Genomic DNA, 71,444 nt, shown 5'->3' with positions numbered 1-71,444 from the left:
ATTAATGGGGTTCTGCCTTCGGAGAATATGAGCCAGCCCTCAAGGAGGTGATTATGTAATTTGCTAGCAATTCATGTCCCTCCCGGCGTGACGCTGCGCGCTGACGTCACGGGGCTGTAATGGTGGTGTGCCTCGAGATTTTTTTTCATGAAACAAGTGTGCCTTTGCCCAAAAAAGGTTGGGAAACACTGGTGTAGGGTTTACTCCTAGCCTTTTCTTCTCCTGAAGATATCCCACAAGGCAGTGGAGATTTAGAATCAGAGTTTTCCTTCTCCTAGATGGGCTACCTTCCCATGTTGACGAATCTTACCTGCCCTTCACTTCCCTCTTCAGCACGTGCAGAAATGTTCTTCTTGATCATTGGGCCCACTATTGGTCTCATCCGCCAGAGCATGTCTTTGCACACAGGGGAAGTCGCCAACTGTGGCGTTCGAAAAGAGCCCCCGGTCGTTTCCCAGACTATTGACTTGTACACCACTACAGTGGTACCTCGGGTTAAGTACTTAATTCGTTCCAGAGGTCCATACTTAACCTGAAACTGTTCTTAATCTGAAGCACCACTGTAGCTAATGGGGCCTCCTGCTGCTGCCGCCGCGCCTCCAGAGCCCGATTTCTGTTCTTATCCTGAAGCAAAGTTCTTAACCTGAAGCACTATTTCTGGCTTAGTGGAGTGTGTAACCTGAAGCGTATGTAACCCGAGGTACCACTGTACTTTATTCTTCCGCTGCCACCAATTTTGTGGGGGAAAACGCAGGGCTCCCCAGTGAAGTACTGAGTCTTAGGTAAAGTTCACAATGAAGATTAAAGTTTATTTCAAACACAAACAAGTTTTAAAATATACAATGGTACCTCTGGTTGCGAACGGGATCCGTTCCAGAGCCCGGTTCACAACCTGAGCAGAATGCAACCCGTGTCTGCATATGTGCGAGTCACAATTCGCTGCTTCTGCGCATGTGTGTGACATCTGCACATGTGCGAGCGGTGAATCCCGGAAGTAACCCTTTCCGGTACTTCTGGGTCACCGCGGGACGCAACCTGAAAACGCTCAACCTGAAGCAAACGCAACACGAGGTATGAGTGTATTCCAAACACTGTCACTCTATTCCCTCTCAGTCTTGTCCCTGTCTCTAACTCACTCTGACTCCTCTATCTCTGCCCCCCCCCCCAAAAAAGAACCAACCGAACTAACTGTCAAAACCTCAGGGCTGAGCCTCAAAATCAGATAGGCCCCGCCTCCAGGCTTTCTTATTGGTCAACCTATTAACCCTTTCTCTTCCCCATTACAAACATATCCCCAAAGGATGGGCAAACGCCATACCAACTCACCGAGGTTTTGAGACCCATCAGCTACCCTCACCTGGTTTAGCCAGCCAATCAAAGCCATTCCCAGGGTGTGGCCACCGTCACATGCTGACAGCTTCTGGGAGCCACAGGTGAGAGATGAGTGTAAGGCGAGAACCAAAAATGGACAGATTACCCCAGAAGGAGCTCAATACCCCACTAAAGGTTCTAAAACCCCACTAGAGGTTCTATCCCCTCCCCTAACACCCCATACACCCCTGCAGCAAGACAATACAGACAGTATTGAACTGGGTGGACCACGACAGCCTACTTTGTTCCTATGGCAACCTCAAGGCAACAGCAAGAATGGACCAGACTTCACTGGAATGCCCATATGGAATCCTGGCAGGATAGCATCCATTTGTTCAGTTCACATCCTACAATTCAAGCCTGGATCAGGTCTGAAAACAGCTTCCTGACTCACGTATCATAAAATAGATTCATTCCATTTTTCATCAGGCTGGGAAGACTCCAGCCTGTATCTCTAATCAGGCCCAAGAAGCCTTCAAGCTGCACAGGTGATAAGGGGCCACAATTACCTGAGATGTCAGGTGATCAAATTTGGCCTACAGCGGGCAGGTGAGAAAACGACCTGGCTCCCAGGCCTGATCTGGACCCCTAGCCCTGTTATAAAGCAGGGGGTGCAAGGAGCATTAAGCTGATAGGACACAAGGACATAAGTGCTTCCCTCCCCACCATGACATTTGGAAGTATAAATGCGTCTCGTGGCTGTAACACGTCAGGAGACAATGGATGAGTGTGCTTTTGGGGTGAAGTCAAACTATTGGAAGGTTACAATGCCTGTTGTGGCTGTAGAGACCAATACAGGAGAGACATGTTTTGTTGCAGCTGGGGCAGATGCACCATGGCGTTTTCTTCTCTCTGCAGTCTTCCCAGCAGTTATTCCTCCTCTGGATCACTGCTGTGGTTACTGTCTCTGTCTGACTGTCTGTCTCCAAGTTAGGTAGGTGTGGTGTCCGTCCCCCCCCCCCCCATGATTGCTTGCTCCTTCGTACAAAAATAAAATGCAAAGTCTTTGCCTTGAACAGTTAAACTCACCAAAACCCGCTCTGGAAACTCGTGGTTATTCCCATTTTACAGACAGGAAAAACAAAGCCGGGAAAATAAATGGGCCTCCAGTATTCAGCACTGTCAGAATAACCGGCACGTCAGGGAGAAAGTTAGGGTTGAGCATGCAAGTTTTTCCTAGGTACAGGGTTTTTCTTTCTAATTTAGCCTCCTGCCCCGCAGTGTGACATGGTACAGCCTCAACACAGGTCCAAAGGCAGCACTGATGCACAATGATCTCACTCACCAAGGCAGCCTGTGAGAAACAGGAGAGCTGTGCCCCTCCTGGCACTGAGTGGAATTGCACTACATGACACACTCCATCTTTTTCACACCTTGCATCCTATGGCTGGCAGAAGCCAATCTGGGCTGGATCTATTGGCAAGATCTCCAGCAAGCAGATCTGTCTCTCAGCCGTTTAACTGAAATATTTCATTTTGAAATACTTTATTGTCACTTTTACAACTTGTATACAGTGAGATTACACAAGCACCCCCCACTCAGATCTTAGTCTTAATTCCCCTCGTTTACTGACGCACATTCACCAAACCTGAAAGTCAGTTGCCCTGTTGTTATCTTTTCATTCAGCAGCCTAACAGCCCACGGATAGAAGCTGTTCTTTACCCTGTTGGTGCGACTAATCATGCTTCTATATCTTCTGCCTGAGTGCAGGAGATTAAGAAAGTGCCGGCCAGGGTGTGAATCATCCCTGAAAATTTTCCTTACTCTCCTGAGACAACGTTATTCTGCTATTTCATGGGACAGCCCATAATATCTTGTGCTGTATTCACCACCCTCTGTAGGCACTTCCTATCAGTTGATGTCAAACCAGCGTACCACACAGTGATGCAGTATTAAAGGACACTTTCTACATTCGTACCTCGGGTTAAGTACTTAATTCGTTCCGGAGGTCCGTTCTTAACCTGAAACTGTTCTTAACCTGAAGCACCACTTTAGCTAATGGGGCCTCCTGCTGCCGCTGCACCGCCGGAACATGATTTCTGTTCTCATCCTGAAGCAAAGTTCTTAACCTGAAGCTCTATTTCTAGGTTAGCGGGTAACCTGAAGCGTATGTAACCTGAAGCGTATGTAACCCAAGGTACCACTGTATTCTTGACCGGTAGCAGGAGATCATCAAATGTTGATTGACATCATTCTTTCGCAATACTCTGAGGAGATGGAGTCTCTGTTGGGCTTTCTTAACCACCTGGGTTGTATTGATTTTCCAAGTAAGGTCTTCACTGAGATAAACTCCTAGGAATTTAAAGGAAGAGACTCTTAATGATAGCAGCTGCAAAATAATTACCACCTCCCCCCCCTCGCCTGCATTATGTTGCTGCATTGCAGAAAGCTTAGGGTAACCTAAGGATTAGACAACTTCACAGAATCATAAAGCTGGAAGGAATCCCCAGGGTCATCTAGTCCAACCCCTTGAAATGCAGGAATTCTGCCCACAGCTGTCCCAGGTGGGCTCAAACCGCCAACCTTCTAGTTCAGTGTTTCCCAACCACTGTTCCGCGGCACACTAGTGTGCCACGAGATGTTGCCTGGTGTGCCGCGGGAAAAATTAAAAAATTCGAAAGATTTTTTTTTTTAAAGTCAAATTTTCGATTGGGGCGCCGTCACTAGATGACCCCTGGGGTTCCCTCCCTCCCTCCCGCTCTGCGCCTCCCTCCTCCTCCTCCTCCGGGGAGGCCCTTCCTGGCTCTCGGCCAAGGCTTGGCGGCTGCCACTCACTCACTCGCTCACCCACCCGTCCCTCCATCCCTGCACCCGGCCTCTCCCCCTCCGTCCCCAGCGCGGGGGCTGCCGGGATCCGTAGTCCCCTCGCCCTTGGGCTCCGCGCCCGCGCGGGGTGCGCAAACTAGGTTTCCCAGCGTGGCCTGGCGGGCCGGGCGTTTTGTTTGAAGCGCTCTTCTCCCGGCCATGGAATGAGCGCGGCGGCGGCGGCCGGGCGGGCAGGGGCTCTTCCGCGCAGACCCCACACAGCCTGCATGCGCCCCCGCGGAGATCGGGCGGCAGGATGGAGCCCGGGGATCCCCGCGGAGGCGGAGCGGCGGAGGCGGAGGCTGCCCCCCAGGTAGGGCTGCGTCGGGGGGTTTTTATTTTTGCAATGCTGCATCCGCGCCGGAGGGGACGCATCGGACCGCGGGGAGACCCCTTGGCAGGCGTGCAAGGCAATGCATGTGTGCAGGCGTTGCATGGAGTGCAGTGCAATGCAATGGCAACGCGGCGCCCTGCATGCATGCATGCAACTTCCACCGGCGCTCCGGACTTGGCAGGTGAGGGGGGTCCCCAGTGGGCGGCAGAGAGAGCCGGGAGGGCGAAGGGGAGCCGGGGGGGAGCAGCGCTGCTCCCCGAGCCGAGCCCGGGGGGAAACTTCGGCGTCGTTGCGCCGGGTGTTGGAAGCGGAGGCTGGCGGGGGCCCCTCACCTGCAAAACCTGGTCGCCTCTCATATATTTCGTGCATTGCATTCATCGCCCGCTTTCTCCTCCAAGGAGCTCCCGGGGGCGAGCGTGGTTCTCCCCGTGTTATCCTCGCAACAACAGCCCTGCGAGGTGGGTCAGGCGAGTGGCCCAAGGGAGCACCCAGGGATTGTCCTGGCCAGGTGGGGTGATTTGAACCCTGCTCTCTGCCCGGTCTTCGTCCTCATTTAGCCCCCACATGTGCATGACTGTGCATGACTGAGGTTTTCCCCCCTTGTCTTGGCTATGGTGTGAGTCTGTGCTGTTAATTAATGGGGTTCTGCCTTCGGAGAAGATGAGCCAGCCCTCAAGGAGGTGATTATGTAATTTGCTAGCAATTCATGTCCCTCCCGGCGTGACGCTGCGCGCTGACGTCACGGGGCTGTAATGGTGGTGTGCCTCAAGATTTTTTTCATGAAACAAGTGTGCCTTTGCCCAAAAAAGGTTGGGAAACACTGTTCTAGTTAACAGCCAAGTGCACTGACCCATTGTGCCACTGGGGGAAGGAGGCAGGTAGCAATAGGTACCAGCTAACATGTGGCACTGTGGGTTAAACCACAGAGCCTGGGGTGAGCTCCTGTTGCTCGGTCCCTGCTCCTGCCAACCTAGCAGTTCAAAAGCATGTCAAAGTGCAAGTAGATAGAATCATAGAATCATAGAGTTGGGAGAGACCACAAGGGCCATCGAGTCCAACCCCCTGCCAAGCAGGAAACACCATCAGAGCACTCCTGACATATGGTTGTCAAGCCTCTGCTTAAAGACCTCCAAAGTAGGAGACTCCACCACACTCCTTGGAAGCAAATTCCACTGTCGAACAGCTCTTACTGTCAGGAAGTTCTTCCTAATGTTTAGGTGGAATCTTCTTTCTTGTAGTTTGGATCCATTGCTCTGTGTCCGCTTCTCTGGAGCAGCAGAAAACAACCTTTCTCCCTCCTCTACATGACATCCTTTTATATATTTGAACATGGCTATCATATCACCCCTTAACCTCCTCTTCTCCAGGCTAAACATGCCCAGCTCCCTTAGCCGTTCCTCATAAGGCATCGTTTCCAGGCCTTTGACCATTTTGGTTGCCCTCCTCTGGACATGTTCCAGTTTGTCAGTGTCCTTCTTGAACTGTGGTGCCCAGAACTGGACACAGTACTCCAGGTGAGGTCTGACCAGAGCAGAATACAGTGGCACTATTACTTCCCTTGATCTAGATGCTATACTCCTATTGATGCAGCCCAGAATTGCATCGGTTTTTTTAGCTGCCGTGTCACACTGTTGGCTCATGTCAAGTTTGTGGTCAACCAAGACTCCTAGATCCCTTTCACATGTACTGCTCTCAAGCCAGGTGTCCCCCATCTTGTATTTGTGCCTCTCATTTTTTTGCCCAAGTGCAATACTTTACATTTCTTCCTGTTAAAGTTCATCTTGTTTGTTTTGGCCCAGTTCTCTAAACTGTCAAGGTCGTTTTGCAGTGTGATCCTGTCCTCTGGGGTGTTAGCCACCCCTCCCAGTTTGGTGTCATCTGCAAATTTGATCAGGATACCCTTGAGTCCATCATCCAAGTCGTTGATAAAGATGTTGAATAAGACCGGGCCCAAGACAAGAACCCTGTGGCACCCCACTAGTCACTCTTCTCCAGGATGAAGAGGAACCATTGATGAGCACCCTTTGGGTTCAGTCAGTCAGCCAGTTACAAATCATAGCATAGTCAAGACCGCATTTTACCAGCTTCTTTACAAGAATATCATGGGGCACCTTGTCGAATGCCTTGCTGAAATCAAGGTAGGCTACATCCACTGCGTTCCCTTCATCTACCAGGCTTGTAATTCTGTCAAAAAACGAGATCAGGTTAGTCTGACAAGGAAAGATTGGGGGTAGAAGTCTCTATAGCCATTTTGTACCATTTCATTTTCTTTAGTATTTTTTTTGGGGGGGGTATTTGTTGGTGTTTTCATATGTTATTCACTGCTTTGGGGGCTTTTTGGCCCAAAAGCAGTACATAAATAAACTGTAACAACAACAATTTTAATTGCTGTTGTAACTGGTTTAATTGCTATCCTTTTATCATGCGGTTGTTTCATGGAGCATTTTAATTTTTAGAATGGGTTTTGCACTTGTAAACTGCTCAGACTAGTGAGATGTGCCTGCCTGCCTCCATTCTCAGGAGGAATTTGAGAACATTCCTGTTTATCCAAGTGCATTTGGTAGCTGAAGAATACCTCAAGGTCATTGGCTAGAAGGATGCTTTTAATGGCAATTGCTTTTAATATTAATCTTTTTAAAGAATGTTTAAATCTGTTTTAGATTCTTTCCCCCAACTTTGTTTTTAAATTGTGTTTCTGTTTGCTGCTTGGGAACCCATGAGAGTGGGGGGGGGAGTATAAATTGGGAATGTCCCCTGCCTGAAACCCTGGAGAGCTGCTGCCAGTCAGTGTAGACAGTACAGAACTAGACGGACCAGTTGTCCGACTCAGTATAAACAGCTTCCTGTATTCCCATGTAGCTCAAAATGCAAACTGGAATGGTGCAAACAGACCCTTATTGTGCATGTACCGCTATCCATAATCTGAGTTTGGGAAGCTCTTGACTCTCTGTCAAAAGAGAGAGCAACATCTGGATAGGATTGCAGAGACACCCCCCCTCCCTGTCACCCTATCCATCTGGGGTGATGAGCATAGCAATGGGCATTGGGGAGGAGCACCCCAATACTCCCCTCTGGTGTGCCCATGTGCCTGCACACAATTCTGAAGCCCGCAGCTGTGCATCGCTGTGAGCACATCCTCATGATGCTGATGAAAAGCATTCATAATGCTACTTTTTTTGCAAGTGAGAGAGAAAGAGAAGGGTTTGCAATCTCTGGTGGTGGTTCTCATGGGAAGCAGGAGCCCCTGAGCACCCATTGCGCTCCCCTGGCAAAGCATCCGGTCTGGAATATTCCCACATGAAGGCCTGTGAAAACGAAACAGCAGCTTCTCTTATTCCGACGCTGAATCGTCTTCTTTCTTTTGGGAAGGGGGAGGGGGCAGCAATGGCAACGAGGCAGTTCAGCGCCCAGGTGCACAATGTAGAACCTCCCCAAGCAGACACCCCCCCTTCACTAATTGACAAGGGTTAGGATCCAGGAAGGCTTTCTTGCTGAAATGAACGTGAATTGTATCCAAGAGTACGCACCTATTTCAAAGCAGCCGGAAAGGGAGGTTTGTCCCATAAATTGCCATAGGAACATTGATGGGGGCTGCCTTATCCCTCAGGTCTCTAAGTAGCGCCGGGAAAGAGACTCCCTGTTGGATAGCTGCTGCCAGTCAGTGCCAACAATACTGAGCTAGATGGACCAGCAGTTTGACTTGTTCGAAGGCAGTTTCCTAGGTTCTTATTTAAACCAGCCTTTAATCCTATGGTGACTGTGGGGTCTTGCTTCATTTTTAGGGAAAGCTGTAGCTCAGGGTCAGAACACCTGCCTTGCATAGAAACGGTTCAGGGGCTCAGTCCTGGGCACCCCCAGGTAGGGCCGGGAAGACCGCTCACCTGAAACCCAAAGCCAGTCACGCCTTACAAAATACTAGATAGACTAATCTGCCTGACTCGCTGTAAGGCAGCTTCCTGCAACAGTAATGGATAGGGGCATTCTCCCCTATAAAGGACCTGTCACCTGGGAGAAGAGGCTCTGATGGACGGCTGCCGTCCATCCCAGCAAATCCTTTCGCTGGGGCTGATCTGCTGGCTGTCCCTGGCGAAGCAGGCAAGCAAAAACTCATCGCAAAATCCCAGACTGGCTCCGTCTACCCACTCAAACCCCGACGGGAGGGGCTGGCTCTGTCCCGGCGGGCGCGCAGCGAGAGGGCGGTGTCTCCTCAAGCCACCCCCCCTTCTCCTCCGCCCACCCCGCCGCTCTTTAATAGCTTCCCTTAGCCAGAGGACAGCTGTCGGACGAGAAAGCCGCTGGTGCCAGCCGTCGGAAGACAAGACCCTTCGCGCCTGCTCTCCGGTTGGTGGGCTGCCTGCGCCATGGAGCGCCACCAGCAGCCTCTCGACTATCCGCTGGCGGGGGACCATTACCAGTATGAAGAGGAGCCGTCGGGGGCCTGGAACGACAGCTTCCTGGAGCTGCAGTGCGCCTGGGAAGAGGCCGAGACGGACTGGGAGGTCTCCTTCTCGCTGCTGCCCGTCCTCTACATGCTGGTCTTCGTTCTGGGCCTGTCGGGGAACGGCCTGGTGATCTTCACCGTGTGGCGCGGTCCGCCCGCGAAGCGGCGCTCGGCGGACACGTACATCGGCAACCTGGCGCTCGCCGACCTTGCTTTCGTGGTGACGCTGCCCCTCTGGGCCGCCTACACGGCGCTGCGCTTCCACTGGCCCTTCGGCTCGGCGCTGTGCAAGCTGAGCAGCTACCTGGTGCTGCTCAACATGTTCGCGTCCGCCTTCTGCCTGGGCTGCCTCAGCTTCGAGCGCTACCTGGCCATCGTGCACGCCCTGCCGCGCTCCGTCGGGCGGCCCGCCTCGGCGCGCCCGCGCACCTCCACGCTGCTCTCCCTGGTCGCCGTTTGGCTGCTGGCCGGGCTCTTGGCGCTGCCCGCGCTCTTGCTGCGCAACACGCGTACGCGCCTTCCACCCCACCAGACCGACGGCAACGCCTCTGCTGCTGATGCCGCTGCCGCTGATGCAGCTATGGCTGCTGAGGCCGCCGTCGAGTGCGACATGGATTTCAGCAGCGTGGCGTCCAGCCCGCGGGAAAAAGAATACTGGATGGCGGCGCTGAGCCTTTCCACGACGGCGCTGGGCTTCGTGCTGCCGCTGCTGCTCATGACGCTCTGCTACTGCTGCATCGGCGCCACCGTCAGCCGCCACTTCCAGCAGCACGTGCGCAAGGAGGAGGGCCGCCAGCGCCGCCGCCTGCTGCGCATCATCGTCACCCTGGTGGCCGTCTTCGCCGCCTGCTGGTTCCCTTTCCACCTGCTCAAGAACCTCTACGTGCTCTACTGGGTGGGGGTGCTGCACCTGCCCTGCTCCTGGCTCGAACTCATCCCTCGCCTGCACCCCTACGCCACCTGCCTGGCTTACATCAACAGCTGCCTCAACCCTTTCCTCTACGCCTTCTTCGACAGCCGCTTCCGCGCCCAGTGTCTCCTCCTGCTCGGCCTGCGCCGGGCCCTGCGCGCCCAGGCCGGCTCCGTCTCCTCCACCCTCAGCGGGCAGACCCAGAAGTCTGAGCTGCCCTCCTTGGGCACCAAGGTGTGAAGAAAGAGGCGAGGAGGAGGAGAGCGAGGCAGCCGCTCAGACGGCTCCTCCGAGCTCTCCAGTCCCGTCTGATGGCGGCGGCAAGGGCGGCTTTCAGCTCCACGAGCCGGCAAGCAGCAAAGCGAGAAGCGCGCTTTTGGAAGAGGCGCCTGCGCGCAACCTGGGACTTCCGACGGCGAGGCGCCCCTCTCCAGCGATAGCACTTGGGCATCGCATCTTTCTCGCCCGACGGGCTGGGGCGATTCAGGACACTGCCATGTCACCCCTTCCCTTTCTCTTTCTCCCCCCCCCCCCTTCTTCTATGCCGGACACTGGCGCTTTGGTGCTATCCGAGTAGGTCGGACAGTTCTTCATCACCGCCAAGACCCGAGAATCCCCCCGGATTGGGCAGGTCCCTCTGGCGGGTGACTCCCCTTCTGACCTTTGTAATCAATAAATACTTTTTGTTGTTGTTTCCTCAGGAAAAAAACCCAACCTGGTTCTTTTTTTCTCCTTCTTGCCTAAAACCTTGCGCGTAGTGACCGAGTGTGACTGAGCTGCGCTTGACAAGGAATGAGTGAGCGAGAGTTTGTCGGACCGAAAGAGATACTCTGGGCTGATGTTCAGAGAAAGGTGCTGGTGGGAGGTCATTAAAACATACACACAGCAGCAACCCGAACCCATTTCAGGCTACGTGAAAAGGAAATATTTCAATCCAGATAGCTTTGCACCTTAGGGATTTTTCAAACGAAAACCCGAATTTTCAAGCGTACGTACGGTAGTTTAAATCCATCGCGTCCTATGCGTCCCTTTGATTACAGAGAGACTTCAAAATACTATTAATATTATTCGTTAAATTTGTATATCGCCCTTGCGTACCAAAGATCATAGGGCAGTTCACAACATCAAAATGCAAAATACAAAATGAAACAAAGACAAAACAATTTAAAAACAAAGAAAGAAATGAGCTAGTCTCTTGGTCCTTGCTGGGCGTTGTGTGTGTGTGTCCAAGAAAACCCCTCCCTCCCTAGCGATCCTGCTTTGGTCAAATTCAGAGCCCTCTGCATCTGATTAAAACATTTTTTTAAAACAAGGAAACTGGGAAGGTACGGGCCAGGGGCAGTGAAAAACCCTCGATGCATGTGAGCTCAGCTGATGTTGCGGACTGGGCTGAGGGTCCGGGGAGCCACTTTGTGAGTTTTATCCCTTTGGAAAATCTATACCCCATCTTTCCAGCTATGAGCTCATGATAATGTACATGGTTCCCCCCTCCCCTTTTCCTTCTCACAACAACCCTGTAAGGTAGGGTGGTCTCAGAGAGATAGTGATTTTTATGGCTTTGTCAGATGCAATCACTATTATGTTGCACATGCTCTCTTTGTGGTAGTCATCACTGTAATGCCTTTGAACATGTGCAGAGTGCATTTCTGGAAAGGGCTGTAGCTCAGTGATAGAGCATTTGCTTTGCGTGCAGAAGGTTGCAGCAGATCCCCAGTGGAATCTCCGGGTAGGGCTAAGATAAACTCCCTGCCTGGAATCGTGAAGAGCAGCTGCTAGTCAATGAGACAATACTAATCTGACTCAGCACATGCCCGTGTTCCTATTTATTTCAGCCTTTTATTCTGAACAATGAGGACTAGAATCTTACATTATTTTTACAGGAAGGAGACCATAGCACAATGTGTAGAACACTTGCTTTGCATATAGAATGTCCCCAGTTCAATCCACAGCATCTCCAGGTGTGACCAGATATGTCCCCAGTCTTAAATCCTGGAGAGCTGCTGCCAGTCAGTGCAGACAATAGTGGACTAGGTGGACCCGATGGGCTGACTTGGTATAAGGCAGCTTTATATGTTTACAGTCAGCCAGCTGAACCAGCTTTCTTCGATATTGCAGGGTGTTTACATGAGATCGAGTCCTCCCCGCTTCACAGACAATAAGCACTGGTTGCAACAGCCTCTTCCCTTGGTGAAATCCCTCCCACATCCTCAGAAGATATACCAGAAGCCAAGAAAGGGTAGGAGGGGAGGGGAACAAAGCAACTGGGACAATAGGTTGTGATTAATGGGCAAACACCAGCCCGTCTGTTGGGAGGTTTCCATCTGCATCTGCTCTTTAAGACACTGGCCAGGTCTCAACACGAGAGCAGTGGTGGGCTGAAGACTGAACGATCAGGAGGGATCTACTTATCAATCTGATTGGCAGTGGTTTGGAAAAGGTGTCCAACTGTTCGTTGCTGTTGTTTAGAAATTTGGGAAATAGCAGCAGTGGAGAGGTTAAAAATCCCACCAGAATCATGAGCTCTCTAGCTGTTAACTCACCCACCACATGGCTTGTTTAAATCAATCAATCCCCTGCCATGTTGCCCTTCAGTTCTTACTTTCACCTCTTAAAAAAAAAAAAAATGCTGATAATGCCAATTTTGCAGGTTATTAATTCAACATAATTGATGAACTGGATCCAGTGGTACCAGCTCCCAAAGCCTGATAGTCATTTACACTTCCAGCGGACCCCTGCCACCTTGGGCGCGCACACGCAGTAATCCCCCTGCCCAAAAGGGGATGGCACTGCCTACTTTGGAACAGCTGCTCTACGCTGGCTGCTTGTCCCTTATTTCTCCTGGCTCAGTCCTAGTTCCAAGGTCCTGGTGGGCTGCTGTCACTCTTTATGCCAGTCTTCCTGCAAGCTAGTGCCCTCCATATGTTTTGGACTACAACTCCCATCCACCCCAGCCGACATGTTTATTGATCAGAGATTATGGGAATGGCAGTCCAAAAAGTGACACAACCTTGATGGCAGAAAGTGAGGAGGAATTAAAGAACCTCTTAATGAGGGTGAAAGAGGAGAGCGCAAAATATGGTCTGAAGCTCAACATCAAAAAAACGAAGATCATGGCCACTGGTCCCATCACCTCCTGGCAAATAGAAGGGGAAGAAATGGAGGCAGTGAGAGAGTTTACTTTATTGGCCTCCATGATCACTGCAGATGGTGACAGCAGCCACGAAATTAAAAGACGCCTGCTTCTTGGGAGAAAAGCAATGACAAACCTAGACAGCATCCTAAAAAGCAGAGACATCACCTTGCCGACAAAGGTCTGTATAGTTAAAGCTATGGTTTTCCCAGTAGTGATGTATGGAAGTGAGAGCTGAAGGCTGACCGCCGAATAATTGATGCTTTTGAATTATGGTGCTGGAGGAGACTCTTGAGAGTCCCATGGACTGCAAGAAGATCAAACCTATCCATTCTTAAGGAAATCAGTCCTGAGTGCTCACTGGAAGGACAGATCCTGAAGCTGAGACTCCAATACTTTGGCCACCTCATGAGCCGGACACGACTAAACAACAACAACTGGCGTCCAGTGCCTGGGAAAGGCTGTCATGCAATGGCAGAGAACATGTATTGTGCCCAGAAGGGCCCTAAGTACTTGATTCAATCAACCATAATTGAAAGGAGTTTGCAGACTCTGCCACTGGTCAAAGCACACCAGCGATAGGTTAGCATTCCCAGTGGTCAGCGATGATGTGAGCTGAAGCCCAGGAGCATCTGAAGAGCCACGGGTTAGTCACCTGATTTAAAGAAAAGCAAGCATGCAATGTGGTGTAGTGGTTAGCGTGTCACACTAGGACCTGGGAGACCAGGGGTCAAATCCCCACTCAGCCATGAAGTTCCCTGGGTGACCTTGGGTAGGTCATCATCTCTCAGCCTAACCTACCTCACAGGGTTGTTGTGAGGATGAAATGCGGAGGAGAGCCATGCATGCCATCTTTAGCTCCTGGGAGGGAAAAAATGGCATATAAATGTGTAACATTTAAATAAAAATATTTGGTGGGGAATATTTTTCAGACCAGGGACGCGAGTGGCGCTGTGGGTTAAACCACAAAGGCTAGGACTTGCTGATCAGAAGGTCAGTGGTTCGAATCCCCACGATGGGGTGAGCTCCTGTTGCTCGGTCCCAGCTCCTGCCAACCTAGCAGTTCGAAAGCACGAAGTGCAAGTAGATAAATAGGTACCACTCCAGCGGGAAGGTAAACGGCGTTTCCGTGCACTGCTCTGGTTTGCCAGAAGTGGCTTAGTCATGCTGGCCACACGACCCAGAAGCTGTACGCCGGCTCCCTTGGCCACTAAAGCAAGATGAGCGCCGCAACTCCAGAGTCGGCCACAACTGGACCTAGTGGTCAGGGGTCCCTTTACCTTTACGTTTACCTATTTTTCAGACCAAGAGGCACATTCCTTTCAAGGAAACATGTGCCGTTGGGGAGAGGGGTTGAGACAGAGGGAAAAATGGGTGGAGCATCGAATGCAAATTTTAGCTTTGTTGGTAAAATGCTCTTTCCCCCACCCTGGTAAGGAAAAGGCATGATCAGACTTCAAGGACCCATTCCAGTCAGGCAAAAACACTAAAGGAGGGTGTGAGGCAGGGCCAGTGAAGGGTGTGGCCTGGGCAGAGTCCCAAGGGGCACCTAGAGAGGCCTGGCCCCCCTCCCCCTCGGATTTAGCCCCTGGGCAAAAGGCTCCCCACCTTTGATTCTAGTGTGGATGGGGGGGGGTGGAACCTGGTGCTCTCTGGCTATTGTTGGACAACAACTCCCTAAGCACTGGCCATGCTGGCTGCTTCGGAGTCCAATAGCACCTCTAGGACCACAAATGCCTCATCCCCAAGCTAGTAGATCTTTAATGAAAAGAATGTCACAGTTTTGGGTGTTCAGGTTTTTTGCCTTTCAAGGTTTGCAGCTCAGATCATAAACAAATTTGGTTGTGCGAGAGGTGGAGAAAGGCTAAGGGAAGGCAAGACTGCCTCCACCCTTTACAAAGCCTGTAAATTGAATGCAATCTGTTTTGTTAACAGCTCACCAATTGCTCTCTGCAAATCAGTCCAAAGCCTGCTGTCTCTGAGAAGGTGTGAAGGCAGCCTCTTCCCCAGGGATTTGGAGGCCATGTCACTTGCTTGTGTGAAAAGAAAGAGATTGATTTCCCATGTCTTAGCCAATCTAGGGCTAAGAAAACTCTGGGAAGTGGAGGTAAGGAATGCACCATCCAAGATAGAACCAGGTAGGGATGGGGGAGGGAGAAGTTTGATTCAATTCACATTTAAAGCTGAATCTACCTAAACCACACTTTCCAGAACAATATGAGAACCAAAACACAACTGTCCTTCAAAACCTGCCCTGCTCCAAATTTTCCAGTGCAGTTCTACAGTTTGGTAATGTGTGCAAAAATGCATTTGATAGGATAAAGTGTGCACATAGCGGTGAAAATAGCTCACAAACGTGAATTATATTTGGAGAAGTTGCTTTGCGTAAACACGTGTATTAAGAGAAAATGCAGACAAATTTTCATCGAATCTCAAACTGATGTAGGAATGTGGAGAACTGAATTTAATATAAGGAAATTGGGCAGATGAGAGAAAGTGTCATTGAAAAGATTTGCCCAGCTATTAGACCTGGAGTACTCTGCTGGGGTTTTCAGCTGCAGGATTTAATTTGACTCAGGATCTGTGATTAGTGCAAGGGCTCGGTTCCATAAAGGGCAGGTTGAATAAAAAGCAATGATTTTTTTAAAAAAAATCAGATTTTTTGAATTTAAATCAGATTTTTTAAAAAAATTAAATTGGATTTTTAAAATAAAATGCTTTTGTAGGAGAAATCTTTCTAAAGATAGTTTTCTATTTAAGTTACATTATAGTCCAAAGGCTATTCATCAGGAAATAAGGATTAGTTTTAAGTTTTTCATGTGTGGTAAAACCCAGTCTATGGTTGTTGTTTTTTAAAAATTGTTTAACCACATGCTTTCACAAACATGGATACATATGCTATAATGTTCCTGTTTTAGTAAAATAAATTGTTTAAATTGTTATTAAGGAAGTGGTTATTTTTCTCCTTCCAATAAAGTACAGTAGAAAAGTTGTCCAAATATAAACAGTTAACTTATTAAACCTCACAATAATTTCATAATCATCTATGTATTTCTAACAGTATAATCAAATCAGTAATTTTTGATATACCTGTAAAAACTACTCTAAAAATTTATTATTCCAAAATGAAACCTTCATCTGGTTATACCAGATGCTGATTATACCAGCAAGAATGTCTTTCTGTAGAAAAATATCAGCTCCAAATCCTTCCTCCCTGCACTCCTGTGGGGAGATGGGCAGGGGATGAAGACAACAAGCTTTTCCTTCCTCCTGTGCCTTATCTGTTTGCCCTCCCTGCCCTCTGTTTTCTTTACTCACTGAGGAGGCATAGGGGAGGATAACTCAAGTCATTGATCTTAGATTCTCACTCCCAAGCACCCCTCCAGTGCCTATTAACACCTTTGCTACCTAAGATCAGAGCATCCCTCCCACACCCACCCCTGCCCATTTGTCAGGTCCCCTCCCACTTCCCCCCAAAACAGCCCTCGTGTCTCAGCTCTAACTGGTCACAATTTGTCTTTATTTGTATTACTTTTGCATAGGCAGTACTGTATGTATTTTAACAGGGACACAGGTGGTGCTGTGGCCTAAACCACTGAGCCTCTTGAGCTTGCCAATCAGGTCAGTGGTTCAAATCCCTGCGAAGGGGGTAAGCTCCTGTTGCTCTGTCCCAGCTCCTGCCAATTTAGCAGTTTGAAAGCACATCTGTGCAAGTAGATAAATAGGTACTGCTCCGGCAGGAAGGTAAACAGCGTTTCCATGCGCTCTGGTTTCCGTCACAGTGTCCCATTGCACCAGAAGCAGTTTAGTCATGCTGGCCACATGATCCGCAAAGCTGGCTGTGGACAAACGCCGGCTCCCTTGGCCTGAAAGCAAGATGAGCGCCGCAACCCCATGGCCACCTTTGATTGGACTTAACCGTCCAGGGGTCCTTTACCTTTTACCTTTATGTATTTTAAGAATGCAAACATGATAGACAGCAACCTTTGCCAACCTGGTGCCCTCCAGATGTTTTAGAGACTGTAATTTCCATCAGCCCCAGCAGCGTATGGCTGCCATGGCTGGGGCTGATGGGAGTTGTATCATGAGGGCACCAGGTAGGCAAAATCTGGCGTTGTTTCAAAGCAACTACAGTGGTACCTCTGGTTACGTACTTAATTCGTTCCGGGGGTCCGTTCTTAACCTGAAACTGTTCTTAACCTGAGACACCACTTTAGCTAATGGGGCCTCCCGCTGCCGCCGCCAACAGATTTGTGTTCTCATCCTGAAGCAAAGTTCTTAACCTGAAGCACTATTTCTGGGTTAGCAGAGTTTGTAAGCTGAAGCATATGTAACCTGAAGCGTATGTAACCTGAGGTACCATTGTACATGTGTGCAGTGCTTTTTTTCTAAAAAAATGTTTAGGGGTACTCTCATTTTGACTCAAGAAAATCACCATTTTAGTTCAAATCGGGGAAAATACAGTAAATGGACAAAAGTACAAAGATTCACAAAATGTTTAGGAGTATGTGTACCCCTTCATCCCCCCCCCCGAAAAAAGCACTGCATGTGTGTATGTGAAGCTATAGCCTATTGGGACATCCGCTTTGAGGTGCCAGAATATTCTTTTATGATTTTGCTACAGCAGGCTAGCCCCCTTGAAGTTGTTACAAAGGAAGCCTTCTGTAACAAATCAAGTGATTGGTCCATCTACCTCAATATTGTCAACACTGACTGGCAGCAGATCTTTGGGTTGCAAACAGGAGTCTTCCCCTCCCGCCTCAGCCCTACCTGGAGATGCCCTCAGGGTTGCACCTATGGTCATCTGCCTGATGCTCCACCACTGAGCTTTGCCCTATCTTTTGGAGATCAGGAAAATATACCCCTGCCCAATACTTTGCAGAGCAGCTGCCAGTCAGAGAAGACAGCACTGGGTTAGATGGACCAGTCAGCTCCAGATGTTCTTGATCAAGGAACAAAGTGTGCATTTGCTAGCTTGCAGGAAAAAGGGGAAGTTTGGTGTCAACACTTTCACTCCTGCCAAAGGGAGCAAATGGGTTCTAAATGAGTGGGGAATTGCAGCCGGGTAACAAGGGGGGGGGGGACGCGGGTGGTGCTGTGGGTTAAATCACAGAGCCTAGGGCTTGCCGATCAGGTCGGCGGTTCAAATCCCCGCGACGGGGTGAGGTCCCGTTGCTCGGTCCCTGCTACTGCCAACCTAGCAGTTTGAAAGCACGTCAAAGTACAAGTAGATAAATAGGTACCGCTCCAGCAGGAAGGTAAACGGCATTTCCGTGTGCTGCTCTGGTTCGCCAGACTGGCCACATGACCCGGAAGCTGTATGCCGGCTCCCTCCCAATAAAGCAAGATGAGCGCAGCAACCCCAGAGTCGGCCACGACTGGACCTAATGGTCAGGGATCCCTTTACCTTTTAACAAGGGGGGGGGGGATGCTAAGGCCTGGTTAGAAGCAGGCTGATAAGGGGAGTGTTGGAACTGGTGGAACAGCCAGCTCCCTCCAAACCTACAAAGGCGCTTTGGAGACTCATTGGGGTGTAAGAGATTGTGGTATACACAAGGCTCGGGGGGGGGGGGGGCTTGTCCTCTGCCTACAGGAAAACCTGTTTGGGTTGCACTTTCAGACTGTGGGTGGGTCACGTTCTGCTCACTGAAAGCTGACATGTCAGGGAAGACAACTTTCTCTCCGGCATGCAACATTTCTAAGTTAAGTGAATGGATTTTGTGTTGGAGGGGTCAATTCAGCAGTGGAGGCCAGTCCATTGTGGTGAATAGGATGTCGTTCCCACCTGCCTGCCAGCTTGCGTGCAACCAAATCGTGGGCGGTGCTGGCATCATATCCCATTCTGCCCTGTACCTGTCGCATGCAGCACCTTTTCCTTTCTGCTGCATTCATCTTCCTCCAAAAACTCCGCCATTCGTCTCACCATCCCAACATCACACTGAGAATTAACACATTATGGAACTAACTATACTGCACAACTAATGATGTTGCAAAGCCACATTAAGATCGCTGTACATTCCACTGGCCACCACAGACCATTTTTGTTGTCGTTGGTAAACTTTTTAAAATTCATTCATACCTACGTGATAGAAAACAAGTGTTGTTTATTGAGACATTCAGGCATTCCCTTGTATGTCAAGAAGAGAGCACTGAACAGGCCTCGGACGCTGCCTCCCTGGGAACCCTGCCCTGTGAAACACCTGCACGCCTGTCTTGTCTGAGCTGCATCTTCCCAAGGGAGCTGAGGTGGAACGCCAGAATTTAAAGGGGGTGCAACAAGGCGCCAGTGTCCAAAATGAAGTAGGAAATCTGGTTTGGGTAAGGGGGGGCTGCGCAGCTCCCTCCCCTCCTGGCATGGGTGAAAACATCAGCAGCTGAGGCTTTCTTGCCGGTGGAGGAAAAGCCCAGGGTCCCAGACAGCTGCAGAGAGGGGAGGAGGGGTCGGTAGGAAAAAGGAAGAAATCGTTGCTTATCTCCGCAAGGAACCTCAATGACACGGCCGGCCCAGATGTCTGGCAGGAGGCAAAGATACCGCCAGCTTCACCCGAGGTTGCTGTGGTGATGGGGCAGCTTGGAGCAGAAAGCAGGGTGGTTGGTGGGGAGAATTACCTTCAGAAGAGGCTGCTGCTGAGCTCAGGTTCTGGGGGACTCTGCCATTTGCGGACAATAAATGGCTTTATTTGCCCGTCTTATCAATAGGTTGGGGGGAGGGCTATTTCATCAGTTCAAGGGCTGTTCTTAGCAGCTGCACCTCCTTGCCAGGACAGAGCAGCCTCTGTAAAATAGGGTACAGTGATGATGGTAGGAGAGAGCGAGTGTGCATGTGTGTCTTAGCAGCAAGGCCCAGCTGGGGAAGCCTACAAAAGGGAATCAATCAACTAGTGATTGTGCATTTGTCTTTCAGCTTGCAGCGACGGCAGTTAGGATGGTCTTTAGAGGCAGATGCAGCTACCTACAATCTCAGCTAATTGCATGGCTCCTCAGTTGCTCATACTCCCATCTGTGCAAATAATAAAATCGGAGCACGCGGCTGTAATTGGGTCCCATGTTTTCCTCCCCGCCCTTGGGCATTAAGTTCTGCTTGCAGGTTTCCTGCGGACGTCTGGGTGGCCACTGCGAGAACAGGATGCTGGACTAGAAGAGCCACTGGCCTGATCCAGCAGGGTCTTCTTCTTTCAGTGAAAGCAGTTTGCCATGCTTTATTGCACCTCTGATCTAAGTTCCCACTGGTTAAATCTTCCCAAGATCACCCCTTTCTCATGAGCAACTAAAGCAGGTGTGGGCAATGTTTGGCTGTCCAGAGGCTGCTGATTGGCCATGCTTTCTGGTTCCCCACACCTGCACTAAAGCCTTGTTTTGCAAACTCTTATTCTCATCCTTATCTTCTGCTTTGCTCTGATCCGTGATCTTTAACATGCTGCGAATGTAACTGCTGTACTTTTGTCGTTCCTGGGAAAATAAAATAATAAATAATAAAAGCACCGTGCAAGTGAAAGGAAAACACTGTTCCTTACAGAAGGAAGGACTTACAGAGCAGGCATGAAGTAACATTTCTGCTGAATCTGTATGAGGGCATTTTAAGGGCTGAAGGATGGGATATGAATTTTGCAAAATAAGTACTTCTATTTCCTTCACCCCCCCCCTTTGACTCCATCAATGCCTTTCCCCACCTGGTTGCTGCAATAGGGGTGCGAAGGGACATAAGGGCTCTGCGCCCCAGTCTGGACGGGACCAACTGGGAGACTCCCACTGCAGGCATTGCAGCAAGTCATATTGTAAAGGACACCTGTCTAAAGCCTGCCTTTCTTCTCCAGCGTGTGTCATTCCTTTTGTCCATTATGTATTAGATAGGAAACAAGTCTCCAGTCTGTTCCTTTACCAGATCTTTGCAATATTTGAGGGCCCAGGTGGAAAACAGTACAAGACATTCCTCACTTGCTGAAGCCTCTGACGAGTGCCCAGGGTGGAATGGGCCAGCAAACCTCTCTGCATCGCTTTTGAGGTCCATGAAAGGAGGCGAGGCAGAAACACATATAAACAAAATGACAGATCATAATCATGCCAGTGACCCAGTGAATTAAAATATAAATATGTACCCAAATTCTGGCTAAGCGTCACCACCTCACGATGCTGAAGTCATAGCTAGGCCCTGACATACCATTAGAACTAGTTTGCACAAAAAAAAATTTGATCTGTGGAACTAGTCCACAAGGGCACTAGGACCACCAGACAGAAACCCAGTCAGTTCTACCACAGTCTGACATTATCAGTCTGTGGCAACAAAGAACTAGGTCTTCATTGGTGGCTGTAGTGTGGTTGGAATGCCCTCCCTGCTGAAATACACCACCTCCATCCATATTTGCATGTCACTGGCTCCTGAAGACGCATCTGTTAAGGGAAGCCTGCCCTTGCACTTCTGATGTTATTTAATTGTAATGCTTTTAAAATTAAGGATGTTTTAATGCTTTGACAAAATGGTTATTGGGTATTTCAAATGTGCATGGATCTCAGAATTGATTTTATAGATAGCTCTGTTGGCTAGAGCGTGACTCTGATAACACCAAGGTTGCGGGTTCGATCCCTATATGGGACAGCTGTGCATTCCTGTACAGTGGTACCTTGGTTCTAGAATTTAGTCCATTCTGAGAGTCCATTTGACTCCCGAAACAGTTCAAAAACCAAGACACAGCTTCCAATTGGCTGCAGGAGCTTCCTGCACTCAATCGGAAGCCCCGTCGGACATTCAGCTTCCAAAAAACGTTCGCAAACCGGAACACTCTCTTCCGGGTTTGCGGCATTTGGGAGCTGATTTGTTCGGGAGCCAAGCCGTTCCGACAACCAAGGTACCACCTTATTGCAGGAGGTGGTAAATGAACTTCAGGGTCCCTTCCAATGCTGATTCTTTGACAAAAACTATTCAGAAGCCATCTGGCATTTAAGCAGTATATAAACTAATGAATAATGAGTAATTCTCTGCTGACGTGAACCTATGGAAGGTCCCCATTCCTCCTTGGAAAATAACAAAGCAGGAGTTGCTGTTTATCTCTTTTTCTGGAAAGACAGATGTAGCACTGCATGATTTCATGTCTCCCTATCACTTTGCACACACAAGATGTTTATTTCCTCTCCACTCCCCCGAGCCCACTTGCTTCAAGGCAAGCAAACTCTCAATCACTTCAAACATTTTCCGTATTTAGTATGGGGCACAGGTGAGGGTCTTGTTTTCATCCACCTTAACAGCATGATTGAATCGGCCACTCTTCAGGAAGCATCCGTCTGGAGGTTGAAGTCTCTCTGCACAATTCTATAGAAAAAGGGGTGGGGGGGGGAGGGAGGGCCCACTTCCCTTCTCGGGGATGGTCCCTCTGGGAACGGCTGCAAAGTGTTGTCACTGTCTTAATCAAAACTGAGGAAGAGATTAATTTTTCCTAACGTTTCTTAGATGCTTGCAGCAGCTGCAAGGGTCAGCTCAGTTTGCCATGGTAGTACACTTGCTGGGGAGTCCTCAGAGACAGAGCCTCTTTTCCTGTTTTTTTGGCTTGATATTGAAGTTTATTATTTATTTTTCAAGAAAGAGAAATGGAAGAAAAAAGGGGAGAGTATATTTTGAGTCCCAAATTTTCCCTAAATTCTATTGAGCTCTGCTGTTATTGAGAGACTGCACAGTCAGCTGTGTTTAGACTGCAAAAGGCCTCCTTGTCCAGAGTTGGGTTTTTTTAATGGGTTGGAACAGTAGCTTCTTAAAATACACTACCACCCCAAACTACTGGAAATTGCCAAGTGCTGGAAGACATCATTCTTGCAACCCTTTCTGAGAGACCCATTTCACTGTGAGAATAACACACTGACCTGTGTGATCATTCAGCAACCCCATAAAATCTGTCTTGAAGTGATGCTGTAAATGCCAGCCTTATTAATGCAACTGTGCTCTAGCTAATGCTTTTGGTCTTACCTCTTCTTATAAAGGACAGAACTGGTAACATTCTTTAAAAGGACAGAGTAGTACCTCAGAGAAGTGGTAATCTAGCAAAGTGCTTGGGTCTCAGACTCAACAATGCGGAAGCAGCTGATTTGCAAGCAAGGGTTAGCCAAGCTTGGCCAGAAAGATGCCACCTGATGCAGGAGCAGCAGTTTCCCCAAGGACTTAAACCCTGGGTTACTCCCAGACATCTCACCTTTAACTGAAGATACCAGGACCATATGCACGAACTCTACTGCTGAGCTGTGGCCCCTCTTTATGATCACAGAACTAAGGTGGCAGGAGCTCTTTCTCCCTGTAATACACAGAAGAGTGTTAAAGGCTCCCTGAACCCCCCTCCCCAAGGCGTCCTAAAAGAGAGAATCTGCTCATTCAAGCTTATTGCTGCCATGCTGAAGATGGTATGACACGGTACCTAAGGTTTAACGCAGATCAACGTCTCCATGGTATCAGCACAAGTTTAAAGACCTACTGACACTCAGCCCCAAGCCCTTTTTTGGGTTGAGCTACACACCCTCTGTCAGCAGAGGTTTGCTCTCCCTCTACTGCACAAGGAACGCTTTCTGGCTGTGAGGCTTGTAGTTTGTGGCTTCTTCCTGTAAAGAGACACCCACAGGTGACAAAGTGGCAGGGTTGCCTTTGTGCCAGCAGCACGTTTTATAAGCTCCACTGTACTTCTTCGTAACAGGCACAACCCACCACATATCTTAAGCTTAACAGAGGCCACAGATCAATCCTTTGCACCAAGCAATGCATTGGGTTTTGTGCTATTATTATTATTATTACTACTATTACAGGTTGTTGTTTTTTCCAAAATATTTATAAACAAAAGGCTAATAACCTTCAACAGCACTTCTGTTACATATGTAAAAAAAAAGGGCTTAAGAACAAGTTGTACTCCATTGCACACTAATACAATACAGCGTCTAATGTCCTCAGCCACACTTCTCTACACATCACTCTGGGATTTTCCAGGGAACCGACTTCACACGGGTGTTGGAATCCAATTGGCTGGTCAGTCTCCCCTCGTGATCAGGTCCTCGATGTATGCATCCAGTTCGTCATCTGTACTGAAATCAATGTCCTGAAACCAGCAAAGGGAAATAATAGTTCAATGCCTATGAGAAACCACTTGATACAGTAGGGTGACTACTTGCTAGCTGGCGCTGATGTGAGTCGTAGCTGAAAACATCTGGAAGACACCAGGTTAAAAACATGCTCAGATTTTTGAGATTCTGTCTGTTGTATTTTTGTGATTAAGAAATTTGTTTCCATACTCATATATTTCCTTGTAGCCAGAAGGAAGAGGGAAATAACAAGAAAATATGTAGAATAGCAATATAAATATGTGTTCTGTAAAGCAGAGTAGATGCAACCGAACTTCTTGGATAATTTACATTTAAATAAAAAAGTCATAATGAAAAAACATTTCCAGTTTTTTGCAATTCTGGCTGGGGCCTCACTCACCTCTTGGACTTTTTTGAGCAGTGATACTATGTTAGTCCTTAGCTTCTGGAGTTTCTCTTTTGTCTCTATGAGCTTCTGTTCTTGGATGTGAAGCTTCTCCTCAGAGGCTTTGGCCTGGGCATTAGCTTGAGTCTGGTAGGAGTTGCATAAATTTTTCAGCCCCTTCTCGTACTGCTTGAAATATTCTTTCTGCAGGGAGGCAAGACACAAGAGAGTCTGTTCTAGGAGCTTCAAGAAAAGCCACATGTATTGTTGCAATATGTCCTTACACAGTGGGAGGCCACACTCACACCATACATTTAAAGCTGTATCATGCCATTTTTAAGTGTCATGGCTTCCCCCCAAAGCATCCTGGGAACTGTAGTTTGTTAAAGGGTGCTGAGAGTTGTGAGATCCCTGTTCCCCTCAGAGAGGTATAATTCCTAGAGAGATTTAACAATCACTATCTCTTCCCAGAGAACTTCCCAGAGCGAAATGAAGGTCTGTGAAGAGGAGTAACAGTGTGGATGTAGCCAAAGTGTCTGTTTCCTTCCCTCACCCTCACTTGTGGCAGAGTGCCACAAGGCTCTTGTCTGAGGATGTAGATACACTGCAATATTTTGCTGCGAAATTATGTCTGTCTGTCTGTCTTTCTTTCTCTTAAATAATATCCATGTTTGCCAGAAGGCAAAAAAAATTTAATTGGAGTTAAACTGTCAATTTGACAGTGGAAGCCTCTGCATTTGCTATTAAGTAAGAGCTGCCTTCCACCCCTGCAGTCTGCTGCCCTCTGCTGGCTAAAAAGTGTCTGAAAAAAAACAAGAGCTGTTCACATCCCAAAAGGGTCTCTTTTATTTTAAACGCTTGCACAAAAGGTGTCAGGCAACCCTTTTCTCTCCCCTTTGTGGCACATTCAAATTATAATCTGAGGGTTCGGCTCCTAATTTAGGCACTTTATATACATTATAAAAGGTTACAATTATGGTGATATCATAACCACTAGCTCCAGAAAATGTCTCACTAAAGTCGATGCGACACTGAGTTAAAAGGGCAGCAATCTGCCCCTCTAAAAACTGGCAGCTGGCAAAGTATAGAGGAGTGGTTCTCAAAGTTTGTGGTACCACCCCCTGGAGACGTTTACCTAGGTGGACGCTAATGAGACAACAGGGAGGCACGGGGGTGCTGGAGGTGCTCCCCCTAAGTGCATTGAATGCTTATTTGCAATTGAGCAGGCTAGAGCCTAGAGCAAACACCTTCCTTGCTTCATATTTAAAGTTTTATTGCTCATCACTTTCAAAGCTATTTCCTTTGGTCACATTTATATTTACAATTCTGTATTGTCACAAGTCAGAAGACAGCTATTGGTTTTCATATAAATTAGTTACTGTGCATCTGTGGTAGGTGAAGGATTGTGCATGTCTGATAAACTAAGTTATGTATGGATATTTTTGTTATAAATTTCCTTCACCGTTGTGTTTTCAAGAACAAGAATGTGTAACCATTCTTTGCTGGATTTTATTTTGTGATTATCTTCCTCAGTGGGTCATGCAAACTGCTATTCTGAATAATGCTTTTTTATAGGGTTGGGTATTTGGGCACTGGAGAGGAGTTCATGGAACCAAGTGGGCTATGCCCCCCCAAAAACAGGGAACAACTGGTGCAGAAGCTAAGAATGTAGCAAGAGCAGCCACCAGTTCAGGTCTTGCCTCCACTTGTAAGCACAGGACTTACCAGAGGGAAAGCAGCCAACTCTTCCAAATTCATGGCACTCAGGTCATTCTTGGAGATGGGGAAATTTGGGGGCAAGAAGTACCGCAAGCAATTCCTGCCCAAACAAAAACAAGCATGCTAAGAAGAGCAAGGCTATGTGTGCATTACAATTTGGAGAACACAGAATATTTTACAGAGTACAGAGTTCATCTTCTTGAACAGCTTATTCTCCCCGCATCCCTTTTCATTAATACACCGAGTTTCTGCTCCTTGTGATTCTGAAGATATGCTTCCAAAGATGGTGGGGGCAATGCCTGGTGGAACCACAACGAAGGCAGAATAAATTATGTAAAGTTGCTCAATTTGCATTGGCACAGGCTGCGGAGTTTAGATTGCTCAGGCACAGAATATTAACACTTTGGGCACTTTCTCTGTCCCAACAAAAGAAACTCCACAGCAGGTAACAGGTCAGATACAGTAAGAACATCACACTGGCAACAGGGTGTTAAAAGCAAAAGCAGGAGTCCAAAATTAAGCTGGCATCTATAAAGCTGCTTAGCAAAGAGGCTCACCGGAGAGATTGAGCTAGTAAGTCTGCAGTCTCATGGCTGTTGCTGGAAGCGGTGGTGTCCGGCTCAGTCCGGACGCACTCCGAGGTAGAGGGCTCAGGCGCAAGGTCTTCCTTCTCTTGCTCTTGAGTGTCTGGAGTTCGCAGTTCTGGTGAAGGAGGCTTCATGAGTCGAACATCCTTGCTGTTTTTCTCAACCCTGAAGGGAGCAACAGACACATCACAAGGAATCCTTGCCATTCTAAAGACCTGAGTAACAGTCTTTGCTGCCTCCCCACGGCAAACTGATGTGCTGACAGCCATTCCCTGGGTACCGAAGATTTGCTTTACATAGTGATGACCAATACTGGCTGGCATTCATTTCCCTTTCCCTGTCTATACACTGTGCTAGAGGCAGCAGCTACCACAGCCCCTGCATCCCAATATAGCTGTGATTCCTACATTGCAGGGGGCTGGTCAAGATGGCCCTTGTTGTCCCTTCCACCACTACAATTCTATGATTCTACACACACACACACACACACACACACACACACTATAAAATAAATTACCAGCGATCTCTTGGGGTGGTATCTGTCGGGACATAGTCAAACTTCACTTTCCAGCGGATACCTTTCTTGCCCGCCTCCACACATGTAACTCGGCCAGTGAACCACTCCTTGTTCACTCGGACTTCCACGTGGAGTCCTTTATCTGAGGGGCACAGAAGGGCAGAAAGTCTTGCATTAGGCATCTGTTTTCAAAGCAAGCAACTGCTTTCAAACAGGATTGAGGTTCAAATCTTTTGTTTAATCCAGAAACAGCATCCCATGGAAATTACATCGCTTAATGTGCCAGAAAGAGATACAGCTTGGTCCCATTCATTATTATGCAGGTTTAAGGGTTAGTCACAGTGGCTGTATTTGAAGCCAGGTGGTTTTGCTTTAACCTGGACTATAATCTTAATGGATGTAGAACAGATCTGCCCCAAACCTGAAGTCATCATGGTGTTCAATACATGCACCATTTTGCTCCCCTGGAAGAATCAAGTAGGTGCAGAGACCAAGCGACTTATTTCTTACCTTTCTGTGCCCTCTTCAGTTCTGCCAAATCATCTTCCCCTCCGCTGTCTGTGAGCTGAAAGCAGAGTTAATAGAGACTCAGCATAGAGTACTTTACTAACTAAAAGAAGACCCAACAAAAAGCTAGCTTTAGAATTCAGCAAAAAACTATCTGTGGGCATTTTCATTTGCACTCAACTTTCTGGGCTGGGGATAAGCAGTACTTATGGAATAAAATGTTAATATATTGCTTAAACACAATAGCCTTGCAGCCATTTGCCACCTAGAACAAAAGACTAGAGCAGTCATCCTCTAACTGTGGACAGAAGCTAGTAGCCACTGATGGCCTTATCAAGAAATAATAATAAATAAAATACTAAATTTAAAACTATTATTCTTTGTGAATTTCTCCTCTTTTAAAGCAAACCAAGTTGGTGGCCATCACTGCTTCTTGAGAGAGTGAATTCTATAGTTAACTCTGCGCTGTGTGAAAAAGTACCGATGATTTTACAAGTTAAATTATGATGTTATGCAGGGCAAATTGCTCACTAGCCCTGAAGCAGTCAGTTAAGCTATAGCAGCACAGCAAAGCAGGAATTTCCAGGCAGGAACACAAAAAGTCATCACTGCTGAAAGTCATTGCCTAGTGGTTAGATTGGGTAGTGCACTGGAACTAAGGAGACCATGTAATTAGCCATGTAATTGTTTCATAACAAGAGCAATCAAATTTGCTTTTGTCATTAACACAAGCATCAAACCTTTTAAAGATTACTTTCCTTCTTGTTCTCATAACCTGAACTCCACTTAAAATCCCTGCCCATTATATGACAAGTTTTAACCACTTAATGAAACGGATTTCTTTTGATAAATCAAATGCCCAACTCCAGGTGAAACTGTAAGTCAAAACTTGACAAACAATGGACAGATATTTTAATGGAGTTAAAGTCATGAGAAAAACAAAGGTGATCTTAAAACAGGTTTGGCACTTCTGCTAATTGCAAAAGACACACATCTGATAGCTTTTGCTGTGAAACTGAGTGAAGGCTGCCATTTGATGGAACACATTATCATATCCTACCTGTGCTTAAGATGGAATACAGAACATTGAGGCAATTGGGGATTTTATCTCCATGTCCTATATCTGAGCTCAAGCAGAGGAAAGACACGATAATACACTCCATCAGTTGGCAGCCTTCACTTGAGGAGTTTAAGGGGAGGACAAATTCAGCTTGTTTAGCTGCTCGTCTTGGATCTGACTGTCAGAACTGTCTGTCCAGACAGTTTTCACTTACTGACTTCACCAAAATATAGATGTCCATATTTTGGCAAAAGTTCCAGAGGGGATGGAATAGGGACGAAGAACAGCAACTTTATGGGATTCTGAATGGCAAAATCAGACTTGCAAATGTCTCACTCACTTCCACCTCCACCTCGTTGGTGTCTTTCTTCTCTTCTTTCACTGTCACGTGTCGCCCATGTTTCCTCTTCTCTTTCCTTGGCCCAATTTCCTCTTCCAATTCATCCTCTATTGAGCTAATGCTTCTCTTCTGGGAACCTGAAGCCTGCAGAGATTAAGACACGCACTCAACCACCACAAGGAAGACGCATTGCTCCATGGACCATGCGGTTGCATTTCCAAAAGGCAGAGGCACAACACAGCTACGTGAAGGCAGGAAGGGGCCTTATGTTGATTCTGAACCCATCAAGCTCAGACTTGCTGACAGTGACTGCAAGCAGCTCTCCAGGGTTTCAGGCAGAGGCAATTACCCAGAGATGCTGGAGATTAAATGTGAGACCTTCCACAAAGCAAAATTGGTGAACATAAGAACAACCCTGCTGGATCAGGCTAGAGGGGGCCCATCTAGTCCAGCATCCTTTTCTCAAAGTAGCCAGATGCCCTGAAGGGACATCCTATGTGTTTCTTATCCCGGTTTCTTAATGCTGGCCGTTGACTGTAATAATAAATGAATCTGATTGGTTTTTACAGAGGAGGGGTGTGTCTCACCTGGGGGTGCTTCACGACAGGGGATTTCTTCAGCGACAGCTGTCCCTTTGCAGGTCTTGGGCTGGGGGATCTGTGGTGGTTCTTGGAGTTCTGAAGAGGAGCAGGGGGCACCCTGCCACTTGCTGCAGGCTTGGAGGCAGGCCTGACAGAGGTGGATGTGGACCTCCCAGGTGTCACCACCACGTGATTGGAAAGCCTGGCTTCTTCCCTGGAGACCGAACTCTGTGGCTTAGAGCTGCTGGTGGCTGGCCGAGGTGGGGGCCCCTTATTCTGCTGGCCAGTGGACCTGGAAGTGGTCAGTGGGGCAGGAGGCTTGCTTGGGGCATTTCGAATCACATCTGGCAGAGGGGGAGAGCGTGGCCGCTGTGGCCTACTCAGTGGGTCTGAATTCTGTAAGGAGGAGGAGGAGAGAAAAGGCAAAGTCAGCTCAGGCTAAGTGCGGAGAGCAGGTGTACAGGCAGCAATGGAAGGGGTGGCACTCACCTCTAGTGCTGGACGGGTGGTGACTTCCAAGGGCAGCTTCCGTAGGTCAGCTTGGGAACGTATTGGAGTCGTTTTCTGGAGCAGAGCAGATGGAACAAAGACATTAAGAACAGCCACTGCTGGCTTCAAACCTACTTCCTTAGCAAACCTCACAGACCCTCTTCAGCCCTGAGAAATTGTATTAAGTACCTGATGACTCAGTGAAGCCCCACTATGTGAGGTGGGGCAATGCTTTTCAGACTGAGATTGCTACAAACTAAGGGGCTGGTTTGCACACACATGCAACACCAGTAGCCGAAAGTGAGAATTAATATGGGAAATCGTGCTACCTTCAAGACAAGACAAGTTCTATCTGTTCCTGGCTCAGTTCACATATGCAAATCACAACACTTGCTGCTGTGTAGGGCTGAAACAAAAATTATCCATGAATGGAGAATTTCCAGTTCAAATTTGGGGGTGGGGTCACAAAAGCAGATCAAGATCCTGGGGGGAGGGGAACACTGGCTGTCCATATAATACCCTAGTGGTTAGTGGCTGTAATTCTTTGACCCTGCCACCACCTGAATGCATTCCAACAAGAAGCTCACTTGAAAGAGACAACTGAATATACAGCATCACTGGCGAAGAATGAGACAGACTGCAGATCGGGGGGCCCAGTGTCCAGACTTGCCTGCAGCGCCTCCAGCTTCTCCTGCTCCCGGCGAATTTTCTCTGACAGCTCTTTCTGCTTTTCCTCCTGAGACTTCTCTTTCCGCAGCACACAGAGGGGAACCTTCTGCTTCTGCTCAGGAGTTTCACACCTGCCAGGGAGAGGGAAAAGACAGCAGGAAGACTTTAGCAAGGTGAAGGAAGAATGTAAACATGAGAGCAAGTTAAAAAACAACAACCCCAGAGCAAGTTTGGGAAACGCCTGCTCTGTCCAGAGGCTAAACTTCCACACCATACAGGCTCCCCTCTGTAATGAATGAAAGGACAAGAAGAAAAAGTGTAGGCTTAAGCTGTCAAGCCTATAAAACATCTTGTAACCCTGATGGGCTATGCTCTGCCTCCACAGAAGCAGTAAATGCTTCTGAAATCCAGCTGCAGGAAACCACTGGAGGGAAGTTGCTGTTGAGCCCAGGTCCTGCTTATGGGCTCCATTGCATCTCTCACCTGAATGATTTCTATGGGCTCCCATGTCTTTCTCCCTTGACTTTATTTACATGGCAGCATAAAAACATAGGTTCTCTGGATGGCTTACAGAAAATACACAATGGTCACTTTATAATAAAAAATACAAATTTCAAAACAATGGTAAGCAGCATAAAATAGCTCTTTCTGGGAGCAGAAGAAATGTAACAACTAATAAATGCAAATAAACGAGAAAGCCCAGATAACAGATCGAGAAGATCAGTTATTTTAAATGGCCTGGGTTTATTAAAAAAACCTCCCATGGCAAAGATGGGAAAACATATGGCTCTGTCAAATATGGACCCCAACAACTGCACAGTTACAAGCTAGCGCTTACAGACTGCTGTGCAGATTACTAAATTAAGAGGGCTCAGAGAGCTTCATAACACATCCTCACCTGTCCTGATCAGGGCTGGGGTTCATGGCACAAACCCAGGTGTCTGGGTTTTCCTGCTCCACGGAGCTGAGCTGGAAGGGGAGGGTCCGCCATTTCAGACATAAGTCTATTGACACAAAGACAAATCACGCCGTTAGCAAATTGCAAAGCCAGATGAAAGAAACCCACTCTGCACCCAGGGCCTGCAAGCAAGGACTTGGTAATGTGAACGAACACTAAATATGTAATTGTTTTAACTGTTTTTTAGGAAACTGTTTTATTCCATGTGATTATATTGTAAACCACCTTGGGATGATTCATAAATTTTGGATTATTTATTAAATTTATTAGTTGCTTTTTTGCCACAGCAACTCAAAGTGACTTACAATATTTTAAATAAGAAACAAACACATACATATATTTAAGTCAGCATTTTAAAAATCTAAGAGACAAATCTTTTTCTTTTTTTTAAAGAACTACAGTCGTACCTCCTTTTGCGGCCGGGATCCGTTCCTGAGCCCTGGCCGCTAGCCGAAAAGGACACAGGGCAAAGTGCCGTGTCTGCGCACGTGCGCGGAGCGGTTTGCGCTTCTGCGTATAGTGATTTAGCGCTTCTGCGCAGGCGCGAGTGGAAAACCCGGAAGTAACCTGTTTCGGTACTTTGCTGCGAACGTTCGGCAGAATGGCGGACGTTCGTGGAGGTATTATTGTACATTAAAACATCCCACCCACTGTAGGAAGCCACAGATAATTAAAAGCCAAAGGCCTAGTGGAAAACAAATGCTTTTGTCTGGTGCCTAAAGATATGCAATGATGGCTCCAGTCTAGTCTCTCTGGGGAGCGTGTTCCACAAGCGGGAAGCCACCACTCTAATGTTGCCAGCTTCCAGACATCCTGCGGAGAGAGCACTCAAAGAAGGGACTTGGCTGATGACTGCAGGGGTGAAGTAATAATGACAATGATATGCTTATTGTTTCTTTGCTCCCCCCCCCCCGGAAAAAAGAACACCAAGAGAGGGCTGACCCCCCTCCCCACCTCCTAGTTCCCAGCACAATTAAGAAATCAGTTCCCAAGATTCTTTGGAGGAAGCCACATGCTTTGAATATGCATGGTGTCAATCTAGCCTTTTATCACTATAGTTTGGTTGTTTTGCCGCCTAAGGCACTGCTGGGGCTTCAACTCCCTGCAAACACCTTTCCAATCCTGGAATGCCGGAAACTCGGCACTACCAGACGTACCGCACTGAATGGTGGTGGGGATCTCCATGGCTCTCCGCCGCTTGTAACGCAATTCATTTGATGGAGGCTGGTTCCAGTTAGCAGATAAATAGCCAAAGTCATCCCAGAACTTGCTTATACCTTTCTGTGCTGGAGGGTTGTTGTTGTTGTTGTGTTTTTTTGAAAAACGAAAAAAAGCATCAAGATGAGTAAGCAAGCAAACACACAATAACTATCCATTGTCCCTTCCCTGTGTCTAGCATTCCCCTTCCATGCCCAACATCCCACCAGATTGCAAGAGCGGCTTACCAATCTCAACATCCTTCCAGTACTGAGCCAAATGTTCTCCCATTGCCCTTAGTAAGTGCCGATACTCCTTGGCGTCGGCAAAGTCCTGCTTGTTATGTGTTGGCTCCAAAACCAGGTAGGGGACGTCAACCACTCCGACAACACCACCGCATGCCCTGAGTGGGAGGAAACACAACAGTGATAAGCTTGCAGGCAGCAACCGGCCTGAGAAGGACAGAGTCGGAAGACAGGCTCCTTCCTTCCCACTACAGCAAACATGAACCTGGTTCAGTGTAGGGCAGACGGAGCAGGGTTAATTAAATATCAAGGATGGAATAACTCATGGAGGTGAAGGCTACTGATGGCTACCAGCCACAATGGCTATGCTGTGCCTCCAGAGTCAGAGGCAAACATGCTTCTGAATACCAGTTGTTGGAAACCGCAGGAGGGGAGAGTGCTCTTGTGGGTGGGTCCTGCTTGCCGGTTTCCCACAGACATCTGGGTGGGAACTGGATGCTGAACTAGATGGGACCTTGGCCTTATCCAGCAGCCCCGTCTTATGTTTGAAATGAAAAGGCTTGATGTAATTAAAGGCTCCAGCAAACAGGGACCCAATGAATGAACAAAACTGGCTGCTACAGCAGCTGTGAAATTCGTCCACAGATGAAGCTTTCCATTAATGCTGTGCCACGAACAACATGCCTTTGTTTCTAGTAATCACGAGTTGCACATGTATCTCTGCGCAACATGGACAGATGGTTCCCAATGATAATGTTCTGCTGGAAACAGGTTATCTAATCTAAGAGAGTATCACCCTGACAAGATCATCTGTGTACTGTGCAGAGCAAAGGCTCTCTGTCAAATTGTAATTAGGATCAGTTTGGCACCATGATCAACTCAGTTTGCCTCCTGCTCTTATGAACAATGCAGTTTGCTACCTGAAGTCTCTGTTTCCTTGAAGTTTCAATTCGTGGTTGAGGGGACCTTTAACAATTTAGAAGATGTAACTCAGGGTATACATGCAAAACCAACAATGGATTACTCCTCACAATATATTTAACCATCCATATGAAATCAGAGGGAATTAGAGAAAGTGTTTTCTCCATATCCCTGGGACATATATTTCTGCTTTTGGGTTTTCCAGAAGAGGCACCTGGTTGGCCACAGTGAGAACAGGATGCTGGACTAGGTGGCCTGATCCAGCAGGCTATTCTTATGTTCTTAAGATAGCAAGAACTGAATAAAGCATGCAAAATAACTGTGCAATGAACTTGATTTGCTGCAGCTCCGTTTTCTTTTAAAGTACAGAATACACCAAGTGGAAGAGGAGGGTGGGGGTGGGGCTGATCAAGACTCACATAACACAGGAGGAAACAGGCCGATTCACTTTACTTGTCATTAAGGCAAGAACTAACTAGAGGTCTCTGCAAGAAACTCACATGCCACCCTCCAGCTGCGGGCCCACCTTCTCATACATCTTAATCAGTCGGCTGCAGTTATAGATAAACATCCCATCCAAATGCCGCTGCTCAATGTTCACGCCAAAGATGAAGTTCAGCTCCTTTGGTTCCTTGAGGGCTCTGCAACAAAGATGTAGAGAAAAGATAGCAAATAAGGCTGGATATCCACTGGCAAAGCACAGAACAGCCAACGTATTTCCCAGTGCCCAGGGAAGTGGGCAAGTGTATTGTGGGTACTTATTGGAAAGTGGGGGGAAACAGGGGAATGAAAATGTATGGACGAGAAAAGGGTGAGTGTACAACAAATGAGGGTCCGCACATGACAAAAATTCTGACTTTTTTGCTGAATTCTTGATATTAGTATTTATTGAATTTTTACCCTGCCCTTCCTCTTGAAAACAAAACAAAAACATTCTAGATCAGTTAAAAATTCCAAAAACAATTAAAAGCTCTAAAAGCAGTTACACCCAGCGTGATCTCCGGATTGCCAAGAACAGTATTCTTCAACTTTGGTCAAATCCAGAACTGTCCACACCTAATTAAAACATTTTTTAAACAAGGAATTTGGAAAGCAAGGGTGCCAGCTTGAATGAAATATGGGGGGGGGGGGCTTTCCCTGCATAACTGATCATGTAACACAGGGCACGCACACCATTTGGATGGCAATGCTCATCAACTTTGGGAGCCCCCGGTCCCCACAAATATTTTAGGGGGGGGCAGAAGAACCCTTGGCCCCTAAGAGTTGGCTCCCATGGTAAGGTATAAATGAAATGGATACACCTTCAGAACTGCAAGATCCTTGAGAGTCGCTTATCAGCAGGGGAACAAAGCAAGAGGCATGGAAGAACTGGAGCTCTGCCACTCACCGCTGCTTTGCCTCCCTGATCCTCTTCTTAACATCTGCCTCTCTACGCATGGTTATCGCCACATCTTGGGCTTGGCGCAACATGACCTACGGATGTGAAGCACACTTAAAATAGTTACGCAATCTTGAAGCACTACCTAAAGTTTGTGTTTTTATACACACAGCTTCTCCTTAGTGGCCCTAAAAAAGCATTCTACAATAGTAGCGGTGAAACAGAATGACTATCTTATTTATTTATTAATACTAACTATATTTTCACAATATCAGATTCTCATGAAGTCTATGTATATATTAAAAACACACAAACTGCTGGACTTTAGACAAATTACTAACTTTCTTGTTCCAGAAGACGTTTTATGGTAGTGTTCAGTTTAATGAATAAGGCTTATTATTTTATTGTCCCATTTTCTGTGGGTTGTTTTTATGTATACCACTTAGGAATGCAAATAATTAAGCAATATATAATATCTTAATAAATAAATACTCCGTCTTCCTATTTCATCAGGGGTTTTATCTTCTTCAAATTATCATGTATTATTCTTTTAATTCATCACATTATTTATATTTATTTACAACCGCACCCTTCTATTAAACTTAAGCATTACATTTAGTCTATTTCATGGTGAATTATCATAAATATTGTGCCACAGATTTCCACCTTTCACAATAATTTTAAAAACTTCTATTCTTCCTTCTGATAAGAAATAAATGTGGATGATACTCAGCTCTACTTCTCTTTTAAATCAGAACCAGTGAAAGCGGTGAAGGACCTGTGTGAGTGTCTGGAGACAGTTGGAGGATGGATGGCAGTGAACAGATTGAGGTTGAACCCTGACAAGACAGAAGTACTGTTTTTTGGGGACAGGAGGCAGGCAGGTGTGGAGGATTCCCTGGTCCTGAATCGGGTAACTGTGCCTCTGAAGGACCAGGTGCGCAGCATGGGAGTCATTTTGGGCTCACAGCTGTCCATGAAGGTACAGGTCAATTCTGTGTCCAGGGCAGCTGTCTACCAGCTCCATCTGGTACGCAGGCTGAGACACTACCTGCCCGCGGACTGTCTTGCCAGAGTGGTGCATGCTCTGGTCATCTTCTGCTTGGACTACTGCAATGCGCTCTATGTGGGGCTACTTTTGAAGGTGACCCAGAAACTACAACTCATCCAAAATGTAGCAGCTAGACTGGTGATTGGAAGTGGCCGCCAAGACCATATAACACCGGTCCTGAAAGATCTACATTGGCTCCCAGTACATTTCCGAGCACAATTCAAAGTGTTGGTGCTGACCTTTAAAGCCCTAAAAGGCCTCAGCCCAGTACACCTGAAGGAGTGTCTCCACCCCCATCGTTCAGCCCGGACACTGAGGTCCAGCTCCAAGGGCCTTCTGGCAGTTCCCTCCCTGCAAGAAGCGAGGTTACAGGGAACCAGGCAGAGGGCCTTCTTGGTAGTGGTGCCCTTCCTGTGGAACTCCCTCCCATCAGATGTCAAGGAAATAAACACTATCTGACTTTTAGAAGACATCTGTAGGCAGTCCTGTTTAATGTTTGATGTTTTATTGTGCTTTTAATATTCTGTTGGGAGCTGCCCAGAGTGGCTGGGGAAACCCAGCCAGATGGGCGGGGTATAAATAATAAATTATTATTATTATTGCTAGATTGTTTGTTTGTTAATTGTGCCTGTACTATTTTCACAGATTTGCAAGCTGTAAAACTATGCTCCTCATTCTGTGATTCTATGCAATTCTGATCTGTGAATATTCTGAAATGAATCTTCTCCAAAAGAAGAAACTCTATGAAAGTAAAAGGGAATTATGCAATTATTACCTACATGAGCCATAAATGCAGAGATGAATTGGCCAAATCCTATTCACAGGATGTTCAGCCTCCCTTCACCACACATCACTTTAGAACATAGGCACAACTCGTAGGGGCTTCTTAACTCCTGCAGAGGAGGAGTAAAACCAGCAGAAATACTGACTGTCACCTGCTAGAACAGACACTCGAACTGTTTTGAGAGCCTAACCAGACACCATTCTTTCAGCCTCTTGCATTCACCGGCAGCAGTCCTGCTTAGCTCAAGGAAATGTGCCCCTGTCCTTCTTGAACACTAGGAATTCAAATCAACCACCAGACACTACAGATCTTACCCTGGATTCCCTAGTGAGGTCCCCTCCCAAGCGCAGCTCCAAAGCACGGGCTTTGCTCTCAGCTTCCCGAGCCTTTTCTTCGGCTGAAAACGCAAAGAGACAGTAGAATCAATGCAAACAGAACTGCAAAACCAACCCCCCCCCAAAAAAACCCCAGGCTCTCGGGGAAGCTGTATTAGATGTAGTGTATCAGAAAATAGCAAGAATCTACACAGTAGAAGCAAGAAGCTACCTCTACTTGCAATGGCACGTACGTCAATTACAGTTATATGAAGACCTGATCATTTTGGGACCAGGCTATCACTTTGCAAATGGTCCTTTGCACAGCTCCAGTGATATCCATGAACCGACCTAGGGAACCTGGTTCAGAAAATAGACAGGATACGTGTACATTCAGTTTAATGGAATGACCTGACAAAGGTAGAGACCAATGTGCGTGTGTTTGTAGATGCCCATCGGATTGCTGATCAACTGAAAAATTCCTTAAGTAACACAAAGAGCAAAACTGGACCGGAATTACTTAGGCTATCAGAGCTTTGAGGAAGCAGGTGGGTGGGCGGACTCACCCAGCCCTGGAACTCACCAATCCGAGCCAGATGCTCTGTTTTCTTCACTTCCTGCTCCGCTCTGGTCTTGAACCGCTTGGAAGTATATTTGTACATCCTGCCAGAGGGGGCAGAGGCAGGAGAGAGAAAACACTGTGTTAAACAGAAAACTTTAGATACAACTATTGACCCAAAGTCCCTGGTCAGATAAAATATCACTTTTATTGCATAGTTTATTTTGGCAGCAAGTCCTTTATCGGGATTCCGTAATTTAGTGATTCCCAAAGTGGATGGTAGGCAAGGGGGTAACAGGGGGGTGCTGGAGGTGTAAATAACCATGAGACTTTGAAAAACTGGGAGCTGTGGATCAAGTTTATTTGTTGAATAAACTAAGTAGTTATATGATTTTAGTTGTAAGCAAGGTGGTGTGGGCTCTAGATTTTGTAATGTCCTTTGAATGGACATTTTATGCAGCCTTACAAATAAGAACAGTCTCTCCAGGCCACAGGCAGAGCCTTCTAGAAGGTTCTGTAAAACAAAGCACATCACCTCCCCCAGCCTGTGCATTCCACACACAGGGCAAAGAGGCAAAGCCAGCTTCTTCCCACAGGTGGAAGTGGGCAAGACCAATGATCCTACATTTGGAAAAGATGAGGTGCTGTGCAGGGGCCAAATGGCACTGTTCATTCTGAGCTCATTCAGTCTTCCTTTTGTGGCACAGGCCCATGCTTTAAAGCTCTGTGTCCAAGCACTATTTTTTGTCCCTGCACTTTCCCCATGAAAACCCGCTCCTTACCACTTAATCAGAGAGAACAGCAATCCTCTGAAAACCCAAACTTTCGTTTGTTCCAATTCAGTGTTAAAGAGAAGGCTTCACAGAGAAAGAGCGGAGGGGGAGGGGGGAGTGCTGACAGAGAGGTTTAAAGCACAGGCCTGTGCCTGGAAAGTGTGGGGCAAAAGGTAAGTGTGGACAAGCCCTATGCAACTTTTTCACCCTGCTGATAAATTGTGGCACGCAGCAAAAACAGCCGCCTCGTAAAGTAAATCCTTGGCTATGACTCATACCTAGGCTTGAATAAGCAGCAGGAAAGACGCTTAGTCTGCACTTTGTGTCCATGGATAAATATTCTCATTCTGGGATCAATGTAGAGCACAGCAGCATAAGCACGGAAGGAACGACGCTCTGGCTTCCTGAAAGAGGGGGAAAATCATAGAATCACAGAGTTGGAAGGGACCCCAAGGATCATGTAGTCCAACCCCCTGCAATGCAGGAATCACAGCTAACGAATCCGACAGGAAGTCAAAGGAGACAGAAAACCAACCCCAGCCCTTAAGATCAGCCTTCTACCCATTCACTAGCTGATCATCATCGTGTGCAGAAAAGGAGACCAAGATTATTCACATATGCCCAGGGTGCAAAAAGAGTCAGGGCAACTCAGTTAAACCCAGGTAAGGACATACATCTTCACCCAATCAACTTGGTTTGGGCTGAACATGACAACCCTTATGCTCTTCCCCTCCCCACCTAACTCAAAGCTAAGTGAGTCTGTCTTCATTTTCCCAGAGGTGTTTGGAGAGTGACATGGTCCTACCTCTGTGTTTATAGCACCATTGGGGGAAGTCAGAAGCCATGAGAATCTCTCTCATGGCTTCTGCCCTTATTCTGAAGGTTGCTGTGAAATTAACGGTCTTACTTCAGGGCAGGCTTTGGAGAAACCATGATTTTCCACCCCACCTCCATTTCTGACTTTTGCCAGTTAGTGCAAACTGAGAGATGAGTCCCAGCTCTCCTAAGTTTTCTGTGTGTGAGAGAGAACTCGAGGGAGGAGACGGGACGACTACAAACAACAGAAAGCTAATACATGCAGCCAAACTTGGTAGATTCTTCAGTAAGCCCGTTAAGAGAACTCTGAAGTTAGCTTTCCTTGAAAGGATTAAATGTGGATATGGCTTTAAGACTACATTCCATGTGTTAACATCCACACATTCCCAACTTTCTGTTTCTCAAGTGAATACCTGTGATTGACCAGTGTCTCATTTCTAGATCCTGTCAGCTAGAAACAGGCCTTGAATTTAAACATTCCTCAAGGGTCAGCTGCGACTCCCCTGTGTCTCAAGAGTGCTCACAAGCCCATAAAATTCTCCTTCCTATATCTGTCATTTAACCCACAATCTCCTCCGTGAAGGGTTAAATGAAGACAGAGAACCTCTACTTCCACCAACGCACAAAAATAATTCAGCTGCTACAAGCAAGGGATGCCCTTCCCCATGAAGTAATTTGCTTCATAGAAACAGACTTAGATATGAAGCTTAGGCTGCATCAAGCTTACGTTCCCTCAGGTGGTGTTTCAGCCATCTGGATGTCTCGGGGATCTGAGGTCACATCTAGCTCAGGTTCACCATTATCCATCAGTTTGAGGTTGAAGATTATCACCAGAGTCCCTGAGGCATCAGATACAACAATATTAACTCTGTCATATACCCGTTCCTTCTTTGGGTAAACAAAAACCCATAAGCATTGGGCTCTTATCATACACACAAGCATCAAATTTGGCATATATAGTGCCTTTTGGGGCACAAATCTCTGACCTTATGAAGATTATATTCTCACCTTTGTCCCCAGAGATCTTGTTAAACTGTTCCATTATTTCCTGCTCTGATTTAAAGGGAGAATACTTGTAAATTAGTTCAGTCTCAATGGAGAATTTCTCCATGTTGTCTGTCCAGGGTTCCCCAGTACGAGCATTCCAGGTGGGCAGTGGAACAATTACCTACCATTTAAAAAGAAAAAAATAGACTTGAAAGGGATACTTTCAAACAGTTATCCAGTAAGGTTGCAGCTTCTAAAAGGTCCCCATTTATAAAACTTATCCTCCACTATAAAGGCACTCCACCCTGCTAAGGACTAATCAACCCTGCTTTGGATCCTTGAATGTTTTGGCTAGCTGGAATGTGTCCTTGAACTTGGGTGATGCTTTTAGCTTGCCTGGACTGAGGGTGGAAAGGGATGTGTTGAGACCATGCAAAAACTACCCTACTGCACGAAGGTAAAAGTCATATTAAATGTGCTGCCTTCTTTTGACATGGGGGCCTCAGGTTTCCCAGAAAGTATGTGGCCTTTGGGCTGAAAATGCTTCCTCTTCCCTGTAGTAGACAATCCAAAACTAATGAGTGTCTAATGAAGGTCATCTCCAACAAGCTTTCAAGAAACTCCAAGATTTTCCATTATTGATTCAGCTGGCTCATAATCTTATTAGTAGTAGTAGTAATAATAATAATAATAATTTGTGTATTGCAAAAAGTTGAAACAAATTTAAGATATTGTAAAATAGTAAAAATAATAATAATTGGAGGGAGGGAGGACCTCATATTTAATACGTAATAAGAACAGGCTTAAGTTAATATAGCTGTATATACTGTTTGATTCTACAAGTCACAAAATGTTTGCAAACCTCATCAATTCCTTCTTCCTCATGAAATGTGCGAGACAAGAAGAGGCAAGTGAGGCTGTTCTCCTTCTTCGTGAAGAGGATAAAATCCTTGCCAATACGCATGGAACCCCTATGGGAAGATTTCAGTGTTAAGGTACATACCAACAAGTCTTACTCAAGATCAACACACTGATTAGAGCTAATCACATATTTGAAGCAGAAGCAGAGTACAGTGGTACCTTGGTTTACAACCATAATCCGTTCTGGAAGTCCAGTTGTAAACCAAAACAGGTTGTAACCCAAGGCATGCTTTCGCCAATGGGACCTCCAAAAAAGAAAAAAAGAAAAAAGAAGAAGGTTGTAATCCCCCCCCAAAAAAGAAGGGGGGTTGTAATAATAAAAAAGGGACACACACTTCTGGGTTTGACGTGGTTGTAATCCAAAACGGTTGTAATCCAAAACGGTTGCAAACCAAGGTACCACTGTACAGCTTAGGAGCAATATTAAAATACTCTGCTATCCATGTCCTAATAAACAGCATTTTTTTCCTGATAACCAAAGATGTAATCTTGTTTACTGTTCCAACTTGAAGCAAGTACCCGACACTTAAGTCACATTCCAGTGTGACCAAGATACTGACTTGTTCATAACGGCACAACAAAAACCAGCAACCCGCTAACTAAATTGAGTGATACTTCACATCCAATCAGCACCTCTGTTGTATAAATCGTAATGCAGCACATTCATTTATCTGGACATTCATTCATTGCGTGAATCATATCACTAAACTTTCTGCCACATTTCCTGTTTATAGGACTTCTGACATGTAGTTACATCATTAATAAAGCTTGCAACCCTAGCTAGTAGATTAATAAGATAAAACCCTTGTTGATTTAGTGGAGTGGAACAGTTTTAATCAACAAGGACAATATTTAAGTAGGTTAAGGAAGACAGATTTGCTTACTTCTGAGACTATTTTGCTTTTGGTGTGTTACTTACAATATGAAAAATATTTAAAAATAATATTTCTAATGAATAACAGCATTAAAAATATGTCATACAGTGGTGCCTCGCAAGACGAAATTAATTCATTCTGCGAGTTTTTTCGCCTTGCGAATTTTTCGTCTTGCGAAGCACGGTTTCCCATAGGAATGCGGTTTTAAGAAAAAGGAAACAAACTTGCAAGACGTTTTCGTCTTACGAAGCAAGCCCATTGGGAAATTCGTCTTGCGAAGCAACTCAAAAAACCAAAAACTCTTTCGTCTTGCGAGTTTTTCGTCTTGCGAGGCATTCGTCTTGCGAGGTACCACTGTACTTCCAACTGATGTTCAAAATATGGCACCTATGTTGAGATTGGGAAATACGTAAATCAAATGTGTATGATTACTCAACTAAAATTCTTCATTAGGGTTGTCAACCAGTTATCCAAAATAGTAGTTGATTTTTATATTATGTATTTTTCAATGGATAAGACTTTTCCTACAAATAATCCAATTGTCCCGTCCTACTCTGGCATTAAAATTCATCAGCAATAATTATATGTAAATGTAAAATAACAGAATAGACACCATAATCCAGATTCTTCCCATATTCCAGAGTTCAAGTAGCTTCTGTGCCATGGCAGTTTGATTAGATGTACATATGGAGCAAAATATATAAATGTACAACAGATCAATGCTCTCCTACTTAGTTTCAGAAGAGAAACTTCTTGTTGACAAGAAATTTAGATTTCAACACACATACTATTTGTTGCCCTAGTCCTTTTGAAGAGGGGACTGTGGCTCAATGATAAACATGGTTTGCTTATAGACAGGCTCAAATTCAATACTCAGCATCTCCAGGTAGGGCTGGGAAAGGCCCTCATCTGGAACTCTGGAGAGGTGCTACTGCCAGCATAGACAATGATGTGTTTGCTAAATGGTCAATGGTTTGATTCAGTATGAGGGAGCTTCTTACATACTGTATCTGCAACATGCACTTGAGGAAACAGAGGTACAGTACAGCACATCTTAGTGACAGTTACTTGTCATAGCTCTTTCCTTTTATTCCATTTTGTACAAGTTCATAGATAGGCTATCCTGTGAAGACTTGGGGTGGTCTTTCATCACAAGATCATTCTGAAGGAGAGAAGAGCTAATGACAACCCGAGGTGATGCCAGTTAAAAGTACGAATCGAGCACATATTCTGTAAATCACGCATGTGAAAGGGTTGCCCACAGGCACACTTAGCCTGTGTTAGAAACTGGGCTTTTAGTGTTGCAAATCTAGCTCTCTGGAACAAATTACCAGACAGATGCCTTGAGTGAAGATGTTTAGGTACCTACTGAAGACATTTTTTTTGTTTATGAAGGCTTTCTTTAAGGTGCAACCCAGGCAATTTTCTGTCTGATAAACTGGTTCATTGTTTTATGGATAGTTTGTTGAATTGTCCAGTTTGTCCATATTTGCTATAAGGGTTTTCTGCGAGGTCATGAATAAGAACATCTTCCTTTGGAAGAATTGAGAAGATCTCCATTTAGAGCTGTAACTTTATAAATATTCTGCAACTATTATTATGCATTTTGTGAAAATCCAAGTAGATAGACCACAGGAAACACCTAATATTGTTGGAGGAAAGTAAATACATTACCCTCTTTTAAGCTTCTAGTTGATGCATGTAGCTTTAAACCACTAGAGGGCACTGTTTGTGTAACAACCTAGCCAGCACTTACTTGTAACCTATCTAAGTTAACTCTACCCTTAAAGCTTAGCAATTTTGTTTGTTGTTTTCTCCAGACAAGATGTCTGCTATTTTTCTCTCTATTTCACTCATCCTATGAATAGTTCCTGCATGAATAAAGCATCCGAACTCCAGAAGCCGTAAGTCATTGTTGTTTAGTCGTTTAGTTGTGTCCAACTATTCGTGACCCCATGGACCAGAGCACACCAGGCATTCCTGTTTTCCACTGCCTCCTGAAGTTTGGTCAAACGCATGTTAGTAGCTTCAAGAACACTGTACAACCATCTCATCCTCTGTTGTCCCCTTCTCCTTGTGTCCTCAATCTTTTCCAACATACAAGGGCCTTTTCCAGGGAGTCTTCTCTTCTCATGAGGTGGCCAAAGTATCGGAGCCTCAGCTTCAGGATCTGTTCTTCCAGTGAGCACTCAGGGCTAATTTCCTTAAGAATGGAGAGGTTTGATCTTCTTGCAATCCATGGGACTCTCAAGAGTCTCCTTCAGCACCGTAACTCAAAAGCATCCATTCTTCGGTGATCAGCCTTCTTTATGGTCCAGTTCTCACTTCCATACATCACTACTGGGAAAACCATAGCTTTAACTATATGGACCTTTGTCGGTAAGGTAACATCTCTGCTTTTTAAGATGCTGTCTAGGTTTGTCATTGTTTTTCTCCCAAGAAGCAGGTGTCTTTTAATTTCGTGACTGCTGTCACCATCTGCAGTGATCATAGAGCCCAAGAAAGTAAAATCTCTCACTGCCTCCATTTCTTCCCTTCTATTTTCCATGAGGTGATAGGACCAGTGGCCATGGTCTTAGTTTTTTTGATGTTGAGCTTCAGACCATATTTTGCACTCTCCTCTTTCACCCTCATTAAAAGGTTCTTTAATTCCTCCTCACTTTCTGCCATCAAAGTTGTGTCATCTGCATATCTGAGGTTGTTGATATTTCTTCCAGCAATCTTACCTCCGGCTTGGGATTCATCCAGTCCAGCCTTTCACATGAAGAATTCTGCATATGTTAAATAAGCAGGGAGACAATATACAGCCTTGTCGTACTCTTTTCCCAATTTTGAACCAATCAGTTGTTCCATATCCAGTTCTAACTTAGCTTCTTGTCCCACATAGATTTCTCAGGAGACACGATGAGATGATCAGGCACTTCCATTTCTTTAAGAACTTGCCATTACTTCAAGTGATTACTTCAATCTAATTCACCAAAGCTGAAAGGTCTGCCAACTGGTATTAGTGGTGCTCTCCACCCACTATAGATTTTGGGTATCAACTGTCATGGGATCACATGACAGCAAGTGAGCTTTTAGATGTAACTTCAACAAACCAGCTTGTAATTTTTTCTTAGACAAACCACCATGTTCACCACCATGAGTTTAGCTTCTCGCCGTCTCCAGACTATGAAATCCCACTGAAATCCCACAGAAACTCCTTTGCTCACCCTGTATGATGACCTCTATTGGGAGAGAGACAGAGGAAATCTGTCCCTGTTAATGCTCCTCAACCTCTCAGTGGCTTGATGCCACTAACCATGCTATCCTTCTTGAGTAGTTGTCCGAGTCAGGGATGGCTGGCACTGCTTTGCAGTGGCTCTGGTCTTACTTGGATGGCCATTTCCAGAGGATGATGCTTGGGGAGTGCTCTTCACCGCCATGGAAGCTTCAACATATGAGTTCCTTAGGGTTCAATTTTATTCCCTCTACATGAAACTGCTGAGTGAAGTTATCTAGCTTTTGGAATACGTTGTCAGAATATGCTGATGACACAGAGCTCTACATCTCCTTTACATCTGCAAGTGTGGCAGTGGATATGCTGGACTGTTGTCTTCCCTTGGTAATGAACTAGATGAGAGCCAGCAAACTGAAGCTCAATCTAGGTAAGACTGTTAGTGGGTGGTTCCCTAGATCAGATGGATGAGAGGTTGCCTGCTCTTGATGGTGTCACACTCCCTCTGAAGGAGCAGGTATGTACATTGTGGGCATTTCTGGATCCTTTGCTGTTGTTTGAGGCTCAGGTGGCTTCAGTGCTGCACTCCTACCTGGACAGGGATAGCCTAACTTCTGTTGTCTATGCTCTGGTAACCACTTAGTTAGATTATGCAACTTATGCATTGGGCTGCCTCTGCACATGCTACATAACTTTCAGCTGGTGCAGAATTCGGCAGCCAGGTTGTTCACCAGGGCAAGATAATTTAAGCATATTACACCAATCCTGGCCTGGCTGCCGATTAGTTTCTGGGCCCAATTCAAAGAGCTGGCTTTGAACTATAAAGCCTTAAACTGCTGAGAGCTGCAATACCTTAAGGACTGCTCCTCCCCATATGAACTGAATGAGACCCTGTAATTATCAGCTCAGGCCCTTCTTTGTGTGCGTCCTTCATGAGAAAACTGCAACACGAGAATACGCCTTTTCTTCAGCAACTCCGCTTTGTGGAATGCTCTCCCCATGGAGGCTGAGATCTTTGGATGAAGAACAGTATACAAATTTAATAGATAAAATAAAATTTGAAGATGGCTTGCCAGAAGATTGAATGGCTGTCATGGATGCTTTAGCTGAGATCGCAGAGGGTTGGACTAGATGACCCTTGGATCCCTTCCAACTCTTGAGATTCTATTGATTCTAAGTTTGGGAAAGGGCAGAGTTCATTTGGATTTAGGGTTCAGTCCACAAAGGCATTAAATCCTCCTTGGCTGAAGTTATTTGTTGTCTCAAGAACTCATACTGTGCGCTTCCTTTTGCTTTCGGACAGCATGGCATAGAAGACTCAGCAGAAACCTCACCAACAGTTGCTGCTTAACTCTTATCTGCAATACAAATTCTCAGTAAACAATAATGATGACGGTGATGAAATGGTTTCATAAGACACTCCAAAGGATTTAGTAGTAGATCTCATCTCATTAATCACTTATATCACACAAAGACATGAGCAAGATAATTGGAATAATTCTGTCTGCAACATGTTTGTTCAGCAGATTGGTTGTTGTGATTTCTGTCTTTATTAATGTCTCTACTGCCAGGCGTCAGTTGCCTCAAGGGAGCCATTACTCAGTCCCAAGTCAGCTGATTTTTGCTCAATCAATTGCTTGATTCATGAGCAACGTACCTGAGTGTAACTGCCAACTAACTTCTGGCATACCAGGCTGAAATATATTGTTATGAGTTTGTGGGTGCCAGCCAGCTGTAACCCCCCCCCCAAATGTTAGAATATAAGCCAGCTCCCTGTGTTGAGGCAATCACCTGGGTGATGGGCCATTAAGAGAGCAAAAGAGAGGGGGCTCTGTGCCAAATGGGAGGGGACCCTCCTCCAGCTCTTAGATAGCTAGAAGGACAAAGTTTGAGGTCTGAGTTTGCTGTGGTGTAACCCAGAGGGGGAAAGCTTGCAGATAGGAAATAGTGTGTGCCATGGCCGATTTCTGCTTGAATCCAAGGCTGCAGCTATGGGAGAAAGAAGACACTTTTTGGGGTGTCAATACAGTGAGCCCCTCCATTAAGCTGAGGTTGTATATGTGTGTGAACAAACCATATATCATAAAGACATCTCAGTTTCCACTGTGCTTCATTACCAAACAAAAACATGAACCCTGGGTTAAGCGCCTGGAACCCCTGGAATCTTGCACCGCTTTGAGACTGGGGTAGCATGCAACAATAGTTTTCATATGAAATCAGGATTTCGGGCTATATTCAAGTAATTTCTGTTCCAATGTTTGTAGCTACAGACAGCCAACTGGGAGTATACACATGCTTGTTTATGAAAATCTGCAAGGACTATCTGATACAGAAGACAACCAAATTCTTCTTAGCCAGGGCAAAAGATTGCTTTTTGTATGAGTTGCTCTTTAAGGTAGTGCTGTGCAATGGCTACTCTGCCCACACACTCTGGGGGAATCAGGAAATATGCCCACACATTCCTATATTGTCTCGACTTAACATGCAGCAACTGCTGGGTGGGATCACCCAGTGTTTCATAGGATGTTAGTTTAATTATTACCTAAAGTGCTAAGGGTATTCTGGGGGGGGGGGGGTTGTCCTGTCTTATACAAAATTGCCTTGAGAGAATAAAAACATGGAATGCTGTTGGCCTGCAACTTAAACTTGATTCCTGAAATAAGGTTAAAGGACATACACAAAGGACATAAGTAGTGCTAGGGAAGCAAGCCAAGTCAATGCAAAAATTCTGAATGATTTGAAAAGCAAAACTCTATCTTTCTTGCTTCTTATACCTCCTTAGCCAAACCAAAAGGTTTCAGGAGGTTTCAAATACCTACGATTTCAAGCCATTCCCATACTGTCCGATCTGAGTAGATTCTGGTGACCGTTTAGCAGATTTACCAAACTGAATCACACTTGCAGCATCATCTAAAAACAACAGAAACAGGGGGGTTGTTACTTAAAATATGTGTCTCCCTAATTTTCTTTACTTCCATGTCATAACAACATACAGGTTGCAACCAATGCTAGTCCTACACGGAACAGACCCACTGAAATTAATGGACATGACCAATTTAGGTCCAATAATTTCAATGGGTCTTTGTATGGGATTATTTATTCATTCATTTAAGCGGCACTTATGTACAGCTTGGTTGTTAGCATTTTTAAGTGGCATATATAAAGCATAGCCTTACAGAAAAATAAAACACTACCTTAAAAAGCCTTCTGGAAAAAGAAAGTCAACAACTTTTAGTTCAACAAGGAGGGTGCCTGTCACCCTCCAGGAGGTGCCTTCAGGGGTGAGATATAAGCTTTCACCAATGAGAGCAGCCATCTGGTCCTGGAGCTTTATGTAGTTTCAGTTTTTTAAAAACATTGTCAATTTCTTCCAGTGAGATAGAGCTATCTTAAAAGTTTCCTCCTCAGGAGTTAGTGATGGTATAGGTAAGTTTACTAAGATATTGTGGATATCGCTTTTGCTTGTGGATTATGAAGTGTATGTTAGAATGAAAGGAGGCAAATTCTGAGACGTCTTTAGGAAGGAATTTCAGACGCTTTGCGAAAATTCCGCTCAGACTGCCACAAGACGAATCCCGGCTAAAATTCTGGATGTGTTGCAGCCTTACTACATCAGTTAAGTCAGTGCTCCCCAATCTTTTTAACGCCGCGGACCGGTAAATGTTTGATAATTTTTCCGTGGCCCACTTGTTTTGAGCTGAGTCCCCCCCCCCGTGCACTTACCTCACAGCAGCTTCTCTTCAGTCCCCGCGTCTCCGACCTCGAGTCCTCAGTCCTCCCGTGGCGCCTCCTCCTCGGCCAATGGCGTGAGGTTTGCCTTTCGGCCAATCAGGAAGCGGGAGGACCCTCTCCCTGATTGGCGAGGAGGAGCATCAGTGTAACAATAGCGAATTTTCATTCGCTATTGTCACACAATGGGCGGGCTTGAGAGGGCGCAATGCTCTGCGCCTCGGCCGCCTGCCACAGTGAAATGATTTGAAGTTCCTCGGGCGGCCCGGTGCCAATTGATCCACAGACCGGCACCGGTCCGCGGCCCGGGGGTTGGGGAACACTGAGCTAAGTCACGTTTATAACAGAAATACACCACTATCAGACCAAGAAATAATGACTAAACTAGGAAATTTACAAATCCCTTGGCTGCTAATTCACCAAATCCAGTTTTATGGCTAACCCTATTAACAGAAAGACTGTCACAAGACCACTAACCTCATTTGAAAGTACTGCAATATACACAGGACAAGGCCCAGGTATAACATTCACAATCTGTAAAATTCTAGTCGGGACATCAGTGGGTTTACTTGACCCTATTAAACATCCAAAGGAATGTGATTTTGGTTATGAACCTGACCCAGGTCAATGGAATAGACTTTGGACAAAAAAATAAAAATAAGTCTATTTCAGCAAGCAATAGAGAATTAACCCTAAAACTCATATACAGGTGGTATCTAACCCCTAAGAATCTGGCAATGCTCTATCCCAGTGCCATACCATATTGCTGGAGAGGCTGCCCCATACCTGGTAAGTATCTCCACATGTGATGGAAACGTGCAAAAACATCCAGCCTTTCTGAAATTCAGTATAGGCAACTTCCAATTTACATGGGAGGTTACGTTCCAAGGAACCACCCATTTATGTGAAATCACATTTATTTGAAACACCATTGAAAAAGCCTGAAAAGACTGTGCCCCACCTCTTTTTGTGACATTTTGTGTCACGGGTGCAGTACAATGCACATGTGTGCAGTGGCACACGTATCAGACACGCCTAAAACAGTTCTGCCTGTATTACAAGAAATTATTAAGCCCAGTTGCTGGATCAGCTGTCTGAACCTTGTACAGATGTACAAGTTCAACTCCAGCAGCATGGACCAAGGATAAAGTGGGGATTGTTGGAAGGTCCCTGGAGTGGTATCCATAACTGGTATAAAACGAGATCTGGTATATACATGAGTGGTGTAGTTACAGGTGAATTCTGTGCATGACACAAGAAGACCCATTCATCCTGATGACAGTTGAGGGAGCAGCAAAGATATTGGTTTACCAGTTTGCTGATTGATTTATGGGTATGTCTGCCATGGACAGACATACCCACATTATTCCCAGCAGCTCCATTAATGCCTTCCAGAAACAAAGAGATGAACGGAAATGTACTCTGAGAGTACATTTATCCGTAAGCTCACAGAAGTGGAATGCCTGGTTTACAGTGTGTCGGTGGGGACAAGACAGTAGGCCCCAATTTGGAATGAAATGCCCCATTTTGAGCTGCGTATCAATCACAATTAAGATCACTAGCATTTCCTCATGCAGATAGGAGTTTAACAATGAAGGCCAGAGTTGTTGACTCATAGTCTCCAAGGGGTAAACCCTGGGGTCTCTGGTTTGGGGTCTTGTTCCAGGTAAAAACATCACAGAACTAGACAGTGTTTTACATCCTTTCATATGGATAGGCACCAGAAGTCAGGAGCTTCTCAGGAATGCAGTGCCCCAGCAGGAGCAAGATGGTAGCCATGGAAGGTCTCAAGCTTAAGTGGACACTCAGGAAAGTAGTATCTCTGGTGGTGGAACAGGTAGTAGCCCTTATATGGACATGAGGTCAGTCAAGATCGGCTGCTACACCAATCAGATGCTAAATGGCATATGCATCAGTTGGCAGGGCTCTCTGAGCCTGGGAGGGAAGTCCACATTGATAGTTCCATGAAGGGATAAGAATTAAGGATAGTAGAATCTATTCACAGGAACAGAGCCCATCTTTTCAAGATAAAAAAAAAAAATCAACCTTGCCATTCTTCCCACAATATTGGTTTGCAACTACCAAGTGTAACAAATAACAACTGATGAGGTTTTGTACATTTTATGATCCAAATGTATGATACTTTTCTCTTATCAGATCCCGCCTTGATGGCCAGTAGCTCCCAATCCTAGAATTTTCTTCAGTAGGGGCCTGTTCCTACAAATAAAATGCTGCATGTAAATATGAGGTTCTGGCACTGGGACAAAATGGCCCCCACAACCTGACTGGATGCATCTGCTGTTATTATAATGGTTGACTTGGGTGAGGGTGAAGCAGAATGGGGTCAGAGATGAAGACAGCCTTCAGCTTTTTGAATGTGTATTTCACACCTGCAACAGGGCCTTTCTCAGAAGCCCAGTCAAAGGTGAAACCAGATGGGAGGTGGTATAAACAAGTCTGCAGAAGAAGTTGGCAAAGCCCCAAGCACTGCTGGGATCTTTGTGTATCCATGGAGGAACATCATTTTCCATCAAACCATTTGAAGGTCCCTGGGAAAGCTTGTGTTCACATAGTCACTCCAAGACTAAGCAGACATGTTGTCTATGTTCCTCAGGTTACTCACAGAAACTCAATATGTCATCTTCGAGCTAGTCAAGGAAGTCTAATCACATTGCTGGAAAAGTGCTAGAAAGTTTCAGAAACAATGCATAGGTAAACTACTTGAAATGGTTGCAGAGGGTGTGAGACATGGTCTTCCATTTATCCACCTCCAGGGTTCATACCAGGTCAATTTAGTTAACTATTGGGACTCCTCTGCAAAAAGTTAGGGAATAAGTTAGGGAATATAGATGGCTGGGGAGATACATGGCTCATAAACCTCCTTTCCAGGTTGTCCTGGAGATATTCCTACAAGACCTTGAACTCTGGGGCAGAAATGTGCCCATACTGAAGGTCTGCTCCAGTCTGACGGTTGATGGATATTAGGGTCAATGTTTTCTCCATGTGGTTGAAGGTGTAATTACATGGAGTTTGTAAGGTTTTAGAACTACTTCCTTCACAGATGTGTAGGTCTATGTTTGGACAGATATAGGAATAGTAGTCTCATTAATCATATGAAACTGGAGAAAAAGGATAATGCTTCTTTCTCATCTTATAAAAGCTTTCGATACAGTGGATTACACCACTATAGCTCCTCAACCATTTCAAACTTTTGGTCAGAAAGTTTCATTCTTTCAGTTTATTATACTCAGGAGCAGGGGTCAGCAACCTTTTTCAGTCGTGGGCCGGTCCAGTCCACCGTCCCTCAGACCATGTGGTGGGCCGGACTATATTTTGAAGAAAAAAATGAATGAATTCCTATGCCCCACAAATAACCCAGAGATGCATTTTAAACAAAAGCACACATTCTACTCATGTAAAAACACACTTATTCCCGGACCATCCGCAGGCCAGATTGAGAAGGTGATTGGGCCGCATCTGGCCCCTGGGCCTTAGGTTGCCTACCCCTGCTCTAGAGTTTGACCACTGGAGAGCCATGGTCAGCCATAGGGAAGCTGACATGTGATGCTGCAAAGCTCAAAGCTCTCTCCACTGCACTTTAGTATCTGCACAAAGCCACCGGGAAAGATCCAGTGTTTGAAACTCCCATGGTTCTGGGCATAGTTTACAACATTAGCATAAGCAGTTTCTGAGCTCTGGGTGCAGTACTGCGCCTACGTTCTCAGATTAAAACTGCAGTGTGTAACGAAAGGAGGACCTTTTGCTGCCTCCCCACTTCCAGCTACTCTCTGAAGACTGGAGACAATATTAGGGGGTGGGCAGGGGAAGGACTAGACCATGTGAAAAATGAACATAATATTTTATACAAATACAAAATTGCAAGTCATTCAACTCATTTTTTTCTAGCTAAGGTACAAAATACAGCAGTACATAAACTATGGAAATCACTCCTACAGATGGCAGTGATAACCATCAACCATCAAAAGAGGATTAGAAAAATTCACAGAGGAGGCTATCAACAACTACTAGCCATGTTCTAACTCCACTGCCAGACACATTGCACCTCTGAATATCAGTTGCTGGGAATTGCAGGTGGGAAGAGTACTGCTGCATTCATAATAATAGTAATAATTATTTATTACTTGTACCCTGCCCATCTGACTGGGAAGCCCCAGCCACTCTGGGCAGCTTCCAGAAGAATATAAGAAACACAGTACATTAAATATTAAATGCTTCCCGATACAGAACTGCCTTCAGATGTCTACAGGAGGCTTATAATTGGTTAATTCTTTGACATCTGAAAGGAGGGCATTCCAAAGGGTGGGTACCATTACCAAGAAGGCCCTCTGCCTGGTTCCTTGTAACTTCACTTCTTGCAATGAGGGAACTGCCAGAAGGCCCTCAGAACTGGACCTCAGTGTCTGGGCTGAATGACGGGGGTGGAGATGCTCCTTCAGGTATACAGGGCCAAAGCAATTTAGGGGTTTAAAGGTCACCACTTTTCTTGTCCATTCCAGGTCGCCCAACCACTGCCACAGTGTCCTTTCTCTTGGCAGATCAAGATGCGTAGGTGACAGCAAAGGGAAGCAAGGTTTTTAGCTGGGGCAATCAGAATAAGATCTACTACTTGACTATTGATTCAAAACCCTAAAATGTATTTTATATAATTGACTTTTTATTTCTATTCTTTGTAAATCGTATTGTTTTATTGCTATGGCTGATGGCTGATGCAAATAAATATTCATTCATTCATTCATTCAGGTCATCACAAATGCATTGAATTGTGCTCAGAACCAAACTGTGAGCCAATGTAGGTCTTTTAAACCGGTGTCAAATGGTCCCAGTAGCCACTCCTAGTTACCAGTCTGGCAGCCGCCTTCTGGATTAATTGTAGTTTCACTTTCAAAGGTAGCCACACATATCCTGCTTGAGGGTTTCCTACAGGCACCTGGCTGGCCACTGTGAGAACAGGATGCAGGACTAATGAGCTTTTAGCGTCATACAGCAGGCTCATATTATGCTCTTTCAGCAGTGACATAGAAGAAAGAGACACCATCAGGTCACTTGATGTAGCAGATGGATTCCACCATTTTCACTGTTTGAAGACTGCTATCAGTCTTTCCCCCCAGAATATAAAACTTACTGCTTTTAAGTGGAGTTTGTGTTGGGATAGAGCAACTTTTTCGACTGGTTTATTGTTTAGGAATCTATTATACTTTAAACATTTTCAAAAGATAATTTTTAATACTGTTGTAGTTTTACTATTTTCTCCATGATCACTTTGAAAACATGCTAGGAAGATGGGAAGTTTAAATAGTCTCATGATCTAGGTCACACTCTTCAGATGTTATAGTCCTTCTACTGCACAAACACTTTGCTGTTCTTAAAGATGTATTTTGCTCTCAATTGGCAATGCTAGATTCGAAGAGTTTGCAGGAGCCAACTTGGCACGGTAGTATTCTGATAGCATGAGTGCATTGACTGCAGGAGTATATATAATGGTATAGACCTGGCAATAGTGAAGACATCATTATCACGGATGAAGCAGCTGGACAAGAGAATAGCAGGTTTTAATATGTCAACTGAACAGAAAAGGAGCATGCCAACCAGAAAAGGAGTCTGAAGTGCTGCAAATGTAATTTTCAATGTTAACCTCAGTTTTAACGATCTGTCAGAGTGTATAGTTTGAGGCTCACAGTACCCATTCTCGAAGATGACAGCTGGGAGGCCTCTCTGCTCCTGCTGATACAGATTCCAGGCCAAATTCCACACTGGTGTAGTTAGCAAAATTAGTTGTCAAGTAACCTTGTCTTCTCCACCAACCTGAAGCCACTGAGGACCTTTCTTGGGTATTAATTTTTCTCCAATTTGAAGCGCAGGATCCAGACAAATGCCTGGAAGTTACATAACTAGGTCATAAGAAGCTAGGCCATCCTGCAATCAGCAGTGAAATAATTCTCATACATCTGGACATAATGCTGTACTCTACTTATTTCATGATCAAAAATAAAAATGGATGTAGTGTACATAAACCCAGCTGATGTGTGGTTAACCAAATGTATACTTTGCCAGCTAACAGCATATAGCTGTTACTTTTTTATTATTTTCTCTGTGGCTGCAGCAAATTTTGCAACTCTGATTGCAACATACTTCTCTTGGTTTGACAGGTGATATATTTAAGTAGATCAGAATTCGCCAGGTAATCCAACGCAATTGGATTTTCTTCTGGATTTGATAAAAATACCATGATGAAGGACACAACAGCTAGTGTTCTCAGTCCTCTGAACTCTGGAAGTTCAAGTACTCAGGAATCAGAATTCTACAAGATCTGTGGGGATCTTCTAATATTTGAATGTCTCTCAAGAGATCAAGTAAGCATAGTTTTGAATCCAACTGCAAAAACAACAACAGAGGAGAAAGGCACTGTACTAGCTGCTCGGTTCCTGTGTCTGACTCAAGAGTAATTTCTTCTGAAGAATCTCCGTCATCTTCAAGATCATCTGGAAGCAATATCTGATTGCCTAATTAAACAGCGGAATTCAGAACTTCTGTTTTCGTGCTTCTGGGAAATGATGTTTTATTGTACTGCTTTTACTGTTTTGTTGATAGTTGTTCAGAATAAAAAGCAAAACATTCTCACTTGAAGGCTACTTTGCATGAACTTACACCCACTTCCCTCTAACTACACTAGTGGCCAAAATTGTGGAAACCTTTTGGGGAAAGTGTATTTCCAAGGTCTGGTGGCTCATAACACCACTTTTTTGGAGTAATACCATAAAATTAGATATCAATGGAAAAATAATTTAATGAAGAACATAATGCAATAACTTTTATGAGAGGATCATATATTACAACAGCAGTTCTAAACATGAAACACATAGAAAAAATGAGATACACAAAAATTCTCACCATGTCAATTAATACTTAGTTGGGTAACCGTTAGCTTTAATTATGACCTTACAATGCCTTCTCATGAACTAAGTTTTTTTTTAGTTCTGCAGCTGTAATAACGTGAAACCAAGACTGAATTATTGCCTTTATTAATTGGGTTTTATTGCTGGGTTGTTTCTGACTAACAAGTTTCTTTAGTCAGCTCCATAGAATTTCAGTTGGGTTAAGGTATGGGCTATGTATTTTAGGGCATTTACATTCTCATTAATGACGCAAATTTTGCCCACACCTTTTGATGTCATACAACCCCAGATCATAACACTAACTGGGTGTTTCATGGTAGGTGTAATGCAAATAGGATGTAAATCTTCTCCAATGCTTCTCCTCATGTATTTCATGCCATCACTACCAAGGAGATTTTGGTGTCACCATTCCTAATAACACAGCCCCGTTGTTCTACTATCCAGTTAACATGGGTTTGGTTTTCCCCAATTTTTTTTATTGATTTTCCAAAATTTTAAACAAACAAGCATAAATCATAACTAAACTTGATCTAATCTTAGTAACATTGTTAAGTGACTTCCAGTTAACATGGGTTTTAGCCCAGTTTAATCTTTTCAACCTTTGTTTAAGAGATAACAATGGCTTTTTTCCTTGGAATTCTAGCATTTAGAACATATTCCTACAGTCTGCGCCAAACAGTCCTTGCACTCAACTTCACATTACATTGAGCCATGTCATCTTGTATACATCCAGATGATTTTCTTCTGTCATGTAGGCACAGTGTCTCAATTCTTCTATCGTCACTTGCTGTTGTGCACCTTTTCCTGCCTTTACCAGTCTGATTTTGCAGTGATTGAGTCTCCTTATACCTCTTCAAAAATTCAGAAATGCCACCTTGGGTTAAGTTTCCACCAATTTTTCTTCTAATTTCTTCATAACGGTAGCCTTGTTCACTTAATAGTACTATTTTATATCGCTTTCTGGATGACCAGTCATCTCTTTATGCCATTTCTTTAATTTTATTAGGTTTTACAAGCTCTAAATGAAAGAACACAAAAAACCCAACCAACTTGATAGCAATCACATAACATCGATAGCCAAATACTACTGCGACCTGATTGGATCATTGCAAAACCAGATGACACCTGATTGGCTCTCTAAACACTCATGCTCACTGGCTACATTCAAATGAAGGACAGCTGCTACATATCAACCTAAACAAGTTGTGCTTCCTTTTTCTGGTTATTTGACTATAACTTTTGAAAGAATACAGATAATTGAACAAACCTTGTTTTATTACATTCTTCATTAAATTATCTTTCCGCTGATATATAATTTTATGGGATTACTTCAAAAAAGGTGTTATGAGCCATCAAATATTGGAAATACACTTCTTCCAAAAGGTTTCCACAATTTTGGCCACTAGTGTATGTGAATTTTTCCTAATCATCATAGTTCCAGTTGTAAAATAGTATCTTCAAGGTTCACATTTCCAGTTTTTCTCCAATCTCTTTTCACTTACTTGAATCCATTCCTGCTCCATCATCCAAAAAACACAGCATGAAGCCACCTCTCAAGCTCTCTTGATGTACTACAAAAAGAGAAAAATTATCAATGTCAAAGGTACATCATTTTTGGCTAGCCTTGGTAGCTGAGCCAAAAACTATGGTTCCTGGGGCTCTGCCAGTCTGCTTATCCTTGACCTCAAGCTGCATCTTCAAGCAAGGGCAAAATCACCTTCCAACTCCAAGAGTACAACTGGAGAACCATTCCTACTCCTTCCCCAGATGGAGAAAAAAAGCTCCTCTCAAAATTTTCCCTAACTGGTGATGGAATACTTATCAAGTGGAACTGTGGAGTTCAGTAAGTGCCAAACTTGAAGAACCAAGAAAATATAAAACTGGATTGGATTGGTAATGAAACACAGGAAGTTGTGTGTTCCACCCAATGTTAATCATACTTATAGTAGGCTCACTGAAATTAATGGAAATGACTATCTTAGGCCCATTACTTTCAGTGAGTTTATGCTGAGTAAGTTAGTTGAATATAACCTATCTAAGATCCTAATATAAAAAAAGAAGTCCATATATTCAATAATAAAATTAAATAGGATGGTCACTAGCCATAAGGACTCTTAAGCCCAACTAATATGTACTGTATTGCAATGCTGGTGTGGACATCTCAGTTGCCAGATCCATGTGATACTTATGTCCCAAAGCTAGCAATTCAATGCAGAGAAGTGTACATGTGGGTCCCAGGTGGTCACCCATGCACGCACTGACCACACCTAGACCTGCATAACTTCGGCTAGGTGTCTTCAGACCATATCCTGAGATAACATGGATGCTGTTCCCATGCTGGAAGAGTAACATGAGAACAGGGCACAGATCTTTTTTATGGCAAAACAAGTACTAGTTGAACAGGATAAAAAAATTATCTCAACTCTGCATCCAAAAAATGTAGAGCAGGAAAAGCCTTTTAACAACGCTCTAAAATAAAATTGCAAATCATAAAATTCTTTGATCTCAAACATGGAACCCTGCCATTTCATAGTGGCAATTTTAATAGTACAAAAGGGTGAATATTATCTTGTGCTTTGCCTTTTCAAAACACGGTCCATTTAAAAAATATTATCTGCTTATCTTTTCTCTTACTTTACTCATGCATACTGCACCCTGGACAACAGTCAGATCTGAACTGTTACATTACCAGGAAGTGTATTTCAAACTTGCAGCTATTCCCCTTTGAACCAGTATCAACACCCTAAAATAACTGCACGGTAATTCAGCTTAAAAGAAAGAACTGAGCTACTTAATTTTGTTGTCAAACTGCTAACAAATTATTTCCTATTATCATGACAAATAACAGCATATTTACATCAGGAACTATTAAAGAATAAAACAATTCTTCCATTATGCCTTTCTTTTTTGGCCAAGATATTGGTCAGGGCATTATATCAGCACATAAACACTTCATCACTTCATGTAGCTACCAACGTAACAAATCTATTATTTCTCCTTCCCACAGTCATACTCTAGGCTTACAAGCAAAGATGGCAATTGTAGAAAAGAGAAAACTTACCAGAAAAGATATCTATTCTTGTGGCATCAGCATCTCTATAAAACAGCAGATACTAAAATCAACATTCAACGTGTGGAGTGAAAATGATGCAATCGTAGCAGAAAAGCATGCCTGGGTGCTAATTCCAGAAACAACTGAGAGCATGGATAAAAATCTTTAGATGGTTGAAATGTCAATACTCTTCAAGGAGGCTCTCATGTATTTCTACCCTATGAGCACCACCTATACTATGCAGTATTGTTTTAAAAGCAGGTGTATAGTGCATCAAACATTACCATTAGATCACTATACAGCACAAAAAGGAAAAATAAAATTGGTGTCCCATCTTTTTTCACAAGGGCTGGATCTTATGAACAGCCCTGCCATGAAAATGGCAGATCTCATACACAGGCACAGACAACTGCAAGATCATTTAAGAGTTTTGTGCATAGAGCACAGTATTCATCATATACTAGAATCAAACTGAGAAATATCAAGCTATTTCTGTCAATTATTCTGCTAGCATGCTTTTTATATGAAGTTTCACAATGTAACAGCACAATCCTATCCATATCTATTATTATTATTACAATTTATTATGCAAAAGCAAGCCCTGCTGAGGTCAATGGGACATATTCCCAGGTCAATGGATATAGCTAAAGGTAAAGGGACCCCTGACCGTTAGGTCCAGTCGCAGACTATTCGAATCGCCAACCTTCTGATTGGCAAGCCCTGGGCTCTGTGGTTTAACCCACAGCGCCACCTGCGCCCCTAATGGATATAGGACTGCACCTTAAATGGTTAATATCTTACTAAAAAAAATGTTTAAAGTGCCCTCTATGGATGTAGTATCCTTTCCAGATATTATTATGTCTTTTCAGCTCCATGAGAGTACATTCTGTTTAGCAGCTGTTCCTATAGAGAAACTGAACTAGATTTTATCAAACCTTTCTCCAGTCTATTGTATATTTATAGGACAGTTTCCTTGCCCAGACATGGTTGTGGCAGCAAGCTTTCCATAGTCCTCTGGTGGAGTACACGATGCTGGGCTAGATGTCCTTTGGTCTGATCTAGTAGGGCTCTACTTTGAATGGTTAAGGGAGTTGGGCATATTTAGCATGACAAAAAGAAGACTGATCCCCATCTTCAAATATCTGAAGGGCTGTCACATGGAAGATGGAGTAAGCTTGTTTTCTGTTGCTCCGGAGGGTAGGACCTCAACCAACGAATTCAAAGAAAGATTCAGACTAAACATTAGGAAGAACTTTCTGTTGATGAGAGCTGATCAACAGTGGAATGGACTACCTTGGAAGATGGTGGACTCTCCTTCATTGGCGATTTTTAATCATAGGTTGGATGGCCATCTGTCAGATCTTCTTTAGCTGGGATTGTGGGGGTTGGACTTGATGACCCTTGGGATCACTTCCAATTCTACAATTGTGATTCTTATGTTCTTATCTTCCTAGTTTCAGACACATTTTTTTCCAGTTTAAAAGAACTAATGTAAAGTAAAAATAGTACTGACAAAGTAGAAAACCTATTGCACAAAGCTGAATAAAATCACAATTGAATAGCATCCATCTTCCTAGCAAGCCCAATATTCACACCATTGCCTCAATTAGGTTAAATGGTTAAACAATGTAACAAGAACCTCTTGCAGTTATGATTATGACTACATACCTGGCATTATCTACGAGCTCAGCAAGAGCCCCAAATAAGAATTCATGTGTGGTTCTGCAAGGTCAAAGAGAGCAAGTGGTTACTTTGGGAACTATTATACATATTGTCCATTTCTGCAAGATTATTTTTTCAAACTGAACAATTAAAAGCTTTAGAGATTCTTAACCAAAGCAGCCCATAAGAACCAAACAAATTTTATATACTGTATTCAAGGCCACAGTCTGCTTGGAGCATTGCAACCCTATTACCAATATAGAAGATTAAAACTTGAGTATCAGTTAGGCAACAATAATTTCAACACCCAAAAAGAGGGAATTCATAACTGGAGTTTCACAGCTTGTAATGGATAATTTGTGATCAGGCATTACTGATATCAGTTCTTAACATATACAGCATTAGAGGCTTTTTTCATGAAAGCAGCTCTTCCAATTTCATAGATCAGCTTTCAATAAATGGGAATTCCACAACAAACTAGAACTTTTTGGTGCTCCATATATCTAGTGATGCTCTCCACAGTGATGCATGCTGGCAGCTGCTGCTAATCCAGAACGTTTTAAAAAAGAATGTTGAATCTGTATTGGAACTATCGACATTGGCACATATGCTCCATGCTGGGTGCACTAGGTTGATTCCCAGGATTGTACCATCTTTAAGTGTTCATCTGAGCATGTATTGTAGCACGAAAGTTTTGAAGATGTTTGACTAGTTTGGCTTTGAGATATTTGTCAGAATAATTGAAACAATGGTTCCATTGACCTGTTTGGGACTAAACCGTATTTACTTTTCAGTATACTGCATCATTATTCACAAATATGCTTCATAAGTAGAGAATAAAGAGCAATATCAAAGTCAAATTCACAGTAAACCCTCTGAAATATTTTTTTCAGTGGGTTTACTCTATGATTTTTCGGCATCACCTTACAGGATTTAAATACAAAGGCAATTGTGAAGTTTTCGACAGCTGAAATATTAGTTTCATATCACATGATAAACAAGCAAAAACATTATTTTCTTGACATTTCTTCTCATCTAGGCCATCCAAACACATGCAGTAATTCCAATACATTGTCTTCAAAGTTGCCACAATATTTTTATTTCTGAAGTATTATAGAGCAAGAATACTTGAGTCCTGAAAGCAATTTAGTTCTTAAGAAAAGTTCAGTATCTTGGCAGGTCTGAACATGTTTGCCTATGCACAAAATTATGATGTTGGCATGGGAATTCTCCAATTCTTTTCTCTCCATCAGCAAATGTTAGGTAAAATTATCCAGATGTGCCTTGGTCGAGTAACACTATTTCAAGTGAAAGACAAACTACAACACAAAGGTTCAACAGTACACATACTACAGGCATTAATATCCACATAAGTTGGACCTGCAACAAATGATGGCAGTGCTTAATACTCATATTCAAGGTGTTAACTCAGCCATGCCATCTTCCAATACACTTGGCTCTATTCCTTCTTCTTCCATATTTTGTCATTTTCCTCTTCAAGACAGCAATCATTCTGTTGACACGAAACATGAAGTCCTCGTTGGGCTGTTCTCTGCCCCTTAAAGTCCCCCACCCTCTCCTTTAGCTTCTACTAATACAGTGGTACCTAGGTACTCAAATGGCTTGGCTCCCAAACAAATTGGCTCCCAAATGCCACAAACCCAGGAGTCGGAAGCCCAACGTCCGACGCCACTTCCAATTGAGTGCAGGAAGCTCCTGCAGCCAATTGGAAGCCATGCCTTGGTTTTCGAACAGTTTTGGGAGTCGAACTAACTGCCAGAACTGTTCGACAAGCAACTGTGGCACTGTACTGTTATTGTGCACAGACTGCAACATTTTGGCAACAGAAGGACCAGTACTTTTACTATTTTGTTTTAAAAATAACAAAATCATATGTGAAAACAAGCCTTAAATATTATGTCAATGAAGTGAGGTTTGTTTTTACTGTCTCCAGGTTAAAATCCAGAACTTAGTGTCTAACTAATAAGATCTCTTTTCTCTGAGAAACTATGTCCTTGTAGGACTCAAATAGGCAATACTTGCTTACATCAAAGTAATTAAAAGCAGATATAAACAAAGATGATCATGAGCAAGCAACAGGCACATTAAACCTCTTTGAGAAACAGTACAGATGAATTCAATTATGAATGACATCCACCCACACCACTGAAGAGACAGAATTAGCTTTCCACAAGAACATACTGTTCCATCTGCCTGTTGGGAAGTTGTGCTTTCTCATCCCTACTTGCATCAAGGTGTCATCTACTCCAGTAACTCAGCAACACGCAAGTGCAGATGCCTCTACCCAGAGTTTTGCATAATGCAAACCTGAATATGCAATAAAGAAACAAGTACATGGACCTAAATTATCATTATCTCAGATAGCTTCTCAGATAGGTCATTATCTCAGATCTTTACTACTTGTTCTCAGCTAGGTTTCCTCCCTGCTGGATCACACCCTGGGCAATTTCTCCCTATCATTGTTCCTGAGGATTATTTCTCAGTTCCCATCTTCAAAGGGGGGTGGGGAGGGGAGACCAATGGGTAAGCTTGAGTTCAATACCAGGAAAGATCCTAGAAGAGGTAGTTCAACAGCTAGAGAACTTATAAAAGGATGCTGTAATTACTAAAGTCAGCATAGGTTTCTCAAAAACAAAGTCTTGCCAGACAAATCTCATTTCTCTTTTTGATGTTACATGCTTTTGATAATGTTACATCAGGGGATGCTGTGGATGAAGTGAATCTTGATTTAAGTAGGGCTTTTGACGAAGTCACCCATGATATTATTGCGGAGAATTGGACTTGATGGCCCATGTGGTCTCTTTCAACTCTATGATTCTAGAAGCTGGTAAAATGTGGACTGGACAAGGTAACTGTTGGGTGGATTTGCAGCTGGTTGACTGACTGAATTCAGAGTACTCACTAACGCTTCCTCATCATCCTGGAAAAAAGTGTTAAGTAGGCTGCCGCATGGTTCTGTCCTGGACCTGTTCATGTTCAACATCTTTTTAACATCTTAGATGAAGCTATTAAGGAGATGCTAAGCAAACTTGCAGGTAATAGCAGACTAGGAGGGATAGCCAATATAAGATGGGAGATACCTGTCTTGGGACACGGGTGGCACTGTGGTCTAAACCACTGAGCCTAGGGCTTGCCGATCGGAAGGTCGGAAGTTTGAATCCCAACAACAGGGAGTTGCTCAGTTCCTGCTCCTGCCAACCTAGCAGTTCGAAAGCACGTCAAAGTTTCACCAGAAGCGGCTTAGTCATGCTGACCACATGACCTGGAAAAACTGTCTGCGGACAAACATCGGCTCCCTCGGCCAGTAAAGTGAGATGAGCGCCACAACCCCAGAGTCGTTCACGACTGGTCTTAGCTGTCAGGGGTCCTTTACCTTTTTACCTGTCTTGCCAGTACACATGAAAAGGATTCAGGGATCTTAGTAGACCACAAGCTTAACATGAGTCAACAGTGTGATGCATCAACAGAAGTATAGTGTCCCAATCAAGGGATGCAATAGTATTGCTCTGTTCTGTCTTGGTCAGAGTACTGTATCCAGCTCTGTGCACCATAATTTAATGATATTGCAAAGGATGGCAACCAAGATGATCAACGGACTGGAAACCAAGCCTTATGAGGAATGGATGAGGAAATTGTGTATGTTTAACCTGGTAAAGAGGTGACTAAGAGGAGATACAGTAGTCATCTTCAAATATGTAAAGCACTGTCACATGGAAGATGGAGCAAGCCTGTTTTCTCCTATTCTGGAGGGTAGGACCCAAACCAGTGGATTCAAGTTACAAGAAAGGAGATTCAAACTAAACATCAGGAAGAACTTTTTAACAGTAAGAACTGTTTGACAGTGGAACAGAATCCCTTGGGAGCTTGTGAACTCTCCTTCACTGGAGGTTTTTAATCAGAGGTTGGATAACCATCTGTCCTGTATGATCTACTTGAGATTCCAACTCTACAATTCTATAATTCTAAGCAGTGTTCTAAATTCCCCGTTCAGCAGGTACATTTTGACTGGGAATGGTCTACTTGCGACCATTTGAGAAGTCTTGTCACAGGTATGGTGACTGACATCTTCACCATCTAGCTGCATGCTGCAAGAGTCAGCTGGCTGGTGTTGCAGTGTGAAATTAAAATAAATATTGTGATTTTGCCTACCAGATTCATTCCTTTGTTGAATACAAAGCAAAATTTCTATCTTTGTAATGCCTTCCAATTGGTAGAATGTGTGATTAAATTGTTAAGAAAGCATGTAAAAAAATGTGACTAGACATTCTGTTGTGGCAACCATAACCTAGGCTTAAGGTGCCATTTGATATGTCACTTTGTCACAATACAACAATAGATATTGCTATTATCTGATTTCTTATAAACTGAAAATCTTGTAATTTCATTCCAAAACAGTGTTGCTTTCATAGATGGAGCATCTGTGTTTTGGATTATTTTGTTAGTTCAAGGGGACTTCTGGGGTGGCGCCTCCAATGATGGCGGACTCCCTCTGAACTGGAGGGACAAGCTCCGCAAGAAACGGGTCTTTCCCGCTGCGGCGTAGCGGGGACCCTTCTGAAAATCACAGGCGGATGAAGCCTGTGACCGTGGGACTCGGCGGGCACCTTTAGCGCCCCCCAACCCACCAAGGAACCCAGAAACGGGCTCCGAAGTGAAGAGGGGGAAGTGGCGCTGTGCTGTGAGTTGACTGCTTTTTCTGTGGAGCGAAGCCGCACAGCCGTTGCCGGAGAGCGCTGCCTTTTTCCTGGGACAATTTGGCATTGAAATAACCAACTGTGAGTACTGGAACGTTAAATAACTGGATTTCAAACAAGTATTGGCGAAATAAAAGGAATTTGGACTTTAAATTTATCCTAATTTGGTATTGAAACGGAAAGGGGTAAACAGGAAGTCACCCTTCCGTTCTCTTGTAGTCATAACAAAGCAAAGACAAAGTAAACTAGAGCCTTAAAAATCACTTTTAAAGAATCGTCTTTCACCATTTAAAACTGCGGAATCCCCCTTCGGAAGCAGGAAAAGAAGGGGGATTGTTACTGAGCTGTTTAAACCTACGGAAACAAAGTCAAAGCAAAGTATCTTTCCACCGTCCTGACCCTGGAGTGGGGTGTCAGATTTGGCATTTGAAGCTCATTGACAGCTAGTCTAAAGGAGGGAAACATTGTGATTCCATTGTTTCCTTTCGCTTTTTTTAAAAAAAGGACAAATATGGACAGAATATCTTTAAAGAAGAAATTTTGTTGCTATTGTGCTTAAGGAAAAGAACAATCAGAAGTTTCTTCCCCTAGAGGGAAACTATGAAACTGTAACTAAATCCTGGGAACTTGCGGCTGTTTACTCATTACAACTGTGGGAAAGAGTTTGGTGACCTTGCAGGACAATGCCTTCAGAAGCACAGTTGGGTGCTTTCTGCAACATAAGTGCCCTATTGGACCAGTTAAGCCAGAAGGTGGATTTTATGATAAAAGCTGCTAGTGCCTCTAAGCAGGCAGTGGAAAATGACATGGAGCCCATTCAGGAACCAAAACAGGAGTGCGTCATGACAGAACAACAGAAAGAGGAGGACTCTACTGAATCTGGGATGCCAGGGACGAAGAGACTCTCGACCCAGCAGGAAAGTGAGCTTTTGGATTTGGCTAATGAACTCGGAAAGAACCAGACTTGGAAAGATAAAGTTTGGACTGAACTGGAAATGGGTGGTTGGATTGACCACCCTATGCAGGGATGTTTGGACTTTCCGAGTCTGGAAATGGGTCGTCAGAGGCTTGGAGTTGTTGGGACCTCCAACTTTGGAGGGAATCTGAAATATGCTCTAAAACATCATATGGAGCTCAGTTTGGACTATGAGAAAGGGGCTGATTTGTTGAAAAGGGTCAAAAACAAAGCCGGAGTTCCCGCGAGTGAAAGGGAAATATGAAGAGCTGCGAAAGGGACATGGAAGAGATTTGAAGGCCTCAGATATTAGGGCACCAGGTTAATGTGCCAGACTAAAAGGACTGACAACCACGGGACCGGGGGGAGGGGACGCTGGAAGAAGATTGGATTGTTTTTATTCTATTGTTGTTCCGCCAGGCCTTTGGTCAGGGCGCAGCCTGACTCCCTCCTCTGGCAACCTGCACAGAATTTTGATTAACTGGTTGCCTTCAATTTGATTTAATTAATTTTTATAATGAAATGTTTTTAGATTGTGTAACTATTTTACTGTTTGATTATTTGATTGTTAGCCGCCCTGAGCCTGGCTTCGGCTGGGGAGGGCGGGATATAAATAAAATTTATTATTATTATTGTACTTTTTTGTATTATTATTATTAGAAATGTTTTATGAACTATTATTATTAGAAATGTCTGATGAATGTTGGGGAAATGCTGAAATGAAAGTATTTGGCTCTTGTTAAAATGTTTAAAGAATATGGTAAAAAGGTAATGGTTATGAGAAGTTGGTAAAAAAGATTTAAGTTTTAAGCTCTAAGATTATTTTCATAAGATAAAATGAGAATAGAGTAAGGTAATGTAATGATTAAATATTACCTATTATGGATTTAAGTTTTAAGTATCAAGGATTTCTATAAGATAGGATGATAAATAGAGTAAGGCGAAGTAATGACAGAATATTACGAATTTTGAAAAGGATTTGCTGGGACAATTATTAATCAAGATACAAGAGATGGGAGGATGAGGAGGTCGTGGAAAGAAGGTAATGGAAATTGGAGAATTTGAAAAGGATGGTTTCATTATTGTTTTCTTTTTATATTTTTGGTTTTTTTCTTTTTTGTAATTTTGTCTTTTTTGTGTGTATTTTTAAAAAAATTCTTATGCTTTAATAAATATCATTTTTTAAAAAATATTTTGTTAGTTCAAGTCACCTATTTTACCAAACTACTCATTGTCTGCCTGCACATCAAAGTACATGTTGAATCCTAGTCTGTACACAATACAATATAATCTGGATTATTAAAAATCTGTAGTGTTGATATGTAGAGGTTCCCAATCCCATTATAATATACATCATATAAACTGGTAAACTAAGCCAATACCAATAACTTTGCTAAATTTTATCATTAAAAAATGGAAATTCAAGACAAATTCAGTCTCCAAACTAGCTAGGGAAACACTTAACTGTGCTTAAAATAGCGGAACCTGTTGTACATATTTCAGTTTGTTTATTATCTCAAATCTTGCTATGAAGTATCCAGAGCAGCTTAAAATCATTTTCAATAATAATAATAATAATTTAGTGTCTTACAAGAATCAATAAAGTTAGAGAAATTCCATCAACATGGTGCTACTAAATGCTGGGGATGTGAAAAGTTAGCCATATGCTCCTGGGCTCTCTCTTGGTAGCAGTGATCCCAACAAAGGGCTGTGGTGCTTATGATGTCATGTCAGCCTTTATACAAGCACACGTGTCCAAGCTGTACTGCTGATCTCTCTTTTGGGCCAAGTGGTAAACCCAGTGAACCGCCAGAAATCTGTTGCTACAGCTGCCAAGGGGGCAGCGCTTTCTCTTACTCTGGTGCTGATGTCACACAAGTCCAGCTAGTGACTCTCTGGTAGCTGCAAAGTCTGGAATTCTTCAGCCCTGTCAGCCATTCTTCAGCCCATGTGCCCTGGATGGACTGTTGATCTCTCTCAAGGGCTAGTTGTATCTTCTTCCATTCATATATTATGGAATAGGTAGCAAGAATTTTAAAAGCTGAAGATTCAAGACTGTAGGTAAAATAAAGGAACCCTGGACATTTAAGTCCTGTCAAAGGTGACTATGGGGTTGCAGCACTCATCTCGCTTTCAGGCCAAGAAAGCCAGCATTTGTCCACAGACAGCTTTCCGCGTCATGTGACCAGCATGAATAATCTGCTTCTGGTGCAACAGAACACTGGGACAGAAGACAGAGTGCACAGAAACGCCGTTTACATTCCCGCCACAGTGGTACCTATTTATCTTCTTGGGACTGGTGCGCTTTCGAACTGCTAGATTGGCAGGAGCTGGGACAGAGCAACGGGAGCTCACTCCATCATGGGGATTCGAACCGCTAATCTTCCAATCAGCAAGCCCAAGAGGCTCCGTGGTTTAGACCACAATGCCACTGCAAAGTCTGGGAGAATGATTATGTCAGCCATTCTTCAGCCCGTGTGCTGCTGATCTCTCTCAAGGGCTAGCTGTATCTTCTTCCATTCCTATATTATCGAATAGATAGCAAGAATTTTAAAAGCTGCAGACTCAAGACTATGATGAACCTAGCTTGTACTTGGGGAGTGGTAGTGTTGTACCTTCCAGTTCCAACAAAAGACAACCCTGTGGTGAAGAAAAAACCAAATAATTTCCTACTGCATGCCTTCCTTCAATGAAGTCCAATCCTGGTGGGATTTCTAAGAACCAGCAGGGTTACCGGCACTGGACAAAATCATACTGCAGGCTGAATGATGCCCATTTTCTGAGAGACATATATACAGATCAAAAATATTGGCTGGTACTATAGTACCATTCCCTCCCTGATTATCTGTCACAATAACAGTCTTCTCTAACTAAAAGGTATTCATCATCACTGAGAAGGCTATCTGTAACTTGAAAATCAAAAGCCAAGCTTTCTGCACAATTGTGAAGAAAAATTGCCCCAAAACTAGACAAACGTTTCTACAAGCATATTATATAGTTAAATCTATGGACTCCACTTTGAATCAAGGTGGCAGATTAAACCTTTCAACATTGCATTAATCTTCCCGGTTTCTTCGAATTCATGAACAATGCCAGAGACAAGTCTCCAACAAATTAAAATGCAGAGAATATGCAAATATACAATCTTTCCTAACAGCTACTAACATTCTTCCTTTTCATAATTTTGCTACGTTCATTTTCAAGCGTGGTTGAATCGTCTGTTGCTCTTCTGAGCATCAAAAATTCCACAGGCAAGTTGTGGGTAAACATATTTTCCATCTGTGCTTCAGTTTCACTGAATGCCCCGTTTTTACTGTCATATCACGCACTGTTCCTTCCTTGCTCAATTTTCCCCAGTATTTTTCTTTCTTCCCAACGGCGACGATGCTCAGCTTTCGTTCCTTTCCAGGGAATCCAATTACCGTTTCGTTTTTCCCCCTCCTGGATTAGCAGCTGCTGCCAACGTGCAAGAAGCAGTGAAAAAGAGACCGCCTACAGCTACACCGAGCCCCACAACCTCCATTCCTACTCACGAGTTGGTGTGCAGATACTCGAAGGTCAGTTGAGCACGCTGAAGGCTGCTGTAATTGCTGAACGCCATGACGCTGATAAAGACGACGCCCCACCCACACCCCTCCCGCCAATTTTCAGGCGTGAGAGAAAAACAAGCTTGAGGCGACCCAACCGCCCTGACCACCACTTTTCTTCACTAACGAAACTATAAAAGCTTGCCTACTGACAGGCGCGCGTACGAGCGCCCTCAGTGGCTCCCCCGGCCCACCCGTATTTATCTTCTTCTTTCCCCCCTTCTGCTCGCCCCTGAGCTCTTCTGTCGTGCTCGTTCCCCTTTCGCTCCCGACGCCGCCAACGGCCGTCAACCTCCGCCCGCGTGCGTTCGTTCGTTCTCCTCTTTATCGCAATATGCCTATGAAGAGAACCCGCCGACGGGCGCCGTCCTTTGTTCCTTCACCACGTCTCCCGCCCTCCGCCTCTTCCCTCGCTACACAGCTTCGCCTTCCCTCACACACTGCGCTGAGGGAAAGGCGGAGAAGCGAGCCACCGCCGCCGCTTCCCCGCCATTGGGCGGCGGCGCCCCACGTGACAATTAAGCCTTGGCACCACGACACAAAGAGGGGAGGGGAGTCGAGAGAGAACGACAGCGGATGAGCGCTGCGTGTCCCGACGGCGCTGTTTGCACCGCGTGAGGTAGTGAAATAAAGCGGCTTCCCTTCCCTTCCCCCACCGTTTCCGGACGCATTCTTCTCTCCTTCCCTCCCCCCCGCCCGCGTGACCGTTTTAAACCGTTGGGGGAGAGGCGGGGCGGTAGATTGCTGCGTCTGCGCATTGGGAAATTCTGTGGGGTTTTTCCTCAGACGGTTCGCAGTGTACGTAGAAGCCTCGATGCGGCGTTCACAGGATCGTCAGTCGAGCGAGGTGCGAGAGCGCGCGCTGTTTTCCCCTTTCCCCCTTCTCCCGATTGACGACTGGGACCCTCCTTCTCCCCCTTTCCTCCCACTCTCCCTCGGACCA

General features: G+C 44.7%; 2 protein-coding genes and 1 long non-coding RNA gene across 4 annotated transcripts; 1 reads left to right on the top strand and 2 right to left on the bottom strand.

The window, feature by feature from the left end:
* The first annotated feature begins 8,752 nt into the window (after nt 1-8,752).
* LOC308576252 (apelin receptor-like) lies at nt 8,753-10,573 on the top strand. The gene has a single exon (XM_081175429.1). The coding sequence runs from the start codon at nt 8,872-8,874 to the stop codon at nt 10,099-10,101; it is 1,230 nt and encodes a 409-aa protein (XP_081031555.1). The 5' UTR covers nt 8,753-8,871; the 3' UTR covers nt 10,102-10,573.
* A 13,148-nt stretch (nt 10,574-23,721) lies between these two features.
* On the bottom strand, nt 23,722-70,664 carry MORC2 (MORC family CW-type zinc finger 2). 2 transcript variants are annotated; one of them, XM_081174748.1, is made up of 26 exons: nt 70,448-70,664; nt 61,251-61,304; nt 59,592-59,626; nt 58,033-58,101; nt 48,707-48,797; nt 41,737-41,845; nt 40,896-41,055; nt 40,615-40,726; nt 39,350-39,475; nt 38,323-38,402; nt 37,740-37,822; nt 35,600-35,685; nt 34,713-34,853; nt 33,295-33,449; nt 33,007-33,135; nt 31,790-31,895; nt 30,893-31,022; nt 30,223-30,297; nt 29,740-30,129; nt 29,153-29,296; nt 27,756-27,810; nt 27,246-27,387; nt 26,699-26,893; nt 26,148-26,241; nt 24,438-24,626; nt 23,722-24,054 (listed from the first exon to the last, which is right to left on the bottom strand). In XM_081174748.1, exons 1-26 carry the CDS (start codon nt 70,513-70,515, stop codon nt 23,986-23,988), a joined length of 3,087 nt encoding a protein of 1,028 aa, XP_081030874.1. In that variant the 5' UTR covers nt 70,516-70,664; the 3' UTR covers nt 23,722-23,985. The 2 variants fall into 2 exon arrangements, with proteins under 2 accessions (XP_081030874.1, XP_081030875.1); XM_081174749.1 differs by lacking the exons at nt 48,707-48,797; nt 61,251-61,304; nt 70,448-70,664.
* Nucleotides 51,039-56,196, bottom strand: LOC308576104. The gene is made up of 2 exons (XR_014003090.1): nt 54,865-56,196; nt 51,039-54,831 (listed from the first exon to the last, which is right to left on the bottom strand). It is a non-coding gene; the product is annotated as an uncharacterized lncRNA (long non-coding RNA).
* Nucleotides 70,665-71,444: the final 780 nt, after the last annotated feature.

Source organism: Podarcis bocagei (genome assembly GCF_964188305.1).
Source record: "Podarcis bocagei genome assembly, chromosome: 16".
NCBI lineage: Eukaryota > Metazoa > Chordata > Lepidosauria > Squamata > Lacertidae > Podarcis > Podarcis bocagei.
Note: the sequence above shows the minus strand (reverse complement) of the source record. Positions and strands in the feature narration are given on the sequence as shown.

Excerpts from the sequence above, each read along its gene's own strand:
- LOC308576252 (XM_081175429.1), top strand. The coding sequence starts at position 8,872 with ATGGAGCGCCACCAGCAGCCTCTCGACTATCCGCTGGCGGGGGACCAT.
- MORC2 (XM_081174748.1), bottom strand. The coding sequence starts at position 70,515 with ATGGCGTTCAGCAATTACAGCAGCCTTCAGCGTGCTCAACTGACCTTC. Across the intron at positions 31,896-33,006 it reads CCCCACCACCATTCAGTGCG|ACTTATGTCTGAAATGGCGG; the intron begins GTACGTCTGGTA and ends TTGTGTCAATAG. Across the intron at positions 30,298-30,892 it reads AGAAGCTGGAGGCGCTGCAG|AAAACGACTCCAATACGTTC; the intron begins GCAAGTCTGGAC and ends GCTCTGCTCCAG.